At 47.3% G+C, this 70,637-nt stretch overlaps 4 protein-coding genes and 1 non-coding gene across 5 annotated transcripts; 1 reads left to right on the top strand and 4 right to left on the bottom strand.

Annotated features, from left to right (window-relative positions):
* Positions 1 to 30,486: 30,486 nt before the first annotated feature.
* LOC123141308 (uncharacterized) lies at positions 30,487 to 31,029 on the bottom strand. The gene is made up of 2 exons (XM_044560484.1): positions 30,973 to 31,029; positions 30,487 to 30,874 (listed from the first exon to the last, which is right to left on the bottom strand). Exon 2 carries the CDS (start codon positions 30,860 to 30,862, stop codon positions 30,629 to 30,631), a length of 234 nt encoding a protein of 77 aa, XP_044416419.1. The 5' UTR covers positions 30,863 to 30,874; positions 30,973 to 31,029; the 3' UTR covers positions 30,487 to 30,628.
* Positions 31,030 to 31,669: 640 nt separating this feature from the next.
* Positions 31,670 to 39,213, bottom strand: LOC123143997 (putative E3 ubiquitin-protein ligase LIN-1). The gene is made up of 7 exons (XM_044563005.1): positions 38,203 to 39,213; positions 37,829 to 37,961; positions 35,751 to 36,730; positions 35,517 to 35,661; positions 35,188 to 35,439; positions 34,746 to 35,055; positions 31,670 to 32,075 (listed from the first exon to the last, which is right to left on the bottom strand). The coding sequence occupies exons 1-7, from the start codon at positions 39,114 to 39,116 to the stop codon at positions 31,966 to 31,968; spliced, it is 2,844 nt and encodes a 947-aa protein (XP_044418940.1). The 5' UTR covers positions 39,117 to 39,213; the 3' UTR covers positions 31,670 to 31,965.
* Positions 39,214 to 56,818: 17,605 nt separating this feature from the next.
* On the bottom strand, positions 56,819 to 58,275 carry LOC123141307 (carotenoid cleavage dioxygenase 7, chloroplastic-like). Its single transcript, XM_044560483.1, has 3 exons — positions 58,060 to 58,275; positions 57,835 to 57,954; positions 56,819 to 57,768 (listed from the first exon to the last, which is right to left on the bottom strand). Exons 2-3 carry the CDS (start codon positions 57,941 to 57,943, stop codon positions 57,446 to 57,448), a joined length of 432 nt encoding a protein of 143 aa, XP_044416418.1. The 5' UTR covers positions 57,944 to 57,954; positions 58,060 to 58,275; the 3' UTR covers positions 56,819 to 57,445.
* Positions 58,276 to 59,895: 1,620 nt separating this feature from the next.
* Positions 59,896 to 63,878, bottom strand: LOC123143996 (protein JASON). The gene is made up of 8 exons (XM_044563004.1): positions 63,598 to 63,878; positions 63,428 to 63,497; positions 63,260 to 63,333; positions 61,589 to 61,681; positions 61,434 to 61,510; positions 60,462 to 61,266; positions 60,298 to 60,380; positions 59,896 to 60,192 (listed from the first exon to the last, which is right to left on the bottom strand). The coding sequence occupies exons 1-8, from the start codon at positions 63,655 to 63,657 to the stop codon at positions 60,117 to 60,119; spliced, it is 1,338 nt and encodes a 445-aa protein (XP_044418939.1). The 5' UTR covers positions 63,658 to 63,878; the 3' UTR covers positions 59,896 to 60,116.
* Positions 63,879 to 64,102: 224 nt separating this feature from the next.
* Positions 64,103 to 64,223, top strand: LOC123146498 (U5 spliceosomal RNA). The gene has a single exon (XR_006472760.1). It is a non-coding gene; the product is annotated as a U5 spliceosomal RNA (small nuclear RNA).
* Positions 64,224 to 70,637: the final 6,414 nt, after the last annotated feature.

The following is a 70,637-nucleotide window of genomic DNA, read 5'->3' as shown; positions in this document are numbered from 1 at the left end:
TGGTCAGATCAGTGTCATTCCCAATCAGGGTGGCCACCGGGCGCACGATCTTCACGCAGGCAGCAAAGTCCTTTTGGTCGAAAGGGGTGTCGTCTTCCTTCAAGCTGGGATAACCAAGTGCAATGTCCGCCGGGTCTAGCTCTGGAAGGAAAGCCTTGGCCCGGCTCAGAGCAACTATGGCTCCGGCTCTTGCAGAGGCCCGTCGCAGCTCTTGGACACGCTGAGGAAGAACGGCCAGCCAGCGAAGTACTTCCGCCAGGTGAGTCGGAACCTCATTGGATAGGGCCACCACGGCCAAAGCGCGCTGTGACCCGGTGTAGAGTTGCTCCACCAGGGTGTACACGGCCTTCAGCTTGGTCAGCACGTTCTGATTGAGGTTGGCGCTTCTGGGACCTGTTTAACAAAGCAAGATAAGCCGTTCTCAATGATGGGAGTTATGAGACATAAAGACTGTAAACTTGTTCAAAGCCTGCAGACGGACTTACCGAAGATTGCGGCGACCATTTGTGACACATGGCGTTTTCAGCCGGAGAGTTCGGCGGTTCTCTCCGTTAGAGCCTTCTCGGCCTGTTCGGCCCGGCTTACAAGAGCAGCCTTTTCTTCGGCCCAAGTTTTCCTCTCAGCTTCAAACTTCTTCTTCAGCTTCTCTTGAGCAGCAATGCTGGATTCAAATTTGGCGTTGGCCTTCCGGGTCTCAGTTTCCTGAGTCTTCAGGCGGTTCTTCAGCTCAGAGATATCAGCTTCAAATTTTTTGCAAGCAGCCTGCACAATTTCTGGGTTATAGTATGAACAATTATTATGCGATTTTAAAGTCCCAAGCACTTTCCAAGCAAAGACACTTGGCACTTGGGGGCTAATGCATGTCGAAAGTTTCTATCTACAAATTACCGGTTCATGGAAGTAAGCCGGAAATTAAGTCTACAACATATTCTATCATAAGTCGTAGACTTGGGGGCTAGTATAGTAAAGATGATTATGCAATAAGCAATAGAGTGGTACCTCAGACTTCTGCTATATTTGCTTCACCATGTCAATCTCCAAGTCCCGGCTGCTGTGCACTTGATTGACATAGCCGGAGATGATCTCTCCAATGCTCAGGTTGGCGTAGTTGGTGATGTCCAGCTTGGCCCGGTGGCGCTCTAGCAACTCTTCCTTCGTAGAGCACTTAGCCAGCGCAGTGGGTCTCCCCGGCTCGACAAACTCCGTCCGGGTGATTACCACGTCCGGGTCATCGGCCGGCTGAGCCGGGCTGGAGATATCCGGGTTGGTGGAAGTCTCCATGGCTGTCTCATCAGTTGGAGTGGTGGCTTCAGGAGCAGAGGCAGCTGGCGGCTCTTGAGCTGAAACCTCCGGCTCAGGCAAGACCGGCTCTTCGACCGGCTTATTCTTCTTTGCTCTTTTACCGAGCTTTGCTTGAGCACTGAAAGGACACAAGGTTAGTACAAAAGTATGAGTAAAGATAAGCACAACAAGAGATGATCATCATTACCCGGGTACGGTCTTGAAAGCCGGCAGGTTCGATTGCATAGAGTCGCCAGAGGAGGGTGAAGTTTCCTGATAATTTGAATCGGAAGAATTGAGCGGTTGACGTATAACACCCGCCAAAGGATGAAAAGGATATAAGTTGGAGATAACCTCGGTCCGGCGCTTCCTTGACGCCTCAGGTAAACCGGAGGAGAGGTCAGCATCCTTGTTGGTCCGGGTGTGCCGCCGGCTCTCATGAATCTGTCGCTTCAAAAGAAATTGAGGATCTTGATAAGCTAAAGGATGTGAAAATCTTACTTTCCGGGTTACTCTTCGGACTTTCAGCCTTGGCAAGGGCTCCGAGTCGGAGGAAAGTGTCATTACCTCTTCGGTCACCGGGTTACTTGCTCCGGTGTCATCCTGCTGATGATCAGTATCAATAAGGTGGACAGGAATAAACAAGAAGTACAACAAGAGCTTACAGGTTCAGGGGTTACCTCTGACTCGGAGCTGTCACTTAGTTGAAGCAGCTCTGAGGCAGTAGGCCTGCTTCCCTTCTTGCGGGGAGCGGCTCTCCTGGCGGCTTTCTTAGCCTTCCTGGCCTTCTTGGCCGCCTCATGGTCATACTTGACCTTCCAGAATTTATCATCAGCCTGAAAAATACAATGAAGATTTCTTAAGGTTCAGATGAAAACCATCTAAAGGAGAAAATAAGATGTTCAGATCAGCGGCTTACCGCTGGGGCCGGGTTGGTCTTGCAGAAGGGGCTTAAGCCGGTCCTCCCGCAGTCTGCCAAGCTCTCATTCAAGAGGGCCTTGGTCATATCTTCAACAATGTCTTCAGGAAGATCGTTGCGGCTATGTCGCAGGGGGTCATCTTTCCGGCCCGTGTAATCACACATTAAGCCGGGGCGGCGGCTCAAGGGGATCACCCGCCACGAGATCCAAACCCGGACCAGATCAATGCCGTTGAGGCCGTTGCCCAGGAGAGCCTTGATCTTGTTGAGGTGGGGATCAGAGGTTGATGCTCCGCCTGAGATAGTTTGTCGGGCAGAGGGTGGTTTGGTTCCAGACGCACGGCACGAAAGCCGGGCAGAGGGCTCTCGTCAGCCGGAGACGTGTCCTGGCAGTAAAACCACGTCTGGTTCCAGTCCTTTGGATGGCTGGGCGGCTCAGCGTAAGGAAAGAGGCAGTCTCTCCGCGTTGAATGGAGATTCCACCAAGTTCCAGGCTCGGTCCGTTGGCGCACTCATTCTGGCGGTTCAAATAGAATAGCTCTCTAAAGAGCAGAAGGCTGGGCTCTTCTCCAAGGTAGACTTCGTAGAATACTTGGAAGTTGCATATGTTTGACAAGGAATTGGGTCCTATGTCTTGTGGCCATAGATCAAAGAAACTCAGCACATCTCTAAAGAACTTTGAGCCGGGCGGTGCGAAGCCCCGGCTCATGTGATCAGCAAAAATCACTACCTCACCCTCCCTTGGTTGCGGTCTCTCCTCTGACGGGTCAGGGGCACGGTAAGACATGACATCCTTCTTGGGCAAGTAACCCGTCTTTACGAATTCAGCTAAGGTGTCGTTGTTGACGTTGGACCTCATCCAGTTGTACGTAATGGGTGCTTTGGGAGCTTTGGGAGGCATTGTGAAAGATGAAGCCTATGACAAAAGGAAAATGTCCGGTTCAATCATAAGCCGGCAGATGTTTACAGATTTAAATACTCAGATGGCGGCTTATGAGAGGGGCCTAATGACATATGGTTAAGTGCATCGGGTTATCTAAGCTGCTGCAAGTATCGTGAGTAACTCAAATTGTCTACGGCTTTATCATACATGAGCCGGAAAAATTTACGGCGCATGGCTTCTTTTGAGCCGGAAACATAAGCCGCCATAGCTCAGCAGAGGCAATTTTTGACTAAGTCTGGTGAAAACAAGTTTCACATATTGCAGTAAATATTTTGGATCAAACGGTTGGCTAAAGAGAAAAAATTTCTAGACCTAGAACTGACGAAGAAGAAGTCCATGGATTCAAAATGGGATCTTCTTTCAAACAAAGGGGATCTACTAGTGTTAAAATGGATGAGCAACAACTACCGCAGGAGTTCTGTGCTAATCTTGGATCGAAACATGGCCATAGTGGCAGAACTACAGGGAACCCGCGAAGAACTTACGAAGAACAGCGAAGAACGGCGAAGAACAGTGGAACCCTAATGTGGATCTACGGTGGAGAGGTGCAGGGACTTACAGGTGCGGAGTTACGGCAGAGATCCGTCGCGTTTCTCTGGTCACGTCAGGGTGATGCAGCGGCCTGAGTTGGTGAAGATGAAGAAACCCGCGGCGGCGGTGGCGACGGAGCTCGGGCGGCAGCACAGTGGCGAGAGGAAGAAGAAGATGGAGGCGACGAGTGGCACGAGGCTCATGGGCCGGGCTACTTATAAGGGGAAGCTCATAAGTGGGCGCGAGAAACGAGGAGGCCACGGCGTGGTTATCTCTCCATAAAAATGCCTCGATTTTCGGGACGGCAATTAAAGATAAGATCCGTTGCGGATATGGTGGAATAAAAAATGGACTTAATGGAAGATGACGTCACGGCGGGTTACCCGGAATCCAGAAGATGACGTCACGACGGGTTATAGCCTTTATAAAATTGTAAGCCGGAGATTTTCTATCAAAAGGATTGAAGATTGACATGAGCCGGCTCAAATCAATCTGGGGCCTAATGTTGAGGATATAAGCCTTAGAGTCACCCGCCCGGAGGGGCCGGGTTACTCATAATGGTCATCGCCTAAAGCCCGGCGCCAAGCTTGAAGACGGCGGGCCAAAGATGGGCTTAAGACCCGGAGATGGCTTAAGGCCCGTAGTTACAACCGCTATTATGGTAGAACTTGTAGTGTAAGGCAAGAATAGTTGAGAGTCCGAGCCGGACACTCTCATGAGCCAGCCGGGACTCTGAGAGCTGCTGGGCGTCAACCTCTCTATATAAAGGGACGACCCGGCGGCGGTTTAAAGAAAAAGAAAGATCTGATTGAGAGCCAGGCATAGCAATCAAGCTCCCTGCTCATCGAAACCCTAATCAATACCACCTCAACTGGACGTAGGCTTTTACCTTCACCGTAAGGGGCTGAACTAGTATAACCCTCGTGTTCCTTGTCCCGCTTAACCCCTTTAAGCTTCCTAGTTGCGATGGCTTCACGACTAAGTCCTAGCTCGAGGACATCTGCCGTGACAATTCCACGACAAGTTCTGGAATACCTGAGTTTCGCCGACATCGAAATCTCTTTTATGCAGTTGTTGGTGAGATCACCTCGACGCCACCCAATACTGGGGCGGGAGTTCGGGAGTATTGCCATAACTCGTATAACGGATGTTTTTCGAAGGTTGAGGTACACAATTTCCGAAGGTTTCTTGGTTATGTGTTGACGGATGGATATAGCTGGATCTAGGGATTGCTAGTTTGGGTGATATATTTTGTGTCCCCTGTATCCCTAACACCAGATTGCATAACCAGAAAGTTTCGGGAGTTTATAAGTGGGAATTCAAGTAGCTCTAGGATATCTTTCCGACAAACACATGATATGAGATTGGGGTTCAACGTCTAGTGGTCTGCCTTTCCACGGTTGGTTTTACAGTGGTCACGTAGTGTCTTAAAGAGTCCTTGGCTATGCCGACTCAGGGACGCTTCGTATGTCATGTGCACTGCCTTGTACATGATGGTGTTGTACGATCGAGCCCGTGTGGGCCCCACCATGAAAACTTCGGACGAAATCTCTATCATATGTTTGTTCCGGCTTATTCTGCAAGCCAATACTTTGTTTTGTTTTGAATTGTGCTATTCGAGTTGCTTCGAAGTCAAATGTTGATTCCTTACCTTTTTCTAAGTGGCTTCTCAACTTAATGGAAGTGTGATGTTTTACTATGGAATTCATTTGTTCATCCTCGTTCGAATGTTTATTGTGAAGACTATATGTTGCAATTTCTATCCGTTGATTCTACTTGTCTATTTGTCTATCAAGATGCTAACGGATGTCACCCTCTTCAGGATGGCTCCGCCAACGCGTCAGAATCCGGAACGCAATGAAGGGAGTCAGGTGAATCCTCTGCCACCACCTCCGCCTCCGGAGGCATGGCAAGCTATCATGGCAGCCACCAACGCCAATGCTCAGATGATTCTGCAACTCTTGCAAGAACGCACCCAAGGGCAAGGCAATCAAGGGAATCAAGGTCAAGGCAACAATCAGCCTCACTTCGCTACCTCAACCAGTTTCTCGCAAATCAGCCCAAGTCTTTCAGCTACTGTGCCGAGGCCACAGATGCCGATGATTGGCTCGTGGACATCAACAAGCATTTTGAATGTAGCAATGTCAGGCCTGAGGACTATGTCAAGTTCGCTTCTTTTCAGCTCAAGGACCAAGCTGCTGATTGGTATCAACAATACAAAGATTCCAGAGGAGGTCGTGTGATCACTTGGACTGACTTCTGTCGGGACTTCAAAGCGCACCACATTCCACAAAGTGTTGTTGAGAGCAAGCGTGAGGAGTTCCGCAATCTCAAGCAAGGCAACATGTGTGTGTATCAATTCAACATCCAGTTTCAGAAACTTGCTCGCTTTGCTAAACAAGACGTTCCTGATGAAAAGAGCATGATCTATCACTTCAGAGGTGGCCTTAGAGAGGATCTGCAGTTAGCTCTCGTTCTTGTTGAGCCTACTCAGTTTGATCAATTCTACAATATGGCACTGAAGCAAGAGGCTGCTCAGCTCAAGTGTGAGGCTTCTAAGAAGAGAGTCAGAGACGCAGTTCAGTCTTCTTCTTCCTCACTAGTGGCTGCTAAACAATAGAAGTTTTGGTTGCCTCCTCCTCCTCCGTTTCGTCAGCCTTACCAGCAGAAGAACAAAGGTGGCCATGGATCTTCCCACTCATCCAACTCTGGCTATCAGAACAAGTCTCAGAATCAAGCTCCAAAGTCCAATGCTCCTTATCATCGTCCACTCTCAGAGGTGACTTGCAACAAGTGTTAGCAGAAAGGTCACTATGCTAACAAATGCTTCAACCAAAGGCGCCTTCCGCCTCCTCCTCCTGTCAGATCTTCCAGCAATGCAGTGGTCAAGCATAATCCAAAGTCTGCAAAGGTGAACATGATGAATGCAACTCAAGCGAAGGAATCTACTGATGTGATAATGGGTAATCTCTCAGTTAATGATATTCCTGCTAAAGTTCTTTTTGACACTGGTGCATCGCATTGTTTCATGTCGAGATCGTTCTTTGCAAAGAATGATTTTACTTGGTCTTACCTGGATAAACCATTGGGTGTTGTTTCTCCGGGGAAGTCAATGAGAGCCAACTCGTTAGTTCCTGATGTTTCTATCAAGATGGGAAACTATAAATTTCTGTCTTCTCCAATTGTTCTTGGTGACTCGGATATTGATCTAATTCTCGGGATGGACTGGCTTTCTAAGCACAAGGCTCAACTTGATTGTGCTGCCAGGGAAATTCAATTGACACACTCTTCTGAGGATGTTATTATTTATGCCGCTCGTGATGAAACCATTCGGTTGTTTTCTCTCAATGAGAAGGGCGAGTTGAATGCCATCTCTCAGATTCCAGTCGTTTGTGAGTACCAAGATGTCTTTCCACAAGAGCTTCCGGGTATGCCTCCTCACCGGCCAGTTGAGTTCGTTATCGATCTTGAGCCTGGCACGGAACCCGTTTGCAAGCGTCCTTACAAGCTTGGACCCAAGGAGCTGAAGGAATTGAAGAAATAGCTCGATGAACAAGAGCGTCTGGGTTTGATCAGACCGAGTTCATCTCCATGGGGTTGTGGTGTTCTTTTTGTCCAGAAGAAGGATGGCACGGACCGACTTTGTGTCGACTACCGTCCATTGAACAAGAAGACAATCAAGAACAAGTATCCACTTCCCAACATCAATGAGCTATTCGAGCAACTCAAAGGTGCTAAAGTATTCTCCAAGCTTGACCTTCGTATGGGTTATCATCAGATTCGCATTCGTGAAGAAGATATTCCCAAGACAGCATTCAGAACAAGCTTTGGTTCTTATGAATATACTGTCATGTCTTTCGGCCTTGTCAATGCTCCTCCAACATTCTCTCGGATGATGAATTTCATCTTCAACCCCTATACCAATGAATTCGTCCTGGTGTATCTCGATGATATATTGGTCTTCTCCAAGAATAAGAAGGATCATGCCAAACATTTGCGATTGGTGCTCGACAAGCTCAGAGAGTATCAATTCTATGCGAAGTTTTCCAAATGTGAGTTTTGGCTTGATGAAGTTCTTTACCTTGGTCATATCATCTCTGCCAAGGGCATCGCTGTTAATCCCGAGAAGGTGTCTGCAATTGTGAATTGGGAACCTCCTCAGAATGTCAAGCAGCTTCGCAGTTTTCTTGGTCTTGCAAGCTATTGCCGAAGATTCGTTGAGAATTTCTCTAAGATTGCAAAGCCTCTTTCCAACCTCCTCCAGAAGCATGTGAAGTATGTCTGGTCTCCTGAGTGTGACTTTGCTTTCAACACTCTCAAAGAGAAACTAGTCACAGCTCCTGTCTTAACTCCTCCTGACGAATCCAAGCCATTCGAAGTTTTCTGTGATGCTTCTCTTCAAGGTCTCGGTGTTGTGTTAATGCAAGAGAAGAAAGTTGTGGCCTATACCTCTCGTCAGTTGAAGCCCAACGAAAAGAACTACCCCACTCACGATCTTGATTTGGCGGCAGTTGTCCATGCACTAATAACATGGAGACATCTCTTGTTGGGAAGACAAGTGGACATATTCACCGATCACAAGAGTCTCAAGTACATCTTCACTCAGCCCAACCTCAACCTCAGACAGACTCGATGGGTCGAAATGATTCAAGAGTACAATCCGAGTATTGAATATACTCCAGGCAAGGCCAATGTCATTGCAGATGCTTTGAGCAGGAAGGCTTATTGCAACAGCTTAATTCTCAAGCCATTCCAACCGGATCTTTGTGAAGCTTTCCGCAAGCTGAATCTCCAAGTTGTTCCTCAAGGCTTTCTTGCCAACCTCATAGTCTCTCCTACTTTGGAAGATCAAATTCGTGAGGCACAACTCCTGGATACCATGGTGAAGAAGGTGAAACGTGGTATCGACAAGGGTCTTTCCAAATACAAGTGCTATCGCATTGATGACAGAGACACTTTATTCTTCGAGGACCGGATTGTGGTTCCTAAAGGTGATCTAAGGAAAGTCATTATGAACGAGGCGCACAATTCTCTTCTTTCCATTCATCCTGGAAGTACGAAGATGTACCATGACCTCAAGCAGTCGTATTGGTGGACTCGAATGAAGCGAGAAATCGCTCAATTCGTGAATGAATGTGATGTCTGTCGAAGGGTGAAAGCAGAACACCAACGACCAGCTGGTCTCCTCCAACCTCTTGCTATCCAGAATGGAAGTTTGATCATATCGAAATGGACTTCGTGACTGGTTTTCCCAAGTCCAAGCGCGGAAATGATGCTATCTTCGTTGTCATCGACAAGCTTTCTAAAGTGGCTCATTTCTTCCAATCAAAGAATCTATCACAGCAGCTCAGTTGGCAGAGCTATACACCTCCAGGATTGTCTCTTTGCACGGCATTCCACAATTGATTTCTTCAGATCGTGGAAGCATCTTCACTTCTAAGTTCTGGGACTCCTTCCAGAAGGCCATGGGCACCAACATTCGCTTCAGCACAGCTTTCCATCCTCAAACTAGTGGCCAAGTCGAGCGAGTCAATCAAATTCTTGAAGATATGCTCAGGGCTTGTGTCATTTCCTTTGGCATGAAATGGGAAGATTGTCTTCCATATGCCGAATTCTCCTACAACAACAGCTTCCAAGCAAGTTCGGGCAAGGCCCCATTCGAAATTCTCTATGGCAGAAAGTGTCGTACTCCTCTCAATTGGTCAGAGACTGGTGAACGCCAACTTCTTGGTAATGACTTAATCACAGAGGCTGAAGAAATGTGTGAAGTCATCCGTGATAATCTCAAAGCCGCGCAATCGCGCCAGAAGAGTTACTATGATAGTAAGCACCGTGATGTGGCTTTCGAGATCGGAGACCATGTCTACCTCCGCGTCTCTCCAATGAAAGGCACTCGTCGCTTCGGTATCAAAGGGAAGCTTGCCCCTAGATACGTGGGTCCTTTCAAGATCATTGGCAAAAGAGGCGACCTCGCCTATCAACTTGAGCTTCCTTCCAACTTCGCGAACGTGCACGATGTGTTCCACGTGTCACAGCTCCGCAAGTGCTTCAAGATGCCTGAGCGCACCATCAACTTCGAAGAGATTGACCTCCAAGAAGATATGTCTTATCATGAGCACCCCGTTGCTATTCTTGAAGAAACTGAGCGCAAGACTCGCAACAAGTCAATCAAATTCCTGAAAGTGAAGTGGTCGCACCATTCCGACCGAGAAGCCACCTGGGAACGCGAGGACCACCTTCGTTCTGAATATCCAGAGTTCTTTCAGTCCTAGATCTCGGGACGAGATCCTCTCGTAGTGGTGGAGTGTTGTAACACCCCGGATGTAACTTTCCATATTTGTAACTCCAACTCTTGCCATTTTCAGCTATGTGCTATGATATTCCCTTCGTGGTCGGGTTTTGTTTTTCGTTTTGCATTTTTTTCATGTCATGCATCTCATATCATGTCATCATGTGCATCTCATTTGCATATGTGTTCGTCTCTTTCATCCGAGCATTTTCCCCGTTATCCGTTTTACAATCCGGAACTCCCACCTCCTCCGGCGCACCCCTCTTGTTTCTTTTCGTGAGCGGGTGTTGAACGTTCTCGGAATGGACCGAGGCTTGTCAAGTGGCCTTGGTATACCACCGGTAGACCACCTGTCAAGTTTCGTTCCATTTGGAGGTCATTTGGTACTCCAACGGTTAACCGGGTAACCGCAAAGTCCTTTTGTGTGTTGTAGCAAAAAACCCCTCCAAACAGCCCAAAACCCCTCTAAGTCACCTCCATGCTCTAGGTCGTTCGATCACGATCGTGTGGGAGAAAACCGCACTCCATTAGGAGTCTCCTAGCTCCCTCTAGCTATATATATGTGAGTCCCCCCGAAATCTTCGCAGATCAAACCCTAACCTCGTCCCCTCCGCCGCCGGACAAAACTCCCACCGGCGGACGTGTCCGCCTCCTTCCTCCCCGCCGTCCGGCTCTCTCCCGCTGCAGCCCCGGGCCTCTCCCGTGCCCTCGCCGGCGTCGTCGTCTCCGGCAGCCCGCGCCGCCGCGGAAGCCGCCCCGAGCGCCTCCTTCCTCCACGCCCGTGCGCCTCCCCGCGCTCCCCCCACGCCGGCCCCGAGCGCCGCCCTCTCCTTCCTCCATCTTCGGCGACGAGCAGCAGCTCCGGCGAGGCGAGCTCCAGCCGGTCCTGAGCCAGATCTGGATCGAACCCTAGGTTGACTTTCTCCCTCTCCCGAAATCCTAAGTCCTGAGATATTTACAATACATGCTCATGTTCATCGCATCATAACTCTCTGTATATAGCTCCGTTTCGTGCATGTAATATATCGAAATGTTCGCCTCGAGATGCTCTTCATTTTGTTCCATTGCACCATATTCATTTGGGTCCATCTTGATGCCCAAATCTCTGGTGCAAGAGTGCTAATTGCTGTTATCTGCTGTTACTTATCAGATCTTGGTGATTTGTTATTTTTGTTGCATTTAATTTGTGCATCTTATGGGCATAAGCTCTACATGTGTTTTGATGAATGTCATGCCATCTTTAAAGGAGTGTATGCCATATATTTTTGTGATCTCTGTGGTGACTAGCACAAGCATGCAAACTAGGCTTCGTGATGTTTCTGATTTCAGGGACTTTGTAAATTTACCAAGTCTTTGTCTGCTATTATTTTGTTGCTATGTATCCATGTGTCTACAGAGAGATCCATGCTCCTTTTGGTGATGTTCAGTAAGGATGTTTTGTATATATAGTTGTGTTATATCCATTCATGCCCCTGTTTGCAATTATGGAGTGACCTAGAATGTCTTAATCTTTCTCTACGTTTGCTATAAAATGTTTCTGGCAGAATGTTAACATGATATTCAATTTTGCCAAGGTTGTTGTAGTTGATCCATACATGCTATATATTTGCTCTTGCCATGGTTAGCTTCATAAACATGCCATGTTGCTGTAGGTATGCTTGTTTTGTCATGAATTGCCTTGTGATGAGTGAATCAAGCTCACCAAGATGCCTTCATAATTCTGTTTACTGTCATGCTCTGTTTTCTGCCAAGTCTGAAACCTGTTAACGAAACTTGCTATGTTTACATGGTTGCCATCATATCTTCTGGTCCTTTTTGGCTCATGGTCAGTAAGGGACTTTTGTTCTATGCATTTAGTAGATTCATGCCATGCCTTGTTTTGCTATGTTAAGTTTATGTAGCATGTTGATTTCTTGCTCGGAACATTGTTACCTGATGCTGTTTCAGCCATGTCCAGTAATTTCACCAAGTCTGTGAACCTGATATATTTTGCACTTTTTCCATGCTTGTTTGAACCTATTGTGTTGTGATCTAGCCGTAGATCAGTGATCATCTTTTGTCGAGCATCTCCTTTAAATTATTGCCATGTATTTTTTTGCTATGTTGGAGTGCTGTAGCATAGTTACTTGATGTATTCTAAGTGCTATCATGCTGTTAATCACAGATTCGTGTATTTCTTGTTTTGCTTGCCATTTGCAAACCGTGCATCCGTTTCCGGTGATCTTTATATCGATTTCGACCGAAATCATCTCATCTTTCCAGTGGCATGCTTGGTTTGCCAAGTTACTACCTTGTTCATCATTTTTCTTCCGGAGCACGCATATGCATCGCATACCATGTCTCGCATATCATACATGTTTTGCATCATGTTGCTTGTGCATTTCTCGTGATTGATTGTGGTTTCGTAGCTTGTGTTCTTGTTTTGGGTAGAGCCGGGAGACGAGTACGCTTACGAGGAACCTATTGAGTACGCTTATGAGGATCAAGCTTTCGACATCTCTGAGAACCTTGCAGGCAAGATGACCATACCCTCGAAATCACTTCTATCTTTGCTTTGCTAGTTGTTCGTTCTATTGCCATGTTGCGCTACCTACCACTTGCTATATCATGCCTCCCATATTTTCCATGTCAACCCTCTAACCATCCTTTCCTAGCAAACCGTTGTTTGGCTAAGTAACCGCTTTTGCTCAGCCCTTCTTATAGCGTTGCTAGTTGCAGGTGAAGTTGAAGTTGGTTCCATGTTGGAACATGGATATTTTGGAATATCACAATATCTCTTATTTAATTAATGCATCTATATATTTGGTAAAGGGTGGAAGGCTCGGCCTCATGCCTGGTGTTTTGTTCCACTCTTGCCGCCCTAGTTTCCGTCATACCGGTATTATGTTCCTTGAGTTTGCGTTCCTTACGCGGTTGGGTGATTTATGGGACCCCCTTGACAGTTCGCCTTGAATAAAACTCCTCCAGCAAGGCCCAATCTTGGTTTTACCATTTGCCACCTAAGCCTTTTCCCTTGGGTTTTCGCGAGCCCGAGGGTCATCTTTATTTAAACCCCGGGCCAGTGTTCCTCCGAGTGCTGGTCCAAACTAGAGCACCGTGCGGGACCGTCCCTTGGCAACTTGAGTTATGTTGGTACCTGTACGCTTTGCTTTTCCGGTGTGCCCTGAGAACGAGATATGTGCAGCTCCTATCGGGATTTGTCGGCACATTCAGGTGGCTTTGCTGGTCTTGTTTTACCATTGTCAAAATGTCTTGTAAACCGGGATTCCGAGACTGATCGGGTCTTCCTGGGAGAAGGTTTATCCTTCGTTGACCGTGAGAGCTTATGATGGGCTAAGTTGGGACACCCCTGCAGGGTATTATCTTTCGAAAGCCGTGCCCGCGGTTATGAGGCAGATGGGAATTTGTTAATGTCCGGTTGTAGAGAACTTGTCACTTGATTTAATTAAAATACATCAACCGTGTGTGTAGCCGTGATGGTCTCTTCTCGGCGGAGTCCGGGAAGTGAACACGGGTTGTGTTATGTTTGACGTAAGTAGGAGTTCAGGATCACTTCTTGGTCATTTCTAGATGACGACCGTTCCGTTGCTTCTCTTCTCGCTCTCTTTTGCGTATGTTAGCCACCATATATGCTTAGTGCCTGCTGCAGCTCCACCTCATTACACCATCCTTTCCTATAAGCTTAAATAGTCTTGATCTCGCGGGTGTGAGATTGCTGAGTCCTCGTGACTCACAGATTCTACCAAAACAGTTGCATGTGCCGACGATGCCAGTGCAGATGACGCAACCGAGCTCAAGTGGGAGTTCGATGAAGAACGTGGTCGTTACTATGTTTCTTTTCCTGATGATCAGTAGTGGAGCCCAGTTGGGACGATCGGGGATCTAGCATTTGGGGTTTATCTTATTTTCATTTGGATTTGACAGTAGCCGGTCTATGTGTGGATTTTGGATGATGTATGAATTATATTTATGTATTGTGTGAAGTGGCGATTGTAAGCCAACTCTCGTTATCCCATTCTTGTTCATTACATGGGATTGTGTGAAGATGACCCTTCTTGCGACAAAACCACAATGCGGTTATGCCTCTAAGTCGTGCCTCGACACGTGGGAGATATAGCCGCATCGTGGGCGTTACAGGGGTGCCCCCTGCCCACGTATATAAAGGAGGGAGGAGAAGGAGGCCGTCCCTAGAGGGGGCGCGCCAAGTGTGGGGAGTCCTACTAGGATTCCCAAGTCCTGGTCGGATTCCCCTTTCCTTTCCGGAGTAGGAGAGAAGAAAGAGGGAAAGAGAGAGGGAGTATGAAAGGGCAAGGGGGGTGCCTCCCCCTTTCCCTTAGTCCAATTCGGACCCATGGGGGCGCGCGCGCCTCCTTCCCTTTGGCCTGCCTCCTCTATTCCCATATGGCCCAATAAGGCCCAATACTTCTCCCGGCGAATTTCCGTAACTCTCCGGTACTCCGAAAAATACCCGAATCACTCGGAACCTTTCCGATATCCGAATATAGCCTTCCAATATATTGATCTTTACCTATCGACCATTTCGAGACTCCTTGTCATGTCCCCGATCTCATCCGGGACTCCGAACAACCTTCGGTACATCAAATCACAAAAACTCATAATACAAATCATCATCAAACGTTAAGCGTGCGGACCCTACGGTTTCGAGAACTATGTAGAAATGACTGAGACACATCTCCGGTCAATAACCAATAGCGGAACCTGATGCTCATATTGGCTCCTACATGTTCTTCGAAGATCTTTATCAGTCAAACTGCATAACAACATACGTTGTTCCCTTTGTCATCGGTATGTTACTTGCCCGAGATTCGATCGTCGGTATCTCAATACCTAGTTCAATCTCGTTACCGGCAAGTCTCTTTACTCGTTCCGTAATGCATCATCCCGCAACTAACTCATTAGTCACATCGCTTGCAAGGCTTATAGTGATGTGCATTACCGAGAGGGCCCAGAGATACCTCTCGATACACGGAGTGACAAATACTAATCTCGATCTATGCCAACCCAACAAACACCATCGGAGACACCTGTAGAGCATCTTTATAATCACCCAGTTACGTTGTGACGTTTGATAGCACACTAAGTGTTCCTCCGGTATTCGGGAGTTGCATAATCTCATAGTCAGAGGAACATGTATAAGTTATGAAGAAAGCAATAGCAATAAAACTCAACGATCATAATGCTAAGCTAACAGATGGGTCTTGTCAATCACATCATTCTCTAATGATGTGATCCCGTTCATCAAATGACAACTCATGTCTATGGCTAGGAAACTTAACCATCTTCGATTAACGAGCTAGTCAAGTAGAGGTATACTAGTGACACTCTGTTTGTCTATGTATTCACACATGTACTAAGTTTCCGGTTAATACAATTCTAGCATGAATAATAAACATTTATCATGAAATACGGAAATAAATAATAACTTTATTATTGCCTCTAGGGCATATTTCCTTCAATATTTTCGAAAACAGAAAGTTCGAACACTCTCAGAGTAGACTGGGTTGCCCAGCTCCTGTGGTTACTACCTTATGTTTGGTTTGTTCGGCTAAGGTAGTAAAGGGAGAACTACTGCGATTGTGTTTCTGGTTCGCCCGGTCAAGCACCTCAGTAGAGAAAGCCGAAAACTGACTATCATGATGCGGTGAGAGCTGGTCAGCAATTTGGCGACTTAATATAAATCTCTTGCGATTTTTCCGTATTATACGAAGGACTGGCTTCAGTTCGGTCACGCGCCTAAGGCATCCCAGTTCAGACAGCCGCATGCGCACCAGGGGCTAGTTCTTAGCCTCACCGTCAAACACCTATGTCTAAGTGAAAGTGCTAAAGCCGCATAGTCTGATTGCCTGGTTCGCTACGTAAGTCACCTCCTTTATGGACCAAGACGTTGGGTCAAGAGTGATTACACGTTATTCCGAACACCCCCGTAGCATCTACGTGGGGGCTGAAGCCGACGACTGGCAAACTTTCAGAAATAAAAATGACCGCACAGGAGGAAAATATTTTAGATAAAAGAACAAGTATATTACAAAGGCCTTGTTTCATTACACAAAGTCTGCGCAGCCCGGATACATTCATTCAAACATAATATCCTTCGAGCATTGACCCTCTATTAAACGGGCACCCTCCAGGATGTCCTCAAAGTATCGCTCCGGCTTGCGGTATCCCTTGCCTTCGGGTGGACCCTCAACTGCCACGTCGGTGGCCTTCATCTTCGCCCAGTGCATCTTGACACGTGCAAAGGCCATCCACGCATCTTCTATGCACGCCCAGCGCTTCATAGCCTCAACTCGGGGCAAGGCGTCGCCGAGCCGCTTGACCAGGCCGAAGTAGCTGCTAGGAATGGGTCCTTCTAGCCATAGCCGGACTATGATGTCCTTCATGGCCAAACCAGACATCCTATGCAGCTCCGCCAGCTGCATCACCTGGTTGTTTAGCAACGCTGGCCGCTCCGGCGCCAGGTACTGCGACCAGAAGAGCTTCTCTGTCGTGTTCCCTTCTTGGGCCCGGAAATGCTGTGCGGCGTCGAGAACACTCCTTGGGAGATCCGCAAAGGCGTCTGGAGCACTCCATAGTCGATTTAGCAAAGCATATCTCCGACCGCCAAATATACTTTGTAAAAGAAAAGGCTTACTAGCCGCTATTTGTTCGGCTTCCTTGATCTCCTCACGAGCCGCCCGGGACTCGGTCCGCGCCTCCTTGGCCTCCTGGAGAGCCTTGGCGAGTTCGGCTGCCTGGGCCTTATTCTGCTCCTCCAAGGACTCACACTTGCCGGCGGTGTCCTTGAGCTCTTGCTCCACCTCGGTCACCCTCTCCTCGTACTAGCGGCGGGCGACCTGTTCGGACTTTAAATCCGCAGCCGCTTTGTCTGCGGCCGCTTTTCTCGCCTTCGCCTCCTCCTTGGCTTCGGCAAGGGCACTCTTGAGGGTCTCGACCTCGGTCGCACTACCTACAATCATACACATAGCAGCACATGAGCTTAAACTCTGAGTTTGCATTTCAATTTAGGCTTGCAAGAGACTTTTACAAACATACCCTGTGCCTCATCGAACCGCTTGTTAATGCGGTCGATCTCATCATCAGCCAGCTTCAGCTTCCGATTGAGTTCGAAAACTTCAGCGGCCTGGGCGGTTGCCGCTAACAGTGAATCCTATTTATCAAAATAGACAAGTATGTTATCTCCGGCGAATATTTGATCCTCTGTTCGGCCCTTTTTCAAGAACCGGACAGAGTCTCAGGGGCTACTATCTGTACATAGGCATATTTTTTGCACATGAAAAAGTGGCTAAGAATATTACATTGCATACCTCAAAGCCTATTAACAGGCTGGTGAAGGCTTCGTTTAGCCCACTTTTGGCGGATTGAACCTTTTCAACCACCATACCCATCAGGGTACGGTGCTCCTCCACGACGGAAGCACGGCGAAGTGCTTCCCTCAAAGTGTTCGGCGCCTCCGGATTGATGGAGGTCGCCGGTGGAGTCGGCACTCCCCCTCCTTTAAAGGGGGCTGCTCGCTCGATTCCGGAGCTGTGTGGGTCTCTGAAGTGGTATTCGGCTGGGGGGCGGACTGGTCTGGACCCCCGTCATCAATTTCCATGGGGGTTGTGCCCCCCATGTTCTCGGTAGCCGAGGCATTACCCTCTGGCGCCGTCTCAGCAGCCTTCCGCACCTCTCCCTGGCCCAGAGAGGTCCTTTGGGATAACACCTTGGTGTCATCCGCGGCATGTGGCGGAGAGGCTCGCGGAGGCGTCTCGCTCTCCAACATCTCTGGCGCCAAAGAGTTCCCCGAAGACGATGATTGTTGGGGGATATCACGGGTCAGACTGAAATACATAAATGATATGTTATCCTACAATTTGTAAAAGGTCGGATACATGTATAGTATCTTTGAATACTTACGATTCGGCCACGGGCTTCGCCCTGGGGCGCCACTGGGGGATGACTTCGGCATCTCAGTCCGAGCCATCCGAGAGGGATATCTTCCCCATTTTGGACGCCTCCGCCTCTAGGTCTGCGGAGGCCACCCTTTTCTTCTTCTTCTTCCCCTTAAGGGGAGAATTGCTCTCTTCCTCCTCCTCCTCTTCGTCTTCCTCGTGGGAGGAGAAAGCTTCAGTATCTCCGGACACGGCGTCCAAAATACCTTTACGGCGGAGGCCACCTTTGGCCTCCTTGCCCTTCTTCTTGGCCTTCTTCTCCGGTTCCTGGTACGGCGCCGAGACCAGCATCCTCGTTAGCAGAGGATCAGCTGGGTTTTCGGCTAGCGGAGCCGGACACTTGATCCGCACCGCCTTCTTTGTCCAGCCATGATCAAAGGATGGAATTCTCAGCATACCCCTTTGAGTTGCGAACTAAGTTATGTTTGGAGACCAAAATACTTACCGGGGTGGCTGGGTGAGCGCAGTCGAGGCCGATGTCGTCGGTCGTCTCCGACCACGACTTCGGAGCCTTGAAAAACAGCTTCAGATCTCTTCGTGCGTCGTGCCGAAGAATCGCTACAGGGTCCACGGCCCTTCCGGATTAAACTCCCACATATGGAGAGGCCAGCGCTGGCAGGGAAGGGTCCGACGGGATAGCATCACCTGGATCACGTCGGTGAGGCTGGCGTTCTTTTCAATAATGTTCTTGATGCGCTTTTGCAGCATCATTACCTCGTCAGTTGACCCCCAGTCCAGACCCTTGTTGGTCCACGACGCGAGCCGCATTAGGGGTCCGGACCTAAACTCAGGAGTGGCCGCCCAGTTGGCATCGCGAGGTTTGGTGATGTAAAACCATTCCTGCTGCCATATCTTGACTGTCTCCACGAAGACCCCTTTGGGCCAGGTGACGTTGGGGAGCTTGCTCACCATGGCGCCGCCGCAGTCCGCATGCTGCCCGTCGACCACCTTCGGCTTCATGTTGAAGACCTTGAGCCATAGGCCGAAGTGAGGAGGGATGCGGAGGAGCACCTCGCATACGACAATGAATGCTGAGATGTGGAGAAAGGAATTCAGGGCTAGATCATGGAAATCTAGTCCGTAATAAACCATGAGATTGCGGACAAAGGGATGGAGGGGAAACCCTAGTCCGCGGAGAAAGTGGGGGATGAATACCACCCTTTCGCCAAGCTCCGGGATGGGGATCACCTGCTTCTTGGCGGGGATCATGTGCGCAACGTCCGCACTCAGGTACCCTACCTCCCGGAGCTCCTCGACGTCCTTCTCCGTCACGGAGGAGGCCACCCGCTTGCCTTGAGAACCAGATCCGTCCATGGCCGGGGAAGTTGGTGGTGGTGGGAAAGATTGGAACTTGGGCGCTGGAGCTCGAGGATGGGAAGGCTGAGGAAGGAAGAAGGCGTGGGGTGAAAAGAAGGGATCTTTATCTGTTTATATAGGCCATGAATATCAAGCGCCCCCCTCAAGCCTTAAAACTCGCCTGTCCCAAGGGGTCGTGCGAATGGCCCGGTTGGATTACCCAAACCCATATTGATGGGAATCCCGCAATAAGGGGACACGATCTCTGCTTTGGACAAGACGTGTCAATGGAGGCTGCGTCTCAAAATGGGAAGCGGGATGCCGAAAAACGGTTCGAAATAATAAAGGGGCCGGACGTAATGTTTCGCCGAAAAAGCTGTCAATAGACATGCCTTATTTTGATTAAGTATTGTGCCCTAGTGGTTAAGGGTTGTAACTGTTATACAGAGCCGGATACAGTTCTCATGTTCAGAAGACTGCTTTGAAGTATTCGGAGGAGGAACCCGCCTTGTGATGCCGAAGACAATCGGCGTACCAAACACATCGTCATCAAAAGACTGCTTCAGGGGCTACTGAGGGAGTCCTGGACTATGGGGTCCTCGGGTGTCCGGGCTATGCGATATGGGTCGGACTGATGGGCCATGAAGATACAAGATAGAAGGCCTTCCCCCGTGTCCGGATGGGACTCTCCTTTGCGTGGATGGCAAGCTTGGCGTCTAGATGTGTAGTTTCCTTTCTCTGTAAACCGACTCTATACAACCCTAGCCCCCTCCGGTGTCTATATAAACCGGAGGGTTTAGTCCGTAGAGGCTATCACAAGTCATATAGGCTAGACATCTAGGGTTTAGCCATTACGATCTCGAGGTAGATCAACTCTTGTAACCCCTATACTCATCAAAGTCAATCAAGCAGGAAGTAGGGTATTACCTCCATTAAGAGGGCCCGAACCTGGGTAAACATCGTGTCCCCTGTCTCCTGTTACCTTCGATCCTCAGACGCACAGTTCGGGACCCCCTACCTGAGATCTGCCGGTTTTGACACCGACAGGCATCATTATAGGGATCAATTTAAATAGGATTCATATTGCCTAATAAACATCTAAGTATATTACTTTTCCTGCCTTTCTCTAATTTGGTGTATATGTAATAATAAGAATTGCATATGCAATGGAGATGTGCCGCGGGCAAAGTCAAATGTGGAAAACGATCTAAATAGCTGCTGAGATATGAACTTTCTCTCCATATATCTGATACGGTATAAGCAGTAAAGGAAATGTTTTGAAAATGTTGTTTGAGTTTAATACACAAACAAAAAACCAAAATGATACCAACGGATGGTTGAGAAAAGAAGGGTCATCACCTGAAACCAATGGTTGCCATGATGTTATTAGTGACTCCTCATTTCAGTTCAGCTAGATGCTCCTCCTTATATCTACTATAAATAGATCACAAAAATAAGATGAGAAGACACAAGTGAGGTTCAAGTAAGTTCTTGTGGCTACCGCATATGACAATTAATTACTAATATCTATTTAGTCTGAATTAACACAAACAATTGATATTACATCCAAAACTGGATACAAATGTCCCTAAATCACTTTCTTGGAAATTGCTTCGACCGCGAGAATAGCTTGTACCATCGTGGTAAAGAAAACAACATGTCTTCCAGTTCATAATGAAGACATAATTAAGAACAACTTCCAGTTTGTAGCATGCATGGTAGAAGGTAGTGGCAGCTAGGCGAAGTAAGGGGCCCGCATCGTCCTTGATCTCGACATCCTCACGCCATGCGGTGCAGAGGCCAACATGGCAGACGACATGCGCGCTTGTCGCCTTCCTCACTATCATGGGGCAGCATGTCAGGTGGAACGTCGACGACCTCGATGCATGGCCTAATCGATGATGGTCACTTGCGAGGGAACATGCGTAAAGGTGTTACGGTTCACTTGGAGGCTGATGTCTACTACGCAACTTTATTCTTGTAGACACGTGTTGGGCCTCCAAGCGCAGAGGTTTGTAGGACAGTAGCAATTTTCTCTCAAGTGGATGACCTAAGGTTTATCAATTCGTGGGAGGTGTAGGATGAAGATGGTCTCTCTCAATCAACCCTGCAACCAAATACAAGAAATCTCTTGTGTCCCCAACACACCCAATACAATGGCAAATTGTATAGGTGCGCGAGTTCGGCGAAGAGATGGTGATAAAAATGTAATATTGATGGTAGAAATATATTTTTATAATCTGAATAAATAAAAACAGCAAGGTAGCAACTAGTAAACGGGCACAAAAATGGTATTGCAATGCTTGAAAATGAGGCCTGGGGTCCGTACTTTCACTAGTGCAATATATCAACAATGCTAATATAATTGGATCATATAACCACCCCTCAAAGTGCGACAAAGAATCACTCCAAATTTCCTATCTAGCGGAGTACATAAGAAGAAATCGTTTGTAGGGTACGAAACCACCTCGAAGCTATTCTTTCCGATCGATCTATCCAAGAGTTCGTACTAAAATAACACCAAAGAATTTCAGATTCATTATATTCAATCCAACACAAAGAACCTCAAAGAGTGCCCCAAGATTTCTACCGGAGAAACAAAAGACGAGAACGTGCATCAACCCCTATGCATAGATTACCCAATGTCACCGCGGGAATCCGCGAGTTGAATGCCAAAACACATATCAAGTGAATCAATATGATACCCCATTGTCACCACGAGTATTCATATGCAAGACATATATCAAGTGCTCTCAAATCCATAAAAGTATTCAATCCGATAACAACGAAATCTCAAAGGGAAAAACTCAATTCATCACAACAAGATAAGAGGGGAAAACACCATATGATCCGACTATATTAACAAAGCCCGCGATACATCAAGATCGTGACATCTCAAGAACACGAGAGAAAGAGAGAGAGAGAGAGAGAGAGAGAGAGAGAGAGAGAGAGAGAGAGATTAAACACATAGCTACTGGTACAAACCCTCAGCCCCGAGGGTGGACTACTCCCTCCTCATCGTGGTGGCCGCCGAGATGATGAAGATGGCCACCGGTGATGATTCCCCCCTCCGACGGAGTGCCGGAACGGGGTCTAGATTGGTTTTCGGTGGCTACAGAGCCTTGCGGCAGCGGAACTTCTGATCTAGGTTAACCCCGAGGGTTTTTGGAATATTTGCGATTTTATAGGGCAAAGAGGGGATGCAGGAGGCCACCGAGGTGGGCACAACCCACCTGGGCGCGCCCTAGTGGGTTGTGCCCCCCTGGGGCACCCCCAGGTCCTGCTCTGCCCCATCGGGAGTCTTCTAGTCCATAAAAAATCCACAAAAAGTTTCGCGGTGTTTGGACTCCGTTTGATATTGATTTCCTGCAATGTAAAAAACAAGCAAAAAATAGCAACTGGCAGTGGGCACTGGGTCAATAGGTTAGTCCCAAAAAATGATATAAAGTTGCTATAAAATGATTGTAAAACATCCAAGAATGATAATATAACAGCATGAATACTTCATAAATTATAGATACGTTGGAGACCTATTAGAGGCGCATGGCCTGCCTCAACGGCCGACACGGCGTTGAAGATCAAGATTGCTAGGGTTAGGGAAGGGGGTGCTTCCAGGTGCCGCACCAGAGACGAAGGTGGCCTACCCCGTCAGTGCCAAGGACGGAAGGTAGAGGAGAGGCGGCACGATTGGTGTGAAGTGGGGAGGAGGAGTTGCGGCAGGGCTGGGAATTTTTTGAATGAATATTCGAAACATGATAGGGGAGAGAAATAAAAAATGAAATAAAAACGTTTTTCGACGGCGAGGTTTCAGTTTCACTGTCGAAGTTAACTACTACTACTCACTATCCCATAATATAAGAGTGGCTTTTACACTAAGATTATGAGACAGAGGAGTACTTCTGAGCGTAACGGGAAGCGTGCGGACGATGTTGATTTTCGTCCCGTCCCCCCCCCCCCCCAAGAATGGTCGGAACTGCCATCTTGAATTTTCCGGAAAGTAGAAAGGGAAATTTGCTTGAAACCCGGCCCCACAACTCTCTTTTCTAAATCCACGTGCTTAGAGCGTGAGCAATGTCATGGGTGCTAAGCAAATGCTAGATTTTGAGTCTAAAAAAACTAAATTTGCTCCGATGTCATACTTTTCTTAGCATCTATTCTTAGAACTCCTGCAAACCGAAACCAAATCGGGGGAGGTTTGCGGGCGTCTGGACTCGTGCCACATACGCGTCCACTTGCTCGGCCCCACTCAAAACCCTTTCCTATGTGACCATGCCAACTGTGCCTCCGCTACTATGGGTGTTGTATTGATGCAGGTCAAGAGCGGGCATCACCGGTTACTGCTATTGGATGACGCTGTAGCCGAGATCGCCGTCCACATCGTGTTCGCTCGCTCTCTATGACGCATTCAATGTCAACTCAGAGTGACGTGACCAGACGGGGCAATGAGACGGCTTCCTACTACATTGAAGTCGGTTTCCCATTCGTCCGCCCGCTAGGCATTGGCAGACACAGCGGCCTAAAACCCACGTAGCACCCGCTATTTAAACGAGACCATGAAGGCATGAATCACATGACCTCTGCTTCCTGAAGAACAAAATGACGGCCCTTGTGAATGGCTGGTAGGCCCGGCGTGCGCGACGCATAGAGGCCCGCATCCGAACGTGGGACATGGACGTCCATATCCGACAAAGAGTGGACTAGGATATATATGTGTGAGGACGGTAGTCCACTTTTGATTTGTAAAAAAGTAAATATTGATGTAAAATGTCATGTTTGGATGAATTTAGTTAGGGTTGCATGCCATCCATTTCTTCTAAATTGCATGGCAGGCGTTTGGTGAGTGCGGTTGGATGATGTACGGTGTTGGAGATGCCCTTAACAGCAACTAGAGTCGATGTTGTAGCACCGACTTGACTAACATTGTTACGTTGGCCTTGGCCAAATGACTCATGCCTCTTGCTCTGAGGCCTCTCCGGAGGGAAATGAATAAACTCATAACAAAGAGAAAACATCTTTGTTTCCAAGGGAAATAAAATCTAAGGCTTTACAAATCAAGAAAAGAAATGTGTACACAATGGGCAAAATTACACTTAGTTGTAAGTTGTGACCAATCAGGCAATCACTCAACTTCTTCCTCCATACTGGTATGCACTTCTTCATCGCTGAGAAGTTGTTCCCTCTTCAGGTAGGGTCTGTCATCTGCAGCAGGAGAAGAGGAGCTCCTTGGCGGTCCACATCACATCTGCCAGGTCACGCAACGACTCCGTTGTGCCCCTCTTCAGTGGCAAAAGCCCCTCCAAGCATTCTGTCAGGAGGAAATGCTGGCTTAAATTATCGAGAATGTCACGCCCAATATGCTATCCTATCCGAGAGGAACTCGAAGGTTCCACCAAGGATAGAGCCGCATATTGAAACGCTTTTGCAAGGTGGATATCATTACATCGTACCATTACATAATAGATGGGGATACATACAAAGGGCATACAATGCCACAAGAATACATCAAACATCATAAATGAGAACAACATCAGACTACGGATGAAACACAAACAGAAACTCAAATGACATCCACCCTGCTAGCCCAGGCTGCCGACCAGGAACCTATCCCAAGATCGACAAAGAAGAAGAAGAACTCCAAAACAAGTAAACATCGCTCTCACATCATGATCATCGCATAACATGTACCTGCAACTGTTGTTGTAGTAATCTGTGAGCCAAGAGGACTCAGCTATCCCATTACCATGGGTATCAAGAATAGCAAAGCTTAATGGGTATGGAATGGATAAGTGGTGAGGTTTGCAGCAAGCAGCTAAGCATTGTATGGTGGCTAACTTACGAGTACAAGAGTAAGATGAGAAACTACGCAAATGGTCGCAAACTAGTAATGATCAATAAGTGATCCTGAACTACTTACGTTCAAACATAACCCCACCGTGTTCTCTTCTCGACTCACTTGAAAAGAGAAGATCATGGTTACGCACGCGATTGGTGTTTAATTGAGTTTAGTCCAAGTCCAGTACAACCGGATATTAATAAATTCCCATCTGGCACATAACCGCGGGCACGGCTCTCGAAAGTTTATAACCTGCAGGGGTGTCCCAACTTAGCCCATGACAAGCTCACGATCCGCGGAGACAATCCTCCATCGCGGGACATCCGATCAAACTCGGGATCCCGGTGCACAAGACATTTCGACAATGGTAAAACAAGTCCAGCAGGCCACGACGGATGAGCAACGTGTACAAGTGCCAAAATAACCCAGGTTACCCTGGGGCGGCCCCACACAGTGCTCTAATTTGGACCAACACTCATGAGGAGCACTGGCCCGGGGGTTGATTAAGTCCTCAGGGTCCGGAAAGTCCCTATGCAAGTTTTAGTTGTTATTAGGCAAATGGTAAAACCAATGTTGGGCTTTGCTGGAAGAGTTTTATTCAAAGCGAACTATCAAGAGGGGCCCATAAACCCTCATCGTGTTAGGGACGCAAAATCAAGGAACATAACACCGGTATGACGGAAAGTAGGGTGGCATGAGTGGAACAAAACACCAGGCAAAAGGCCGAGCCTTCCACCCTTTACCAAGTATATAGATGCATTAATTAAATAAGATATATTGTGATATCCCATGGTATCCACGATATCCTTGTCCCACATGGAACAACCTGCAACTAGCAACGCTATAAGAGGGGTTGAGCAAAGCGGTAACATAGCCAAACAACGGTTTGCTAGGATGGTGGAGAAGGTTAGAGGCTATCATGGCAATTTGGGAGGCTTGATAAACAGTGGTAGGTAGCGCGACATAGCGATAGCATCGTGACAACTAGCATAGCAAAGATAGTAGTGAGATCCAAGGTGACGTTTATCTTGCCTGAAATCCTGCTAGGAAGAAGAACGAGTCCATAAAGTAGCCGAACCAACGTAGTCGAACGAATCCTCACAATCGCAACGAAACAGGAACTATCAAGAAGAAGCACAACCGGAAAGAAGGAAACAACATGGTAAACACACAACACATAAACATGAAATGATGCTCAACCAAGTATAATGCATGACAAGGCTACATGATGCTACTCATGGCAAGAGGTGATGCATACAAGAATACCACATCAAAGCAAGGTTAAATGAGGCCGGAAAGAACATATAAAAATTTCGGTAAGTCCTCATATGCAAATTTCGAAATTGGTCCAGATCTGAATAACAAATTATGTTGAAGTTATTAAAGAGCAAGTTAAAGTACACCATGATGATCTACGCGTCTTTCTAGTCAAGTTACATATAAAGTTCATTTAATTCGGAGCTACGGCCTAGAAGATATGAGCAAAACAAGTTAAACATGGCATTGATGCAGAAGCAAGCAAAACACAATCACAAACACTTCAAAACATGGATGCAACATGACATGATGAAACTACATGCAAAACCAAGCAAGTTTCATGTAGAGCACGCTCAAAACGGAGCAACGGTTCAACACATACACTCTAAACAAAATATAACAACAATCTGCCCAAACAACTAGGCACTTTGCAATCATCAAAACAACATGCTACAAGAACTATATGGGCACAAACATGACATGCACTTAAATAACAGGTACCATGCTTCAAATAACATCAACATTCAGGTTCATAGGCATCAAGATTAAACCAACATGATCAAAGCAACAAGCCACTTTATAACACAGATTATGACTTAGTGAAAAACAGGGCATACATGTGAGCAGAAATAAAATGTTGACATGTTGGAGGCATGAAACAAGAATACTACATTGTAAGATCATCGCAAACAAAAGCATGACATTAGATTACAGGTTAAACATGGCAAAATATGATTAGTAAGGATCTCCATATAACCTCTAGATCAATGGCATTCATCAAGACAAGATTGCAAGTTATAACAGATTCTCAGACTTGGTGGAAAACAAAGTAAGGCTGAAAACAGAGTCATGATGCATACTTTGAGACAACAAAAGCATATTCTACAGGAATATTTCATGGTATCAAAGGACATCGCAATCATGTACATGTCAAGAACATCAAAACATGATCACTGAGCTATTGCCAAATACCACAAGAACATGTTTGAAACATCATGGCAAGATTGCAAATGATAACAGTTTCACAGACTTAGTGAAATTTACTGGACATGGCAGAAACAGCAATAAGTAGGCATGTTTGCAAGCTTAGTTAACTCAACATAAAGCCTATCATGGCAAGTTAATGTAACCAACAGAAATAAGGCATATTTTTGCAGCTACTCATGGCAAGAGCATGGTCATAGGATGCATAGAACACTAGTTATTCACATGACAAAAATGAACTTATTGATAACAGACTGACAGAAACATTATTTAGCAACTTTAGGGCATGGTAATGATAAGCTACAGCAGGCCATAACTGCAAACAAGGACGTTTATGGATAGAGCATAACAAGATCTACAAAAGATCCTTAGTTATAATCTTCAGATTATGCATGGATTCACCTGTAGGATCAAGTTAACATGAAAACATAATATAGCAGGTTCAGACTTGGCAGAAAACACTAAGTCACTGAAATCAGCAACAGCAAGTACCCTACTTTGCATGCTTGTGCTAGTCACCACAAGGCACATAAAAATGCACGGATTGCACCACTGTAAAGATGACATGAATATGCTTCTAAAACATGTTGACATGACGCTCAAAAGAAAATCGCAGAAAATGCTATGAAAAAGACAAATAGGCAAGTTTCAGCAGATTATAACACTTAGCCCTTCTGCAACGAGGATTAAGGCAACAAGATGGAAAGCAACACGCATGCAAATTATACCATCGTGTAGAACATTCAGAGATGAAAAATTTGACATATTATACACGCAAAACGAAGCCACATGCATGAAGTTATGCCATGATGAAGATGCACACATCATATCACAGATCAGGGACTTGGACGAAATCGACCTCGCGAGAAGTGTGGACGGAGTGGATCGGGCGCGGTGGATCGGGCTGGATCGGGTCGGGGTCGGGTCCGGCGACTGGGCAGAGGAGGCCATGGCGGATCCGGCGACAGGGAGCTGCTCTGGTGAGGGGAGGAGGCCGGCGATGGCCGGATCTGGTGGATCCCGGCCGGATCCATCCGTTCCCGGCGGCGGGGTTGGCGAGCTCGGGCCGCGCGTCCATGGCGGACGCGGCGCGGGGCGGCCGGTGGCGGCGCGGCGCGAGGTGGCGGAGATGCGGTGCGGGGTGGCGCCGGCGGTGGACGATGGCGGCGAACGGCGGCGGCTCCGGTGGCACGGGCGGCGCGGCTGGAGCAGGCGCGGCGCGAGGCGAGGCCCGGATGCGGCCCGGGGCGGGCCGGCCTCGGGCCCGAGCGGGCTGCGGCGGCGGTTGGCCGGCTGGGACCACGTGGCGCTCGCCGATTGGCCCTAGCCGGCGGCGCGGTGGTGGAGACGCGGACAAGTGGTGGCAGCGGGCTGGTTGGCGCAGATTTCAAGGCGGAGGTTGGGGAAGTCTAGGGTTTGCCCTCATTTCGGGGGAGGGGGTGTTTTTATAGCTAGAGGGAGCTAGGAGAGGAGTTTTTAAGAGCGGTTTTCGCCCACACGATTGTGATCCGACGGCGAAGAGCATGGAGGGGGTTTAGAAGGGCTAGCGGGCTGTTGAGGATGGGTGTTGGGCTGCAAAGAGAGAGGGGTCCGGCGATTAACACGGTAAACCGTTGGGGCAACAAACGACCTTCAAATGGAACAAAATTTGACAAGTGGTCTATCTGTGATGTACCAAGACCACTCGTCAATTCTCGGCCCATTCCGAGAACATTTTTCTCCCGCTCACGAAACAAGATTTGGGAGGTGCGACGGGTGCGTGTGTGAGTGTCGGAATCCGAAACGGACAACGGAGAAAATGACGAACATGACCGGATGCAAGTTTTGAAAACATGAGGATGCAATGCACATGATGACATGGCAAAGTGCAACACGCAAGCGAATGACATGGCAACGACGACGAATAAATGGAAGACACCTGGCGCATCGGTCTCGGGGCGTTACAGAGAATTCAGGCTACAAGCGGGGCAGCGGAAGTAAAGTTATTCAGGAAATGAAATTGGTATTTACGCCGGCGTGTAACAGGAAATTCATTATAAGGCCTACTTAGATAAAGCCTTATAAATAACTTTTTAAATTCATTGCATGGATCATAACAATTGAATCTGGTTTGAACTGATCATAAGTACTACTCCCTCCGTCCGAAAAAACTTGTTCCTCAAATGGATGTATCTAGAACCAAGTTAGTGGTCTAGATACATTCATTCGAGAAACAAGATTGTGACAAGTTTTTTCGGACGGAGGAGTAGTTACCAAATGTTCCATCCTAGAAAGCAATATTTTCCCCGCGGTTAAAGCTTGGTGGCAAAAAATCATCAATATTGCACATCAAAGAAAGGCTCTCTCATCTTTGATCCACCTTGTTGGATGGGAGATTTGGAAAGAAAAAAACGCACGTGTCTTTAGAAATAAAACGGCACCGGTGGCCGTGATTGTTAGCCTTATTAAAGATGAGGCATCCCTTTGGGCTATTGCGGGTGCCAAGTATTTGAGTAATGTAATGTCGCGCGAGTAATTAGTTAGCGTTTGTGCCACTTGAGTGGCGTGTATCTCACAAACTTCTCTCTTAATGAATGAAGCAAGTACAAAAAAACATCACATGGCATTGTGAAGCAATAGATCAACACCAAAACCAGACAGATCATCCACTTAAGCGTGCATACACAGTCGCGCAAACGCAGAACTTGACCGTAGTAAATTGCGGCAAAATTGACAAATTTGACCTATGGACGAAATTAAATCACAGAATGAACTGCCCGTGAAACTATTTCACGCGGCTGACCTTTTTGTGTGACGCCCGACACGAAGGCGCCACACTACACTGTGCAACGCCTCACAGATAGGCGCTACACGCCTGGCCAACGTCGCACCCTTGTGATCCGAAAATTACTAAGTCAGTGTGCAGCGCCTGAGAGTTAGGCGCCACACTATATAGTGTAGCGCCTAGCTTCTAGGCGTTGCACTAGTGGTTGCTTCATTTTGTAGTGCAACCACTAGTGCAGCGCCTAGCTCTTAGGCTCTGCACAATGACTTAGCAATTTTTAGGCAATCTGGGGTGCAACGCTGGCCAGGCGTGTAGCGGCTATCTGTGAGACGTTGCACAGTGTAGTGTGACGCCTTCGTGTCGGGCGCCACATAAAAAAGTCAGCCGCGTGAAATAGTTTTACGGACAGTTCATTCTGTGATTTAATTTCATGCACAGGTTAAATTTGTCAAATTTCAAAGGCCACGACTAGCATTGGGACAGACAAGAGCAGCCACATGTTACTGTAACCACGTACATGTGCATTATTCAAACCTCTGCATGTGAGAAACTGCAGCGGGCCGTGTGTGCCGCCGTCCCCTACGCCGGCGGGCAGCACAAGCCGCAACAGGCCCAGTGGAAAATGTAGCAAGTGCGGCAGTTGCAGTTTCTGTACTGGCACGCATCGAGCAGGCGACGGCGTCCCGCGCCGGCGTCGCCGGCCACCGCCGCCCCCATCTGCGTCGCCATCAGCAGGACCACGAGGAGCATCACGCAGGCGACGAGCATGTTGTTCTTCAACATCGCCGCCACGGCGCCGCCGCTGGAGGCCATCGCTTCAGCTGGCTGCATGCACCCAAAAGAAAAACACGTAATCAAGAGAGATACAGATAGTCGCCGAGATACTTATCATAAGAGGCAGAGCATCTTACATTCTTACGTACGAGGTGAGTAGACGGAGTACTCGGCGTTAGCTCTGGTGCTGTAAAGGAGGAGGGAGGGGCTGTTATTTATAGGAGGGGATGGATCATGGATCATGGATGGAGGGGAAGCCACTGGCTGGGATACAACAAACAAGCCGTCATCGTTGAATCGGGTCACCATTAATTTCAACGGAATGCACGCCGCTCACAGATGCAGTGTATTTGTACCTAACAAGTGAGGATGCAAGTGGTTCAGCGGCCGACAACTTTTTCATGAGTAATGTATGTCCAGGAGTCTCCAGCTCCAGCTCAAGCAGCCAACGGTACAGTCTCGTCGACATGCCCTTTGCTGGCTTCTTGTCCGTAAGATAGAGTCAGAAGTACACCTCCACGTCGGACCACGTCTTTCGGCGGCGAGTTTCACGGCCGAAGTTTTGAAATAACTACTCCAGAGCAGAGCAGACCAGAGCGTGAGCAATGTCACGTGTGCTAAGAAAAATGCTAGAATTCGATTAAATTTGCTCAAATATTGTTAGCATCTATTTCTAGGCCCGCGTGAATATTGCATTTCTTCATCTGCTTCTCCCTCAAAATTTGGACTTGCATGAGTATACGCCGCATGTGGTTAACTCTATTTTAGAAATCTGGCTCTAGTACTAGAGCCGATTCTAACTTTTTTCTCCTGAAGATAAAGGTAGAGCATTTTCTACCTTATATATTCACCAATTCTAACTTTTATTCTCTTAGCACCACACTTCACAATGGTTACCAGCAACTAGAGTCCTTGGCCTTGTGGGAGTGCTCCGAGGTCTCTACGGAGGGAAATAAATAATAAACTCATAGCAAGGAGAAAACATCTCTGTGTTACAAGGGAAATAAAATCTGAGGCTTTACAAATCAAGAAAAGAAATGTGTACAAAAAAGGGGCAAAATTACACTAAGTTGTGACTGATCCCTACACTTCTTCCATGCTGGTATGCACTGAGAAGCTGTTCCCTCTTCAGGTAGGGTCTGTCATCTGCAGCACGCGAAGAGGAGCTCCTTGGCGGTCCACGTCACATCTGCCAGGTCACGCAACGACTCCGTTGTGTCCCTCTTCAGTGGCAAAAGCCCCTCCAAGCATTCTGTCAGGAGGAAATATCGGCTTAAATGATCGAGAATTCAGGCTTCACGCGGAGCAACAGAAGTAAAATTATTCGGGAAATGAACTTGGTATTTAAGCCCGCGTAGAACAGGAAATTCATTTACAAGACCTGCTTAGGTAAAGCCTTATAAATAAGTACAATTGAATCTGGTTTGAATGGATCATAACAATTGAATCTGGTTTGAACTGATTATAAGTACTACTACTAGTTGCCAAATGTACCATCCCAGAAAGCAATATTTTCGAAGATTATGCAAGACTGTACCAAAAGTACTCAAGACTGGTTGGGACTAACAGACTTACGCAGATTGCGCATTCTGTGGTGCAACCGTCCCAGACTGCTTTCATGCCAGATAGAAATATCCTTGAAGGGGTTGTCGTCTTGCATGAAACGCTCCATGAGATTCACTCAAAAAAACTAGATGGCGTTGTTTTTAAAGTGGATTTTGAAAAAGCATATGATAAAGTTAAATGGCCATTCCTTCAACAGGCTCTCCGTATGAAAGGATTTGATCCGGCCTGGAGAAACCAGATTGAATCCTTTACGCAAAAAGGGAGTGTAGGGATTAAAGTGAATGATGACATAGGTCACTACTTCTAGACACAAAAAGGGTTAAGGCAAGGAGATCCAATGTCACCGATCCTATTCAACATAGTGGTAGATATGCTGACCATTTTAATAGGACGGGCTAAGGATGCGGGGCAGGTAGGTGGCCTTGTTCCGCATTTAGTTGATGGCGGTATCTCCATCCTTCAGTATGTTGTTGATACTATCATCTTCATGGAGCACGACTTGGCGAAAGCGAGAAACATGAAGCTCGTGTTATGCTTATTTGAACAATTGACCGGGTTAAAAATTAACTTCCACAAGAGCGAATTGTTCTGTTTTGGAAGAGCTAATGATGACCAGGAGGCTTACAAACAATTGTTCGGATGTGAATTGGGAACGTTACCGTTCACGTATTTAGGTATACCCATTCATCATCGTAAGCTGACTAACAAAGAGTGGAAATGCATCGAGGATCGTTTTGAGAAGAAACTGAGCTGTTGGAAAGGGAAGCCCATGTCATATGGAGGGCGATTAATTTTGATTAATTCGGTCCTCACAAGTATGCCTATGTTTCTCCTCTCCTTTTTCGAGGTCCCGGTGGGAGTCAGGAAGAGGCTAGATTTCTATCGATCACGATTCTTTTGGCAGAGTGATGAGCTTAAACGAAAGTATAGGCTGGCTAAATGGGATATAATCTGTAGGCCGAAGGACCAAGGGGGTCTAGGTATTGAAAATCTGGAATTCAAAAACAGATGTATCCTTAGCAAGTGGCTGTTCAAACTTTCGTCCGAGACGGAGGCTACTTGGGCTCAGATTTTGTGAAATAAGTATCTTCACTCTAAAACCTTGTCCCAGGTGACAGTGAGGCCGACTGACTCACCATTTTGGAAAGGCTTGATGAGAGTCAAACCACTCTTTTTCAACAGGACAAGGTTCTTAGTCGGAAATGGAGCTACTACGAGGTTCTAGGAGGATACGTGGCTTGGGGAGACTCCCCTTGCGCCTCAGTATCCTACTTTGTATAACGTTGTTCAACGTAGAGAAGCCTACGTTGCAACCGTTCTACAATCCACTCCCCTCAATATTAGCTTTCAGAGGACGCTAGTGGGAAATCGTTGGGAGGCCTGGCTTCATCTTGTAAGACGATTGATGGATGTCCAGTTGTCTCAGCAGCCAGATCAGATGTATTGGAAACTAACTAAGAACGGCGTGTTCTCGGTCAAATCCATGTATCTGGATGTTATTAACACTAGCGTGATTCCTTCCTCGAAGCACGTTTGGAAAGTGAAGGTACCTTTGAGAATCAAAGTGTTTATGTGGTTTGTGCATAAACAAGTTATTTTGACTAAGGATAATCTGGCAAAACACAACTGGGTGGGTTCTGCAAGATGTAGTTTTTGCGACCATAACGAAACTATCAAACACCTCTTTCTTGATTGTCCGCTGGCCAAGATTCTATGGCAATCGATTCATATTGCTTTTAATATTAATCCGCCCACTTCTATCAACACGTTATTTGGAACGTGGCTCGATGGGATTGATTCAGATACTGCGAGGCACATTCGTGTAGGCGTCTGTGCTTTATTATGGGCAGTCTGGAACTGTAGAAATGATTTGGTTTTTAACAGAACAACGAACATTCACTTTTTGCAGGTTATCTTCAGGGCCACTGGGTTGATCCGTATGTGGTCGCTACTCACTCCGACGGAGGCCAGGGAGCGTTTGGTTACTGCGTCTACCCGATGGGAGATGGTAGCTCGGGATATTTTCAACCGGTTTGGATGGCGGTCATGTAATAGGATAGGCATGTAGTGCTCCTATTTCTATTTGCCAACCGGTTGTGGCTTTGTCTTTTTTGTTTAGCTCTTGTGAGCATTTGTTTACTTCTTACTTCGAGACTTGGAGACTTGTTGCTGGATATTTTTATTAATAAGATGAGCTGTATGCATCTTTCTGATGCAGAGGCTGGGGTAAACCCCCTTTTCGAAAAAAAAATGCAAGACAGTGTACTGTAAAGTCTCAAAACTATACTAGGAAATAAATTCAGGCCAACAAACACTAATGGCAATAGTATGTTGCACACGGCAGAAGGAAATGTACCTGGATGTCTCACAAGGTTCAACAGCGATAGCGAAGCGAGCACCCTCTCTTCCATAACTCTGTCATAGCTCAACCTATCTAGAAGCTTAGCAGCGAGAACGGAGCACGCCAAAGGCTGGAAAGTGTTGCATCCATGCAATGGGGAGAGGGAGCTGCTCATCCATGCTACCGTTACGAGGCACGCTCGGACCAAAGTTGGGATTCCATCAGATATACAGTTTGACAGCGCCGCGAGGAACCGCTTGTTCCCGGTTTTTACCAGCACGAGGGCAAGTTTCTTCAGCCGTTCTTCGACCACCTTCTCTTCTTCCTGTGAATTAACACAGCATCCGGGTAAGTAAAAACTGAAGTTATGCAACAGAACCATGTTCCAAAAAACAGGGTTGTCGAGTAACTTATAAGGCAAATTATACAGCATGGTTTTAAAAGGATGACAGCATACCGCTCGTGCACCCTTATTTTTGAAAATCTCTGTTCTTCTAAATGATTCCGACAGGGAGCCATCTACGCCTGCTCTCTTCAGTAGCCATGCTTCTGCTATGGGTTCTCCCGAGGATGAAAACCGCCCTGCCAGGAGCAACAGAGCTCGAGCGCACTGTTCTTGCACCTTTACGCTCTCTGAACTATGCTCCAAGGCAGCCATCATAGCATCAATCGCTTCCTGTCGGTAAACGCTGTACTGCAAAGGATCTCCCTGCAAGAAAACTGTGATAAGGGGATTGTACAAAAGCAGAAAAGCTTGACTGAGCGAACGAACAAGATGCATGTTACCAGTAGATCAAGCTGAAGTAGCATGACAGCTGCTAATGGATGTTGGACAGGAGGAGCCTGCTGGAGATAGACCAATAGAATTTGCATTGTATTTAAGCAGCCACCACTTTTCAGCTCCTTGAGGAACTCTACCATCTGGCTTGTTCTGGTTTGCATAAAAAAATTGCAAGTTTAATTCAAAGGATATACTTCTCAGAATCTACACCTTTTATCAATAATGTAGAACTATTTTACCTGTTAAGGCAGGTTAGTTCACTCATCAAGTTAAGGGCAGCAGCACTAGCCTTTTTCTCATTTCCTACAAGAAGTTGAACAAGAGGCTCCTTCTTCAGATGATCAGACAAGTAGTATCTACAGCTGCCATCGGCTTGGACGCATGAGGTCAAGAGAGAGATGCAGATTCTACTTTCACGGGCATCACCAACTTCAAGTCTGCTCATCAGCAGGTCCAAACCACCAAGAGCAATCATCTGCTTTGCGTTCTCGACATTTCTGTCGATGTCAAACCCCGTAAGGAGCTGATCTAGAAAGTAGAATGCCGCCATCTTTGGATAACACTTCAGGGAAGACACAAGCTGCACCTCATCCCCACACTCCAATATGTGCAATACTAGTGGCATCCAGTCCATAGATAGCATCTGCTTAGCTCTTGGCTTCATCAAATAAAGCACTGCAGTTGCCTTCAGAAACAAGCCATTGCTTCTCAGAGCCAGAAGCCTCAAGAAAATCTCAAGCTGTGGATCTGCGTTAAGAACGATCTGCCTATTGACCTCATTTCTCAAAACCAGCTCTCCCATTATCAAGATTGCTGACTCAAGTACTGCATCATCTTTGGAAGTGAATGTGACCTCGAGAAGCCCTTGAATAAAAGAGGGACATGACATCCAAGTTCCAAGATTAGGACCCCCACCTAGATTTGAACATGCTGTGGCGATTTCGTGCACAGCGTACTCGCACTGTGTAAGACTGTCTGAATTCGATACGATGGAAACTGCTCGTTGTAGACTCACTGTTACCTCGCAGCAATCTAGCTCTTTCTCGACAGAGACATTGCCTCTCTTTGTTACCTTAGGGTGATCAATAACATTCCTGCTTACATCTCCGCGGCATGAGAGTAAACGCAACGAGTAGGATTTGCGTGGAGTTGGTGCTGTTTCCGGAACAGTGCTTTCTTTCCGAATGCCGGACTGCTTCTCTTGTAGCCCAATGTTTCTCTGTCTACTCAAAACAGCATAAGTTAAATAACTTCAAACATATATATTGCTGATTAAACAACTCAGCTTTTGTGAGAAACTAACAATACAATTTGGCAGGCTTCAAACATCAATGACAAAAGAAATGTAAATGGGCCATGCATGCCTGTGCTTCAAAGCCTTTCCAAGTCAATCAAAATGGTTTTTATATTTGTTAAGACATGTTTACGGGGTCGAGCAGGCACTCAGTTCCATCATGTTAGTCTTGACTGACATTAACTACTATGAGGGTGTCTTGGAACTAAAGTTTCACAACAGTAACTAGCCAAGATAAAGCTTTTCTTTTCACCTTCCATATCTTCCAAAACTAATGGAAAGCTGACCCCTTCTTGTGGACATAATCTGGATAGCAAGTATATCTTGAATAACAATGGAACCATAGGTGCAGCTTCACAGAATTTCTCATTCGCAGGTAAGCCAAGTGTAATTTTACAGCAGAAGGAATAAAAAAAAAATCCTTGTTTGCTAGGAAAACTACATCCTCAGTATCTCTGTATTCGAAATGCTATACTAGTAAAATCCAGCCATGGCAACATAAAAGTTACATGAACGTGGAAAATATATACTCAGCAATCAAGCAAGTAATACAACAAGATGAGCACGAAGATGTAGGAAAACTATTTACCAGACGCCAATAACAGTAACAATATTTCTGAAAGCACCATAGTACAGTGCACTCTGAATGAACTTTGCAACGTCAGTTTAGCAATTACCGTTATATCAATTTTTAGAAATATTATGAACTGGAAATGCTATTGCAATGTTCTAACGTGCAACTAAAATCTCTGGGCCCAAGTTAAGGCTTGCATCTTAAATTGCTAGAAATGCAGCCAAAATTCTCTAGTCCCCACACCATAGAAAACAAATACGATTCCCTGGGACACGGACAGCTGTGCAGCCAAATTATCAGGACGGCGATGAGTGATCATAACTTGTCTCTTGTCCAAAGCATACCCGTAGTCCTAATCTGAGACACGCGTACAAACTTACACCGTGTCGCGTGTCAGCCTATCAGGCTAATCACCATATATAATGGCAAGAAAGGAACTGTTGACTCACATGAGCAGGCTTCTCCATCTTCAAGCTATCTGAATTTTCATCCAATTGCACATCCATATCCGGGACATATTCAGCCTCATTCGGCAGCTTCGCGTCCTCCTGCTCAAACGACGTGCCGAAAACGGCATTGTACCTGTAAAAATCAGATGATGTCAAGACATTCTTATACTAATTTTTGACGGTGTAAAAATCTACTCCCTCCGTTCCTAAATATTTGTCTTTCTAGAGATTTGAAATGATTACCATATACGGATGTATATAGACATATTTTAGAGTGTAGATTCACTCATTTTGCTCCGTATGTAGTCACTTGTTGAAACCTCTAGAAAGACAAATATTTAGGAACAGAGTGAGTATTGACGAGGTTGACGCACAGATTTCTGTTGATGGAGCTCGTGCGCAGTGACGACGAGTGCTTCTCCCACTTGTCGAAACTCCAGGGCGTCGAAGGCAATGGCACGGAGGGGATGGCGGGCGGCGCATCGCCGCCGTGTTTGAGCCACTCCTTGTAGTACATTGCGAACTGAGCTGTGCCGCTGTCCATTTGGTCGTCGTACAGCCTCTGCAGGGTCTTCATCCTGCTGCTGCTCCGGCCGTCGGCGTCGCCGCAGCCGGCGACGAGCTCGGACTCATTGGCGAGCCAGACCTCGAGATGGAGCAGATGGGGGAGGAAGACGTGGGCCCAGAGGTCCGGGAGGAGGGTTCTGCGGGCCAGGTGGGGCGCGTCGACGAACACCTGGAGGAGGTGGCGCGCCGCGAGGTGGGGGTCGCTCTCCATCTTGTACACGACGGCGAGGTAGAGCTGCGCGCACGCGGAGAGGTGGGAGCTGGGCACCCCGCGGGCGTCGCCCTCGCGGTCACCGGAGGCGGCGGGGTGCGGCGGCGCGTGGAGCGCGGCGACGATGCCGAGGAGGCGGATGGAGTTGCGCAGCGAGCGGATCTTGGAGTCCCGCGGGGACGGGGCGGCGTCGGCGAGGCGCTCGATGCTCTCGATGGCCAGCTCGAGGTCGGCCAGCAGCACGGCGTGCTCCCCCGCCGCGGGCGCGAGGCACGCGGCGCACTTCTCCCGGAGCGCCCGCCGGAACTCCGCGTCCTTGGAGAACCGCCCCGCGTAGCCGGATAGCATCGAGACCACCGTGCCCACCGCGTCGTCGGCGCCGCGGGGAGGCGGCGACCCCGGCATTTGCCTGCTCGACACCGTGCGGCACGGCGCGGCGGGCTCGGGAAGCTCGGAGCGCTCCCGCGCGAGCAGGTCGCGGAGGGAGGAGGAGGACGGCGGCGGCGGCATCGCGGTTCTTGGGGCGAGAGCTAGCTAGAACAAGAACTGGAAGGCGCCGTGTGCAGTGCGGCCCTTCTCCGAGGCATTTAGGGGGGAGAGAGGATGGCAGTGGCACGGTTAAAAGCGCGGGGCCGCCGGTCGGTCAAGCCCCACGGGCAAGGGCGCGGCCATGCAGATGCATATGCATGCTCCCATGCAGCGCTGGCGCTGGCGTGGACGACGACAACGACAAGCAAGGCGTGCCCGTCGGTATGCGGCAGCAAAATGACGGGTCGAGAGCTGAAACAAGCTAAAAACTCTGCATAATTTATACGTACTTACTACAAACTTAACATGGGGCTGCAGCATAATTTAATCTTCAATTTTTCCTCCATTTTACATGTTGACTTGTTCCCGGTAAAACAGACGATCTATGTTTTTTTTGACTTCATGGTTTGAGAATGTGAGGGTCTATGCGTCGATCGCCCACCTTCCCCATTGTCATCGTCGCGACTCTTCTCTGCACGATATGACAAACGTTGTAGCAAGTCAAACACACCCATGCAACAATGTTTTTGTGTATGAAACATATCCCCACCGATCAAGGCAAATCCCTGAGAAGAACTGTTGCAACACATGTAGCATGTGAACTAACATTTGTGGCAATGTGAAAACCAGTTTGGAGCACGCAACATTTGTATCAAACCTTCAGAATCGTTGTAGCATGTTGGTCGTGTTATTGAGTTCGTAGCGTGTCAAATCGACGTACGCAACATCAGAAAATCCAGAAAGTACCAACCTCACACCATCATCCGTGTAGCACTGACCTCGTCGGGCATGAATCCTACCGTCGAAGCTTCGCCAAAGTCGGATTGGGAGACCCTAAGACCATTCGCTCCTGGCCCTTTTTTCCCCTAAGTCCAACGATGCGGAGAGCTCCCGTCTAGAGCTCCAACTCGAGCTCGCTCTCATGAGTCCATAGTAGAACTTTGTACTTCAATCGACGGCGAGGGAGGTGTTGCTTTGGGAAGGTGGTGGAGGAGGGGCGATGAAGGAGCTCAATACGGTTGCTTTGGGAGGGTGGAGTAGGAGGCATGGTGGAGGAGCTCGATAGGAGAATGAAGTGTGGGGATGGTGTTTGCAGTGATGGTAGGGTATATCTGGACAAGTCAAGTGATGAGATTGGTTCCTTTCTAACCATTACTAAATTGTCATTTGAAAATGTAAACATCCTAGTATAACTACTACAATGTCAGTGCGTGTGTCACATATGGAGCAAGGTGGGGATCATTACGATCCGACGTCTTTTTTTGCGAAAATTATTAGATCTATTATAAAGATTCACGGGAAGTACAAAACACCTCAAACATAATAAAAACTAGAAGGGCAGTGTGCACTTTGCTGCGCCGTTTATGCTCTTGGGGTTGTACTGTTGGGGATCGTAGCAGAAATTTAAAATTTTCTACGCATCACCAAGATCAATCTATGGAGTCATCTAGCAACGAGGGAGAGGAGTGCATCTACATACCCTTGTAGATCGCGAGCGGAAGCGTTCAAGTGAACGGGGTTGATGGAGTCGTACTCGTCGTGATCCAAATCACCGATGACCGAGCGCCGAACGGACGGCACCTCCGCGTTCAACACACGTACGGAGCAGCGACGTCTCCTCCTTCTTGATCCAGCAAGGGGGAAGGAGAGGTTGATGGAGATCCAGCAGCACGACGGCGTGGTGGTGGAAGTAGCGGGGATCTCGGCAGGGCTTCGCCAAGCTTAGCGAGAGGGAGAGGTGTCACGGGAGGGAGAGGGAGGCGCCAGGGGCTGTGGTGCGGCTGCCCTCCCTCCCCTCCACTATATATAGGGGCCCTGGGGGCACCGGCCCCTGGGAGATCCAATCTCCAGGGGGGCGGCGGCCAAGGGGTGGCTTCCCCCCACAAGCCAAGTGGGGGGGCGCCCCCACCCCTAGGGTTTCCAACCCTAGGCGCAGGGGAGGCCCAAAGGGGGGGCGCACCAGCCCACCAGGGGCTGGTTCCCCTCCCACTTCAGCCCATGGGGCCCTCCGGGATAGGTGGCCCCACCCGGTGGACCCCCGGGACCCTTCCGGTGGTCCCCGTACAATACCGGTGACCCCCGAAACTTTCCCGGTGGCCGAAACTGGACTTCCTATATATAATTCTTCACCTCCGAACCATTCCGGAACTCCTCGTGACGTCCGGGACTCCGAACAACTTTCGGGTTACCGCATACTAATATCTCTACAACCCTAGCGTCACCGAACCTTAAGTGTGTAGACCCTACGGGTTCGGGAGACTGGAAGACATGACCGAGATGACTCTCCGGTCAATAACCAACAGCGGGATCTAGATACCCATGTTGGCTCCCACATGTTCCACGATGATCTCATCGGATGAACCACGATGTCGAGGATTCAATCAATCCCGCATACAATTCCCATTGTCAATCGGTACGTTACTTGCCCGAGATTCGATCGTCGGTATCCCAATACCTCGTTCAATCTCGTTACCGGCAAGTCACTTTACTCGTACCGTAATGCATGATCCCATGATCAACCACTTGGTCACTTTGAGCTCATTATGATGATGCATTACCGAGTGGGCCCAGAGATACCTCTCCGTCATACGGAGTGACAAATCCCAGTCTCGATCCGTGTCAACCCAACAGACACTTTCAGAGATACCTGTAGTGTACCTTTATAGTCACCCAGTTACGTTGTGACGTTTGGTACACCCAAAGCACTCCTACGGCATCCGGGAGTTACACGATCTCATGGTCTAAGGAAATGATACTTGACATTGGAAAAGCTCTAGCAAACGAACTACACGATCTTTGTGCTATGCTTAGGATTGGGTCTAGTCCATCACATCATTCTCCTAATGATGTGATCCCGTTATCAATGACATCCAATGTCCATAGTCAGGAAACCATGACTATCTGTTGATCAACGAGCTAGTCAACTAGAGGCTCACTAGGGACATGTTGTGGTCTATGTATTCACACATGTATTACGATTTCCGGATAACACAATTATAGCATGAACAATAGACAATTATCATGAACAAGGAAATATAATAATAACCATTTTATTATTGCCTCTAGGGCATATTTCCAACATGTACGTGTTTTATTTTTACATGGTCATTTCCTTAAGTTGTGAAAATTATTTATGTGCTAGTTGGTTTGCGTGTGGAGGAAACAATGGAGTGCGTTCTTTTTATCCGAGATGCTACACCTAAAGACGGACTTTACGGAATCATGGTTACAGATGGATGTGTCAATTTATGGTTGTAGATTAGGAAAGATTGGCCCAACGGTGAAAATCAGGGAAGTGATTGGTGGGAGAGTGTTTGATATAACCAATTCATAGCAAATTGTCCGTGAGTGCATCATTTTTTTTATTGTGGTGTTTGGGTGAGTCTTTTTTGACCGTGTGATTGAAGGGCGTCTTTTATTGACAAATACATGACAAAGTTATCTATGTTACTGGCCTCGTGTATTATGCTGGTGCTAAATGTGTCATACGCGGCACTTTCCTTTTGTCTACGTAGGCCCAGACCACCCGGACTTACCAAGGGACCCATTCATCGAGAAATCTCAGCGCAAAGCCTAGGTTAATGACCCAATCAACCGTGTATCCAATCCAAATCGAAGACCTTAGTTGAATGAGGGGGCTTTAAAATCAGGGAGCTTCATGAACATAGAGATTTCATTGTCACAGCCAAGGATTGATGGAGTAAAATTCAAGGCATAAAAATTGTATACCTCAATCAAATGGGTGAGCTCCAAAATTAGTGAGCATAGTGTATTAAAAAAATTGAATGAGAGAGTTCCTTGTGAAATTGTTGACCCGGTCAAAATCGGATGAGCCGATTTTAAATTGGAGACCTCAATTGATTGTGAGGCCTTAAAAACTAGGGAGCTTAGTGTTATACTCCCTCCGTCCCAAAATTAGTGAGCATTGTGTAAAGTTAAGTCACTTATTTTGGGACGGAGGGAGTAGTATATTACATCGAGGTCCATGGACCGCCGAACAACCATTGCCGCCACCAGAACGAGTCGCCGACGCGCCGTTGTCGCCGCTCCTATACCGGAACCGGCTTGACCTTATCGATGACAGCCGGAAAGTCTTCATCACGTGCCCCTAAGGACCAACGACCTGGAGCCGCAGCCATCGTCATTGAATCCTTTAATCCATCTGAAGAACCTAACACCAAATATCGCCGTTGCGTACGCACGATAAGAAACCCTAACCTCGTCGTCCCGAGGAGCTGGCAGGAATCTACGCCGGAGCATCGTCTAATCCGTCCCAACGGACAAACTTGAGGGGGGTCAGAGCCCGGAAAACTGATTCGAAGAAGAAGCGCCGCGATCCATCCAAACGCCGCTCTGCGAGGACTAAAACCCTACTAATCTACTAGCCGAATCCGAGGCACCAAAAATCCCCTCCCCACCACCGGCCGCCAGAGCGACAGGCGAAGGAGAGGCGAATCTACGGGCTCGCCGGTGAAAATCGAGGGGAGGAAGGCTTTTCCGTCGCCTTGCGAGAGGGGAAAGAAAAGAGCTAACTCTTTATCTGACGTGAATATGACGATCCGACGTCAATTGAACGATTCTGAAAAATGTCTGGAATTCAAGACAACTTATAGTAATAGATCAACTCCTTTTGTATAATAAATCATCTTTATTACAGTATTGTTCACATGTGTAACGTATTAGTGAGTATTTAATCTGTTGCTCACGTATTTCTGAACTTAAGTTGAATGCACTGGCTAGATGGTACTCCCTCCGTCCCATAATATAAAAACGTTTTTGACACTAGTGTAGTGTTAAAAATGTTCTTATAACAGAGGGAGTACTGTACTAGGACAATCGGTCGAGCCTTTTTTGTCGTTGTCGGAGCGTCCTCAAACCCCAGATGTATGAAACAAGATCTTCCATAGTTTTCAACTGCAACTTGAACGTCACGGCCTGCACGTAGGGATCTCGGCCAAAGAAGCATACCTAGCTGCATGCACGTAGTACGTAGGCACAATAGCAAGTTGGTTAAGCGGTCGCTAATCTATCGCTAGTGAACTTCTAGAAAAGAATAAGGACCATAGAAACCAACGACATGTGAAGGCTGTAGCCTGTAGGGCCAACGTATCCCCTCGCTTTTGGTCAAGTACTCCCTCAAGTTAGACGCTCTTATATTTCTTTACACAGAGAGAGTAATTGACAACCCGTTGAAATGCAAATTACTTCTCCAATCTTCACGAAGAAAATATTAATAATAACTATTCCTTTTGTAAAAAAATAAGAACGTTTAGTTCACAACTTTAACATACGCTCTTGTATTTCTTTACGGAGGGGGTACTAATTTCTTTACAAATGTTTAGATTGTATACTCGAAATTTACATAAAAAAAATACTTTCAACACAGTTTTCTTGCCATTTTGTAGATGTACTGTAACAACAGTGATGCTTAAATTTGTGTTTTAACAGTGATATTGTCCAAAAATCAGAAATTCACATGGGCACGCACCTGCCAGGCCGTGCCCAGCCCCACCATTCGTTTGAATCCCTGCATGATTTTAAGTTTTAGTCTTTGAAACTTGGTGATTTTCTATCAAGTTTTAGCAATTGAAACTTGGGTGAAGTTTTAAAAACTTGTTAAAAGGTATTTTGAAAGTTGTCTTATTTCAAAGCCCTCGTCATAAGAAAAATTAATATGCAAACGAATAATAAATTGGACTCTTGCTTCAAAGATACCATAGATTCAAATGTGAAAGTAAAAGAAAAAGGTCAATACCCCGTAACTGCGTGTTGCGAATCGCCTCTTGTTCAAAATGATGGCTTTTATAGAATCTTTTTTACATGTATAAACTTATATTACTCAAACAAAGCCAACCTTGCAATCTTCTTTAGTCCTTACACAGATCAACGACTTCTCGGGGGAACGGAGTCGTGCCAGACTACAGTTCTATGCTCACTTCTAGCAAATTTAGCTAGAAAACCACTAACAACATTTTGGCTACAATTGACATGAGTAATACAAATCATACGAAGAGATTTTATAGGATTGGAAGGAGTAGACTGTAAACCGGACGTGAGTTTCTAATCTTGAGCTCAAATGCTCCTGCAGGAACAGTAAATTCGAAAAATAGAAGAAAAAATAAAAAAATCTGATTTTTGTGTGTGCCAAACTTTAAGGAATGTTTGAAGTGCATGCAAATTTTCATCACGAAATCACATCGATGCAAGGCGTGGCAAAAAGAACAAAATCGATGCTCTGGAAAATGTTACTTCCGAATGCATTTTGGAGCTCTGGTTTTTCTTTACCACGACTTCGACCAATGTGATTTCATGATGAAAAATTGCCATAGTTTTGGGATGCCGGAGCCGTGCCAAACTACAGTTCTATGCTCACTTCTTGCAAATTTAACTAGAAAATCACTAACATCATTTTAGCTACGATTGACATGAGTAATACAAATCATACGGAGAGACTTTTATGGGATTGCAAGGAGTAGACTATAAATCGGACGTGAGTTTCTAATCTCGAGCTCAAATGCTCTTGCATGAACAATAAATTCAAAAAAATAGAAGAGAATTTTTTGTGTGTGGCAAACTTTAAGGAATGTTTGAAGTGCATGCAAATTTTCATCACGAAATCACATCGATGTAAGGCGTGGCAAAAAGAACAAAATCAATACTCTGGAAAATGTTACTCCCGAACGCATTTTGGAGCTCTGGTTTTTTTTACCACGACTTCGACCAATGTGATTTCGTGATGAAAATTTGCCATAGTTTTAAATAGCCGGTTATAGCTCCGCTATAGCAGCTATAGCCTTTTTAGCAGGGTGCCGCTAAATCCTCGCATTCACAAATAGCCCGCTATAGCTTATTTGGAGTCCGCCGCTATTTTCCATAGCCCACTATTAAAACATTAAAAATTGCATGCACTCCAAACATTTCTTAAAGTTTGTCACACAAAAATTCAGAATGTTTTTTTTACCGTTCACAACAGGGGCATTTGAGCTCAAGATTAGAAGACTACTTTCGCTGTAAATCATGCATCTAGCTAGTATATAGGAGCGCGCAACAATTAGTTAGTACGACAAGGCTGCAAACGCTTTTGCAAAGGGAAGTGTTGGTGGCCGGGGCGCCGGCGGAACGCTCGGGCCGGTTGCGCTCCGTGCGTTGGATCTCTTTTGATCCAACGACGCTGTTTGCGCCACGTGTTACCAGACCCGTATTTTTTTTAAACACGCACGGGTTATCCCTTCCCGTGTTTTTGCTGCAACCGCACGGGGGGGTCATTTTGGTGCGAGGAGGCAGGGCGACCGGCGGGCGGCTGGCTTGTTGGCGCCTGGAGATCAGGAGCGGCGGCGGCGGCCCAAGGCGGATCTCGAGTCTCCGGCGATCTATGGCGCCCCCGGATGGTAACTCTCCCCTCGTCCTCTCCCTGTCATTGTGTTGTCTCCCCCTCCCCCATTGGCTTTAGGGTTAGGGCGGGTTATGGTGCGGGGCGAGGTTCCCGCGGGCCGCCGGCGGCGCCGGCGCGGACGGTGATGGGATGGTGTTCCCGCGGGTCGAGGGAGCGGGCGGGGTGGTGTTCCCGCAGGGTTGTGGGAGGGGGCGGGGGTGGTGGTTATTCTCCGCTTCTTGTCGGATTTCCGTCAGTGCAAAGATTCAGCCGTGCTCAGAGCCATCATTTGGCCAGCGTATCTGTTGGCCGACACGACAGCCATTTACGCTCTGGGCCACATGTCTGTGACTAGCTGCAGTAGCAGCAAGAGGTCGCTGGAGCACCAACTGATGGCGTTGTGGGCGCCGTTATTGCTGCTGCACCTTGGCGGGCAGGACAACATCACCGCCTACTCCATTGAGGACAACCGGTTGTGGTTGTGACATCTACAGACTTTCGCGGTGCAGGTGCTGGCAGCTACCTATGTCCTATATGAGTCCTCCGTCGTGGCTCGTCAGACCTTGCTCCGTCGGGCTGCAATTCTTATGTTTGTGGCCGGTGTTCTTAAGTACGGGGAGAGAGTATGGGCGCTCAAGTGCGCTAGCACTAGTAGCCTATCTGGCAAGAATTACAAGAGTTTTGGCAGGGTGCGTATTGGAAATACAAAGACATGCATTGATGGGTGCATATGGCAAAGGCTCGGTGATGGCAGCTCACTCGCTACTAAATATCCCTAAACATTTGTTGAAGGGTCCGTTGCCTCTTATAGCTCTTCAGAAGGGAGTTACAGAATTTCATTGGAAGGGATTAGGATCCCATTAGGATTTGTTTCCTAAATAGGATTTGTTGAAGGGTCCGTTGCCTCTTAGGCTTTTGGTGGCTAGGGATTTGGGATGGGATTAGGATCCCATTTGGATTTGTTTGTTCCACATATATGTAACATTTTTAGATGCAAAATGTTGTGGCCTGTGATAAGTTCAAAATGTTGTCGTTAGTAGCTTTTTTCAGTGGTGTTAGTAGCATTTTGAAGTGGTGTTAGTAGCTTAAATTAAGCACTGTCCAACTGAGGATGTATATTTTTTATGTGTGCTTATACTTTTTCCTTTTTGTAGATGTTGCAGGCACCTCTGGTGAGAATGAGGGGAGTAAGAAGGCTAAGAAGAAGAATAAGAAGTACAATCTATGTGGCTTTAAGTCAAGGTTTAACTCAAAAAGGCTGGCTGAGATTGGGAAGCAAGTATCACCGGAAAAACAGAGAATCATAAGGGAGGGACCGTTTGGAGACTTGTTGGACATCGGTCTTTCAAGGTGCCCCATGAGCTCATTGAGTTTGTTGCGATGAACACGAATCACATACTCTCTGAGTTCAAACACAAGAACAAATCTATCACCTTCAGCAAGCTTATGGTGAAAAGGATTTTTAACGTGCCATCCGGTGATATAGACCCGTGAAGCTTCTAAAGAAGAGTGATGAACATGATCTTCGCAGCATCTACAAGGAGGGGAACAGGGCTCCAATCGCCCATGTTGTAAAGTTGCTCACTAGTTGCAGTGAGGAGGATGTGGTTATGATAAATAGGACTTGGGCACTCCTTGCGTTGGCAACAGTTTTGTGCCCAGGCACGGGCAATATGGTGAATCTCGAGTATCTTGCTTCCCTGGAAGATATGTCTTTGGTGCATGAATTCGCTTGGGATGAGCACTTGTTGGCACGAGCGATGGAGGAAGTTGGAGTCTTTCAAGAGAAGAAGAGGATGCAAGCAAATACAGAAAAAGCAGCAGAGTTTCAGATCGCTTCATGCCTTCCCATGTTAGTGGTATGCAACGCAACATTATGAAATACCTCCATCTTTTTTCTTTGCTGCATGAAACCTTCTGTACATTTTCTATAGCTCGCATTTATGTTTTTGTTGGCTAATGTCCTTTTTACATTCCATGCAGATCATATACATGGATCATATTGATATCCCGCCCGGCCTCCCAAATGAGCATGTCATTGATTATTCCGTGCCGAGGATACGCTTTGTTTGCCAAAAGGATTTTGATTGGTTGGATAAAGTTGACAAGAACAAGCTCACTCTTGTCCAACCTTTCTACGGGAAACACACCCAAGTAATTTTGCTACACCCCCATGTTTTTTGCTCACTGAATTTGCATGTAGCAATCTTTGCTTTTCCATTTAGGTTATGGCGGCCTTCTTATTTTGTCTCCCCTCATGTTTTGTTTTCCTAGATCCGGAGTTTGTGCAACACCCCCTATGCAGCACAACTCATGGGACAGGAAGTTGGTGCTGAAGCAGCCAGTGGGCAGGGAGTTGGTGCTGAAGCACCTAGTGGCCAAGGAAGCCAAATTCAAGGTGCTGACATTCAAGCAAAGGACTCTCAATCAAACGAGGCTCAACAAAATGTTGATACTGAACCACACCTATCATCATCGCTCAACGATTGGCTGCAGCAATCATTCCCTAGCATGCAAGATCTAAGGGTACTCTTTCACAATCTACACTATCTTTTTCTTTGTATTCATTTCCTGTTTACCTTTGGCTTTGCATTATTTACTATACCCAGTTGCAAGTGTATATTTTGTTTGCTGCATCCCTCATTCTGATGTGCTACAACCATGTTTTGTTTTTGCTTCATATGTGGTTTAAGTTCATACCTACTAGGCTTTTTCGCTGCATCCATATGTCTAGTGCTACAACTACATTCTGTTTTTGCTTCAAACATATCATAATTTTGCTACATCCATATCAATAATTTGCTACCTAGAGGTATAGACCATTTGTTTTTTATGCTTCATCCATGACAGTAAATTGCTACAATCACACTATTTATTTGATACATAGTGACACAGCACCACACCTACTTGTTTCTTGCTTCATCCATACCTCTAATGTGCTACACCCACATTTGTGTTTTTTTTACATCCATACTTCTCAAAATCTGGATATACTTGTCACTAAAAATGTTGGTGGATGGTGTAGGTACCAACTCAGTTTCAAATGCTCTATGACAAGCACAAGGGTATTTTTGCAGCAGAGGTGGATGGTGTAGTAGGCAAGTTTGGACAGTGTTTAAAGGGATTGCAATGCAACCGGATGGCCGCTCTCCTTCGTGATGTTGGAGACGCCATCACAGCTACCAATGAGCCCAACTTTTCCTTTGAAGCACCTATCATGGACGAATGTTGCGGAAAAGAGAATGATGCTAAAGCTGCAAATGCCGACATTGGTGCTCAAGCTCAAGCTCAAGGTACAACACCTAGCATCAACAAGGATGAAGTCACCGGATTGAACCTAGAAGTTGCAACAGAGGCTGCGGAAACTCGTGAGCAACAAAGAGTGAGTTTCGAGATGGAAGGCAACGCCTCACCTCACATCCCCCCCACTCTTCTATGATGCACCCAGGAGTGCGACAGCCGGCATTTGGGACGACGAGCCATCCTGTGAGTTGTTCCCAAAGGGCTCCGAAGACTATGAGATGATGCATTCCACGGATGAGCCTACAATTAAGAAGAGCACAGTCAGCCCCATCTATGCAAACATCCCCGTGTTTCCTGTTCCTGTTTCAGACGATGATGACAGCCCAAGTATGCTTCCTTCCTCTTGCATCATTTCTTTTTGTTTTTCTCCATAACATTTTTTTCACATTTGTGTGATTCCAGCAAATTCTTTTTGTACAATCTCTTGCAAACTCATCCATTTTTTTTGCTACAGCTCCTAAGATGGTCGCTATGGAAGAGCATTTTGCTGATGCAAGCAGTGGCCCTAGCACACATGACAAGAACACTAGGAAGAAGAGGATGGCCAAAGTTCCAGCCATAAAAAATACCAGGGCAAAGAAGCAAAAGGTCGACAAGGCTGCAGAAATGTATGAGAAGTTTGTAAAGCATGGAAAACCATTGAGGAAATCACAACCCAATGAACAAGTGTGAGCTACCTAAGCCCTATCTGTTTTTGCTTTCTATTTTTTTTCTGCTCGAAACAAATGATTCATTCGGTTGCATCTATGGTAACAGGACGCCTTTCATCAAGCTAGGTGGATTTTTCATTGGATACAAGAAATTCCTTGTATGCTTCAAGCCTCGCGGGGATATGAATGTTGAGGTTATGTCCCTATGTATCGAGATGAACAACCTCGCATCCCGTGCAGCAAAAGAAAGGGATGTGAAGAAATACATCTTCTCAGTCCACGCGGGGGTAAGCTTTTGTAAAAACAAGCAATGCTTCATTCCTTTCTTACTTTCACATTTTCGTTGCAACACACACTAACCATTTTGTTGTATCTTTCAAGTAGATCCTACTAAAACAAGACCCATCAACCTTCCAACCAGCAAAACTCATGGCTGAGCTTGAATGGGCTATGAAATTGTTCAAGGTTCAAAAGTTTGGCCTCGTAAGTTTCACGAAGCTTTCTTTTGTTCCACACCACAAAATACTTCCAAATATGATCCAATGATGCGACGCGGCTGTAATTTTTTTTACATGTTCTGAGTACCTTTTTGCCTTTCTTTTGTTTTTTCCAGCTTTTTTTCTCAATTGTGCATGATCGCCATTGGATAGTTGTTTGCGCAAACTTGCTTCACAAGCAGTGGAATGTATTTGACTCAATCCATTCAAAAGGAAAACAATCTCCTTTGAAGAAGCAAGCCAATAACCTGGTAGGCTCATGCTCTCTATTTTTTTCTGTTTACCCTTCTGATTCATCTACATAAATGCCATGTTGTCATCTTTACACACCTCATTTTTATTTTTTTGAAACTTTTGTGTGTGTTTTCGGTGCTAGATCACAAACTTTACAACCCTCGCACAAGAGTGCAGCGAATTCAATGTCAATGTTGGATCCTTCGCCCGTGTTGACCTAGAGGATTACCCAAAGCAAGATACCCTGTGAGTTTTCTTTTTGAATTTTGCTTTAATCATGTTTTTGCATATCATCATCAAACTAGATCACAAACTTTTTGAACTTTTTTTATCTCACAGATGTGATTGTGGCTTTTTTGGGCTCAAATATGTGGAGAACTATGATGGGAAGTCAATGAGAGAGTTCAAGCAGGTACACATTTTTAATTTTTTGTCTTGTCATTTTGTTACAATCTACTTTCTTTGTTTTCAATACTCATGCAACAGAAGAATACCATGTGTTGTTTTTGCTTCATATGTGGTTTAAGTTCGTACCTACTAGGATTTTTTGCTACATCCATATGTCTAGTGTGCTACAACTACATTCTGCTTTTGCTTCATTCATATAATAATTTTGCTACATCCATATCATTTTTTTGCGGTGGATGGATGTGAACTTTTTGCATTCACCACTCATGCAACACAAGAATAACTAGTATCATACTTGTTTTACCTTTTGTTTTCACCACTCATGCAACACAAGAATAACTAGTATCATACTTGCTTAATTTTTGTATTCATTTTTTACAGGAAGACATGGCGCGATGCCGCATCGATGTGGCATACAACCTTTTCAGTCACCCAATGAACAATGCCCCAAAGGAGCGGGCGTTCAAGGATGAGTTGGCGGCTTGATTTTATGGAAGGTTCAAGACCAACAAGCTTGTTTCTTCGTTAGGTCTAGATCATGTCCGAGGTGGTAGCGTTCTCATAGGATTAGGGTAGTGCGTGTTCGTATGTAAACTGTTGATACCTCCAGTAAACATATGTGTCCTTTTGGTATGTAAGCCGATGATAACTTGATATTTTGGATGATGCACTTATGTTTTTAATGGATGCGTTCTTCTGTTTGCCAACTTGATCATGCATTGACAATTGTTTTTTGTTTCGCTGGTTCTGAAATATGATAATATTTAAAACTTCATCCATCGAAGTTTCAAGGGAATCTATGTGCATTTTTTCCCTCAAAACATATTTTCTGAAAAAATAATATGTGAATGCTACTTTTGTCACACACTTAAATTGCTGGAAGCTCACAGGAAATAGCTACAACCTTCTGTTAGATTTGTTGCAGAGCCAAAATATACAGTTTTACCTGCAAATTAGCTACATCCCTACAATATTTTTGCTGGAAGCATAATGTAAATAAGCTTCCTTTCCCAACTTTTGCTGTACAGCTAAATCAACACTTTAAATCATTCAAGGATTTTTCCTTTTCAAACTTGTTATTTTGCTACAACCATGTTTTAAAAAGCTTCAACCATGTTTCCTAAAAGCTGCAACCATATTTTGAAAAAGTTTCAACCATATTTTGAAAAAGTTTCAACCATGTTTTCCAAAAGCTTCAACCATGTTTTTCAAAAGCTTCAAACATGTTTCCTAAAAGCTGCAACCTTGTTTACAGAAGCTTCAACCATGTTTTCAAAAAGCTTTCACAAACATATAACAATAAGAATTATTTTAAATCAACTCTTGTAAAAAGGAACATTCTGCTTTTTTTCAAACCACGCATGTAGTAATATGTTGCAATCCCACAAAACAAACATTCACAGCTAGTCAACACAACTTTTTATCATAAAGTGTAAGGATTGTTTCGACGCCCGGAGCTTTCGCGCTCGCACTCGCAGCAAGAAAAGCTGCAAGGAGTTGGCAATCCTTCACGTTGTGATCTTCATCTTCACAATATTTGCATGGAGTCTTCTTTTCCCTTGGCTTTGGAGCTTTCTTCGTTTTCGCTGCGTCCTTCTTTGCTTTCTTCTTCATTTCATCCTCTCGAATCTCAATTAGTGGCTTCCTGCGCTTCTCTTTCTCTTTTGGCCTCCCTTTCTTTGCTGACTTTGGTGGGTTCCGCAGTCCTACGGGGGGTGGATCCCGCTGACCTGTACTTGGACCCCCTGAGACTTGTGCATTTTCTGCATGACCTTGGGTTTCTTCGTCTCCTGCAACCCCATCAGTTGCTCTAGCTTTTATTGCAGCAACCCCAACACTACCCTGATCAATTAGCCCAGAGACAAAACTATAAGCTTCATCATTGAAGCATGCATCAGAAGCGAGTTTCCCAAACTTCCGGCATAGAGAGTTAAACTTTAGGGTGTTTGTCGTGGGGACGCCGAAATGCATAGCTCTATGCCCATCGCCCGGTTCAGGCGCAAGGTCGGTTGCTCTCTTAGACCATCTTGGAAGCATGTAAGTCGCAGGTATCGTTTGCACGTTCAGGTGCACCATGACATGGATGATATGTGGGCAGATCAGCCCACACATCTCAAACATGTTACAGGTGCACATGTATGTCTGATCTTTAGGGGCAACACGCACCGTGTACACTTTAGGGTTGACGCCATAATTTGCAACAATGCGAAACCAGACGACACCGTGTAACCCTTGCAGCTGATATTGCAGACCATAGCCTGTTGATTTAGCCAACATTTTTTGAAACTTGGAAAATACCTCTCTGGTATAGAAATCTGCAGCTTGCTTTTCAATGTTGTAACTGCAAACAAAAAAGCTTCCAACATCAATAAGAATTGCTACATATGTTTCAAAGAAATGCTGCAACCCCACTGTACTGGAAAACTAAAAAAAATGCTACATGACTTTGGACTTACTTTCCCCAGAGTGGCGGCCTCGTCGCTTCATTGATGAAGCCAGCATTGTCTTCACGATCAAGCATTAGCTCCTGGCAAAGCTCAAACTGCTGGACAAATGTCCAAACCGAGTCTCCATGATGATTTAAAGTCTTGAAGTAGGAATTTAGGCCCTCGGACCGCCCGGTTGTTCCTGTGAATGGGAAGAACTTATTCCTAAAGTACACAGGAGCCCACATCTCCCTGCTGTCCACATGTTCTTGAGGTGTTTCTTATCAGCCACACCAAATGACTCAACCATCTGCTTCCACCGTTCTTCAAACTCCTCAACGGTATCTGAATCATTGATGCAACCATAGAATGCTTCAGCAAAAGGCTCATCCTTGCCCAGCATCTTCCCTAGTTTCGTCCTTGCAACCCGGAAGACGTGCCACTTGCAACATCTGTGTGTTGAATCTGGAAATACCATTGAGATGGCTTTAGCCATTGCCTGGTCTTGATCAGTCATAATGTTCAACGGATGCTCGTTATTCATTGCCAACATCCATTGCTCGAAGACCCACTTGAAAGTTTCGATGGTCTCATCAGGCAACAAAGCGCACCCCAAGCAAACAGTATGTGTGTGGTTGTTAATGCCAACAATCGGAGCAAAGGGCAAGTTGTAGCGATTCGTGCAGAATGTGGTGTCGAAAAACACACAATCTTTGTACTTTGGATACAAGGTCCTTGTTCTCCCATCAACCCAGAAAAGCGCCCTAACAGCTCCATCTTCTTCTAGCTTCGAGAAAAAGAAGTTGGGATTCTCCACTTGTCTTCTCTCAAAGTACTCGATTGTCAGCTCCAAATCACGCTCTGATAGGCCCCTTCGCAGCTTTGCTCTTGCATTTGTCACATCAGTCTTCACGTACGGCAAACTCCTTGGATCGCAACACCGTGCATCTCCAAGCAAGCCCATCATATTAGCCGTTGATATGTTGCGATAGTGCAGTGAAGTGATGTACTGCATGTCTGCATCCGGGATCTTTCTGTGAGAGCGGCAAAATCTCCGACGCCCCCTTTGCAAAATCAGCTGGTGTGTGTGATCGGCCTCAAAAACTGTCACAACCCAGCTACCGTTTTTGAGGTTAACACCCATACGAGCCTTGCAATCATACCGCTCCAACCGGTTTCTTATCCTCTTGTCGCTCACATCCATATAGATGCCGGCTTGTTTGCTTGCAGATTTTTTGTTACTGGAATAGCTCATATCAACATCTTCACACTGATTTGTTGCAGCCCCGTCAGAAATGCTACCACCAACATTCTTCGAAGGATTTTTCCGTGAGTGTACGCACTCAAAAACTCTATAGATTAGAATGCGCTTATGCTCCGAGCTATTTTTCCTACTATGCTTTGATGTCACAATGCGAGTTCCAAAGCCCATCTTCGAGGCATATTCATTGTAAACACGCTGAGCTTCTTCAACATTGTCAAAAACCATTCCAAGAAAAGGGACAACTGGCTGTGATGATATTTCTTCATCTGGTTCGTCAACAAGTGTTGCAGCATTTCCATTGGCATTGTCACTAGCCACACGGGCATTGCCATGATTTGGAGCTACACCATCCGTGTTCAGATGCAACGAATCGTCACTATCATTTCCCGGAGTACCATTCAGATCAATTCCATCATCTTCTTCTTCGTGCGCAACATTTTGCATATCATCATCAAGGAAAATTGATGGCTCCACAGCAACATTCTGCAACAAAATCAGCACCCAAGTCATTTTTTTGCTGCCTGAAAAAACACGCAAAAAGCGCGAACAAAAAAAGTGGACGCAGCATGTCAATCACAATTCCAAAATAATTCCTGCATGCAACATTTTAGGATGTAGCATGCAACATCCAGCAAGACGCATGTAGCAAGTGCAACACATACTTGTAACATTTTACTAGCAGACAGCAGGAAGATGCTTGCATTAATTGACAACATCTCAGAAACATTACACAAAAATCAAACACAAGTATGTTGAGAACATCTCTTTTTAATCTCACGCTCATCAATTGAAATCAAAGGTTGCAACATTTTTTTGTGAACAAAAGGATCTACGATTTGCAATTGGAATTCGTACCAGATCAATTTCATCCCGGCCATGCCGTGCTGCATCTTGGAAGACCACATCAGGGTTGTAGTACCGTTGCAGCACCGGTCCACTACCACCAGGGCCTTGCCGCCTCAGGGGACTTCGGCCATGAACGGCAGCGGAGCTCGAGCCCAAATCCATGGAGGCAAGGAGGTCATTACGGATGTAAGACATGATTGAAGCAATTCCAATGCCGCTTGATAGATGGGGGAGCCCCTCCTCGACGTGATTCGGCCGTGGGGAACTTAAAACTGGCGGATCCGGCCGCCACCGCCGCGGATCGGGGACGGGCAGACGCGGGGGATCCAGCCCCCCTGTTTTTCTCGTTGTGGCTGTTCGTACGACGGTTGCAACAAAACTGTTCTTTTTTTGCTGCAACGGTTGGTTCGGTACACACTCGCGCGCAGATCTAACGGTTCACGCTAACCGCATCGGACGGCTGGGCCTCGACCGGCCCAACAGTTGGGCCGGTGCGCCGGCGCAGATCACTGCCCTTGATGCGTGGCTGGCCGGATACTGATAGCGTACGTGGTGATCTAGTGCGGTGCCCCGTGCCTAGCTGCCTTTTGTTAATTTGTCTGTTAATTTGGCATCTTGCGTAAACACAAACGCATGTTGCCATCTGCTTGGCCGCAAACCATCTCGCGATCTTGGTCTGTCTTGCTTGGAGGCCTGATGCATGTGCACTTTGCATATCCGTGCGTGCAGACGGAGCCATGGAGGGCAGGACACGCCCGCCCGCGCGGTCGATCGGTCCCGAGGCTCCGACGATCGATCGGCCAGTTTTCACCGAGATGCCTGCGCAGCATGCAACCGGCACCATTTTACATGGAGGTAATAGCACCAGCAGTCCTCGAACTTGTCCAGGATGTGATGATCTAGTCTAAAACTTGCAAAAGCAAACTATTGCATCCCACAACTTGCACCAATGTGCAAATTTGGTCCTAGCCAATCAGACAACGACAAGTGGAGCCTAGTCAGCAGAGCCAGTCAGCGCAGCACATTTTGCAATTACCCCCCTAGACTTAGCACTAATGAACCCGCACTACACAATTATTCAGGTAAGAACAAGAGGCAGCATTTCCTTGGTCTTCACTGCGTTCATGAAGGAAGGCTCCAGCTTCTTGTTCTTCCAGTTGTCGGAGCACGGATATGTCGGTCAGTCACTGGATCATCATGAATGTTTGGTGCCATGTCAACGACGTTACCAAACATCTTGTGGAAATGGAACCAGTCGTAGGAGCAGCCCGACATGTGCAGGTGCAGGTCGAGGCCGCCGCGGCCGTTGTCCTACTCGAAGGCGTTGCCGACGTGCAGCGACCACATCTGCGACGGCGCCTCGACGGGCACGGTCCAGTCGCGGCCGCTGGCCACGGCCTCCGTGGAGCGCGGCAGCAGGTAGACCGGCGTGGTCCGCTTGCCCGGGTCCAGCGCGAGCGCCGCGATCATGGGGTGCGTGCGCGTCATGGCCAGCATCGACCCCGGGATGTCGAGCCTGATCCTGTTGCCGAGGACGACGTAGTGGGAGTCGGTGAAGGCCCAGTCGTGGATCATGAGGTGCGCCGGCAGCACGAACTCCCGCTTCTGCACCAGCCTGAAGCCGGCGTCGAACTCTGCATACGTACCATCAGTGATTTGATTTTAATGGGCATATGGATGGACAAGGGGGTGCTGCCGACCGTAGAAAGTGAAGTTGGCGCGCGGGAGGAGCATGTCCTCGGCGTTGCAGGCCACCATGAGCAGCCGGTTGCGCTTGGGGTCGACCTTGTAGTGCGCCAGCAGCGGCATGCTGAACACGCCTGCACGGGATAATGGCGACCGGGCCGGCGCACAAACGTCAGATCATCCACGCTAGCTCGGTTCGCAACGACTAGTCTACTCTACTCAAAGTGAACAGCACGCACCACTGAGCACGGGGCGCAGCAAGCGGGTGGCCGCGTCGAGCCCGACCTCCGCTGCGGTGCTGCAACGCGATGCTCACCGGGCTGGCCGTGCACGGGCAGGCACACGAGGCGGCGGCGCTGTTCCACGACATGTGGAGGTCGGGGCTGAAGCCGGACGGCGTAACCTTCACGGCGGTGCTCACCGCATGCCGATCCATGGGCCTGGTCACCGAAGCCTGGGAGTACTTCGACAACATGGAGGCCAAGTACGGCGTGGCGCCGACGGCCGAGCACCACGCTTGCATGGTCGACCTGCTGGCTCGGTGCGGGTACCTCGACGAGGCGATGGCCTTCATCGAGCGGTCGCCGGCCGACCCCGGAGCGAGCTCCTGGGGCGCGCTCCTCACCGGCTGCGCCATCTACGGCAACCTGGACCTCGCGGAGTCCGCGGCGAGGCACCTCTTCAAGCTCGAGCCGCACAACTCGGCCAACTACCTGGCGATGATGAGCCTGTACGAGCAGCACCAGATGTTCGACGAGGCGGAGAGCCTCAAGTACGCCATGAAGGCGAGAGGGGTGGACGCCAGGCCGGGGTGGAGCTGGACGCAGGTCGGGCGGAGCGTCCACGTCTTCGAGGTCGACGGCGGGTCGCCGCCGTACCCGGAGACGCCGGAGATATACGGCGAGATGAGCCGGCTGGTGTCGCAGATCAGGATGGTGGGGTACGTGCCGGACAACGGCTGCGGCGCCTACGTCCTCCCCGAGGAGGAGAAGGGGGGTAATTGCAAAATGTGCTGCGCTGACCGGCTCTGCTGACTAGGCTCCACTTGTCGTCGTCTGATTGGCTAGGACCAAATTTACACATTGGGTATAAGTTGTGGGATGCAATAGTTTGCTTTTGCAAGTTTTGAACTAGATCATCACATCCTGAACAAGTTTCAGGACTGCCGGTGCTATTACCTCTTTTACATGCAAAAAAGTAAAGTTTATTTCGTCCCGTCGCATCGACTCGGTTCTTACAAAAGAGAAACATTGGCAGTAGTCTTGACACGAAAAAAGAGAAGATCACAAGCTACAACACCGGTGAAACAGTGAATTGATTAGTTGATCATGATCGGCCCATCGGCCGGCCACATGCGAGCGAAGCCAGCACGGCGACGACGACGACCGGAGCGCGCGCTCGGAAACGACACGCGCCTCGGGTGGCGCGGTCGCGGGGGAATCTGCCGCTGCAGTGAGCGGCAGTGCAAGGGCAGCGCTGGCCGGAGACAGACAGGACGCGCGTGGGTAGGGCGCCGGGCCGTGGCGGCAAACAGTGGTTCGTGCCCGTGAGCCCTGCCAGGCCGATATCATATGACCATTTGGGACTAGACGACGACGGTTTTTTCACTCCTCTGCCCGTCTGGTTTTGGCCTGTGGGTTTGCTTGTTTTTGATGAGTTGATCGATCTTGGATCTGTGTTTGTTTTGGAGGCGTGTTATTAGCCCTGTTGCCGCACAGAGTATACAGCGCCCGTGCTTCGCCATTTGCAGCTTGCGGGACTGGCCGCCCATGGTTTCCCTCCACGGCTGGAAATCGGTGCCCTTACGCTACCGTCCATCCGAGAGGAATCCACCGCCTGGATACGGATCATTTCTCATGCAGCGCAAATCTACTTATCAAGAGCCTTTCACCCGCAAGGACCTTGAGTAACTTCGGTTACTGTGGGAGATGGGACCATGGTCCATGGACACGAATCAAGGCCTCTGTGCGAGATGTGAAAAACTTTTATTGCCCGAATTTAAACCGCACCCACCACCACCCTTTGCTGTTCAGCAGAGACCCAACGGCATCACGGGACAGCTAGCAGAGAAGGAGTAAACCGAAGCAGAGTCTCTTATTTTCATTATTGATGAATATACCCAGCATCACATCAACCAGCAGGTGATGTGCAAAAGTTGCACTGAGGCGCAAGCAAAATGCTTCAGCGGACAAGAATGTAGTAGCACTAGTTCAGTTTCAGAGAGCTTCAGACACTGATGCAGCTAGAGGTGGCTCGGGCCGGATTGGCCAAACACTGGACCCTCTCGTACTGCCGATCACGAGGAAGCAGTCGCACTTGCCGGGCTCTCTATCGCGTCCTCCTCCAGGTGGATCAGCTTTCCACTGATCTTCCTGGCACAGTTGCAAAGTAGTACGTATTCATCATGTTCATGTTAACTCCTCTGTGATATATCTGCTGAAAGCGCTAACAGGGGAATGTAATGCAGGAGGATGTACCTCTGATGGTGTGGTTTCTCATCGGACAAAACTTTCATCAGCCTCTCCTCGAACGGCGTGGCATGCCAGTTCACTCTCTGGTCCTGTAAACATCCAAGCACGTACAGCAGTAAGCTACATACAGATAACCGTGAAAGTGAGGATCATTAGAGGAAAATGCACACCTCTTTGTACTTGGTGGTGGTGTTGGGGATCCCATTGCCGTCCCAGGCCTTGGGCAGCATCGGGGTAGGGTTGTTCTCGTTGTCCCAGTTCAGTCCAGAGGCCACAAAGATGGGCACGTCGCTGAGATCGACGCTCCCGAAGCCCAGCTGCCGTCCAGTCTCACCCTCACCATCCGCGCACGAGGTCTTGAGCCAGCACGACAGGCTGGCCACGCCATGCTTCCCGTTCTCCGAGCTCTTGTTCAGCAGCTCTCCGACGCCACCGCCACCCACAAGCTGCTGCTGGTTGACATTCTCATCCTCTTGAGCCTGCTGCTCTTTCCTGCCGGAATGGAACAGAAATGGCGCAGACTCTGATGACAGCTCTGTGCTTTCATTCACTGAGCCTGGAAGGGTGTGCTGCTGAGGCTTCTCGGTGGAATCTGCGGACAGGTACCTTCTTTTGGGAGGGTGAGAGGCGACCATGGGGGAGGACTCGTCTCTCAGCTCCGTCCACTGCAGCTTGTTCTCGATGGGTCTCAGGACGGGGTATACAAATTGCTTGCTGGCCCTCCCGCGCTTCCCGGGCTTGAAGTTCCCCTGGTGTGTGGTGAATCCAGGAGTCTGGATATCGTCTCTAAGGACCAGAGGAGTGGGGAAAGGCGAGTCGCTAGGATCAGGATTCTGGTTCCTGATGATCTGGGCTGAAGACCTTTCCTGCGATGATGATCTCGGCGCTGATTCAACCTCCGTGACATGGTCGTCAGTGCCTTCGTCGGTGTCCTGGTCATGCTTCAAAGCTCCATCGTGCCCGTCGGAGTTGAACCTGTGTTGGAAGAGACAGCCAAAATGGTTTTCAGACCAGCTAACAATAGTTATCATGTTACTAGTTTACAGGATCACAACATTCATGGAGATAGATGGTACTCCCTTTGACACTGTTCAGTGTTAAAAAACGTCTTATATTTTGAGGCAGAGGGAGTAGTTCTTTACCCTTCAGACAAGTAATCCTTATTTTCAGACACCAGGGCCTCTTTAGTCTCCTGTGCATTGTTGGACGTCTCATTGCACTGAGTGTAAGAAAAAAGATGTCAGACAGTGATTTTTATGAAAAGAAGATCGCAAAGATAAACTCAATACGACAATACCTCATTAATTTCTTGCTCTTCGACTTGGTTTGATGCTTTCAGAATTTCGGGAGGGGTTTCTGATATTGCGCCACAAGATTTAAGATAATTTGCCTGGTATAATAGTGGAATTCCATGAAAACATCATCAGAATTTGTTACTAGTATAATTTAGAGTGCTAAGTTTTAAAAGATAACACGGACCTGCAACAGTTAAGTGTAACAATATCTATCAGTATGCAGTGCAGAGATAAATGTAGAAATATCAAGCAAATGAGCATTACAGAAATTTTTCATTGTAATTAGTTGGTGCTAACTATGCCAAAATCTGACAACCAGTAAGACTTGGCCTATATCTGAAGATTATAATCCTAACTATTGAACTGCATAGACCTGAAATTTGACAATCAGTGAGACATGACCTATATCTGAAGGTTGTAATCCTAATTATTGAATTGCACGGACCTAACCACCTCTCCGAAGTTTAAGCTCATGGAGAAAGGCAGACAATACATTTCACCACTTCCTCTCACGTCTAGGCTCTTCTCAGCCTTGGACTTGAGATCGACGTAGGTTAAAACTATTTCAGAAATATTTCGTCGGCAGGGTGTTGAGAACTTGAAATGATGACCTATTGGCCATGATATCGTATTAAGTTGCATGCACAGAACAACCTAGCCCAAATGCATATTTGGAAAAGATGGGCAATATATTTCAACAATAACTAATCATTATACTATTCTGAACTACATATACAATGCACATGGAAAACCTTTAAGAGGTTATACATTGTATAGCAAGGTCCTTGATATAATTTTGCAAAGACTAAAAGTTGAAGTGGAATTGAAAAGGAGCAAGATTTAATCTTGACAGTGCACACAGACTTCAGCAAAGCCTTGGCCTGATGGGGAAAGGTAAGCAATACATTTGAACACTAATTGATAACTCTATTACTCAGAACTACCTATGCGACATATACGACAAAATCTTTAGAAGGTTATCCATTGTACAGCATGATCTTTCAATATACTTCTGCAAAGTCTTAAAGTTCAGATGGGATCTAAAAAGTCAATATTTAATTTTGAAATCAGTGCACATTGACTTCAGCAAATGTGATAACTAGCATCTGCTAGACTGGCAGTGTACTTGTCGTGGAAATTTTTATGGCATGCCCACTGAAAATGGTCTAAGCAAAGGGTTTCAAATCCGCAAATAGTGTTCTATTCGGCCAACAACTAGATGTGTCTCCACAAACAAAAAGGTATTTAAAAGACGGATGATATTTTTTGTTGCCACAGGTGCATACTTTACACATTCCACTGAACATTTAATAGTCGCACCGATAAATGAGGAGCATAGTAGTTAGTCCAAATGACAAAAGTAACATCAACGACAAAGTTCCCCTTGGCAATTGCAGCACAACCTTCTAACTACAAAGTTCATCCAGACATAGCAGGTAACACGACACAGAGAATACTGCAGTGCAGATTTGACACTCTATCCATGAAGACCACATTGACAGTGCAGAGGTGTAAGTCAATTAGTCAAACAGATCAATTCAAACTGTAAGCATCAACCAATTCAATTTTTTCGCTGCTACCCACCGGCAACACGGCCTGAATACCGACGGAGCAGCGCACAGTTAGAAAAAAACACAGAAACAGGAAAGCGTTTGCAGTCTCGATCTCGATACCTCTCGCCTGAGGTCGTCGTCGACCCCTCCGTCGTTACCGGGACCCTCCTTGGGCGTCCCGCTCTCCTCAAGCTCTGAGAACAAAACAACACGCAATCAGCAGTCCGTCACCATCATCAACAGATCGAATCGGATCCGATCGGCGCGACGGGAGATTCAAAAACTCACTCGCCGTGCCGTCGTCGTGGTGGTCGTCCAGGAAGGCATCCCCGAGCCGGGTCTTGCGCACGAGCGGATCCTGCACCAGAGAAACAGACACAGAAACGGATCATCGCCACGCGGATCGGGAACGAGGGGTCCAGGGAAGACGAGATCGCAGGGGGTGGGGGTGAGCGTACGTGGAGGGCCCGGACGGCCGGGTCGGGGCGGCCGCGGAAGCAGGAGAGGAAGCAGCCCATGGCGTGGCCGAGAGAATCCTGGCGCGAGCGCGCTGGGTCGCCGCCGCCGCCGCGGTCGAGGGTTTGGGGATTGGTGCGGCGGGATCCCGGGGAGGGATTGTCGGAAATGGAAAGAGTGCGGCAGGGGGGAGAAGAGGAGGCGGAGCTGAAGGGGGGACGAGATTTGAAATGGAAATTCGAAACGAAGGCACGGACACCGCAGACGACGCAGGGCACAGCAGGACGGTCGCCTCGCGTGGTGGGCCTTTTTGTGCCGTTGAGTGGAAAAATGAGTTGGGCGCGGGCTTGCGGAGGTCGTAGATGGGCCGGTCGTAGAGACGGATGTGCCGTGCAGTGGAGACACTGGATGAAGCATGATTATTAGTCCCACCTCGCTTGTTTAGTGGAGTTGAGCTCGAGCTGATGGCTACTTAAAGGGCGTCAGCTGCAGTGTTGGAGCTCAGGCAGCTGCGTGCTGAACACAAAGCGAACTATTCTTTCGCCTTTTACTAAAGAATACCGTGTGCATGCCACATCAAGAAGCATACAACTATTTTTGAAGGGATCTCTCCTCTTATGAGGAGGGTCCCACAATTCAGTTTAACAAAATTTAGTTCATCCATTGATCAACTTGTTGTCACAGTCTAGACAAGGTTTAGGCTAATTCATATGGCATTTGACATGAAGCAATTTTTCATAGTCCCATAGGATTTTTATTAGATTGTAACAAATAGAAAGCATCTGCCTCGCTCCTAGACCACAAACCGTAGTCTCTTCCCGCCCCCCTGGCGGGGCGTGGATCTGGACGGCGAGGTGCTCTGGCGGTTGGTGGTGGTCGGCATGGATGGGTGGTTGCTCGAGGATAGGAGCTTCAAGGTTGTGAGTTGCTCTCAATCTGATGCTCTCGATTTGGCGCGCTACAAGGCAGCGAGGTGCTCGTGCTCTTTGATCTGGTGTGGCTTGAAGGGCGGAGGGTGCCCATGCTCTCAATCTGGCGCACTAGAATGGCGGCGAGGTGCTCGTGCTCTTGATCTGGCGCGGCTAGAAGGGCGGTGTGGTGCTCGTGCTCTCGTTCAGGTGCGTCTAGAAGAGTAGCCACAGGTGTGGTGCATTGGACGGCAGGTCTAGCTCCGCGTGGTGGGATCTGGTTGCGGTGGTGATGTTTGGGCTGCTTGGCCGGTCATCTCTGCATGGTGCAGGTGGTGGCGGCTGGGACGCTCTCGCCTTCTGTTCCTGCCCCTGTGGCGTCGCAAGGTTTGTTGGTGCTAGGCACCGTGGTGGTTTTGGCAGTTGTAATGTGCTTGGCGGGGTGGTGGCGGGTGTTTGGTGGAGGTTCTGGTGGGGGCATGACGATGTGGCCTCAATGACGAGATACTGTGGCGGCGGTGGAGTGAACCATCTTGGACACCGTTGCCCTTTTCGGTGTGCAGAGGTGCAGGTGGGACACTAGTAGGAAAAGGGGCTTTTACCCCGGTTCATAAGGGCCTTTAGTCCCGGTTCTGGAACTGGGACTAAAGGGTCGTTACTAATGCCCTAGCCCTTTAGTCCCGGTTCTTACACGAACCAGGACTAAAGGCCGTCCACGTGGCCGGTGCGGGGAGCCCACGCAGGAGGGCCTTTTGTCCCGGTTGGTGTCACCAACCGGGACCAATAGGCATCCACGCGTCAGCACCTGGCAGGAGCTGAGGTTTTTGTTTTTTTTGAAAGGGGGTGGTTTTGGGGTTTTGGGGGGTTAATTTAGGTGTTTCATATATTGTGTTAGCTAGCTAATTAATAGAGAGAAGTGTCCTCTCTTATCTCCGTGCTTGGTCGACGCTACGTACTATATACGTATGGAGAGGAGTAGACACGCTAGCTAGTAATCAAATGAAGGAAACAGAAGATCATCATGAACATATGCATACAGAGAGAAGTGATATCGACCACCTCTCCTTCTCCGAGATATTGGTCGAACAACAAGTTCTCGTATATCTATCCGACACTACCGGCTACATATATACAATAATTATCTCTTACAATACAATCTCCTAATTATATTGTAGGAACACAGGGTCCACATAGTATTCTCCGTTTTCAGCGATCACGTGGTCAAGGAAGAATGCCGCCAATTCCTCTTGAATTGCTCGCATACGATGTTCTGCTAGGAGTTCATCCTACATCCGAAAGATCTAATTTGAAGAAGGGGGTCAATACATATATATATATATATATGAATAAATGAAACTCAACACAAATGATGGTAATAAAATAAAATTGTGAATATTATTGCTTACGCACTTCATATTGTTCTTCAGTGTAGCCCCGCTCACAGGTCGTGTGGCGGATGGACTCGCAAACGTAGTATCCACAGTAATTATTCCCGGGTTCCTGCCACAACCACTTTACAAGAAATAGAGGTCAATCAAACTGATAAGCAAGCATGCTAAATGGTATTGATGAAACTAGCGCTTGAATCACTAGGAGATGCGCGGAACATGCTACTATGGTACTTACTTTCGGGTGTCTAAATTGCAGCTTCTTCGGGAGTCCCGGAGCTTTTGAGGTGAATTTTCTCCAAACCCTGCCAGACAAAGAAAACAATTACTTGATATCAGGAAATGAACAAAGTTGCTGATATGGTGGATAATGATCGATTTAACTTACTTCTGGAGCATTTGAGTCATGTTCGCATAGTCCTGGGGATCTTTTCGTCTCGAGTCTAAGACGGTTCCTACTCCCGGCTCAAGCTTAATCTCTAGGAGAATATAGTGGAAGCTGCGCATGCATGCATAAGTCATCAATTACATTACCATAACCTGGACTAATAAGGGAAACCGAATATGCACAAGACAGTAACACTCACTTGAAGTTGTAAGGAAAGAGTATTTTATCTTTGTTTTGATTTAATACCAACGATTGTAGCAAGTTGGCCTCGGCTTCTTTGGGGTTTTTTTCAACCGTATATGCATCTATGAGATTTGTGTTAATGAACCCAATATCACCGATTTGTCTTTTCTTCAATTCGGCGATCTTCAATCTGCATAATATAGTGAGGATAAGTATAAATACATGCAATGAAAGAGCTGACCTATATAGAGAGACTTAATGACAGAAGTAGTACTACTTACAGACAGTAGCAAGTGATTGTTGTTTTATCGAGGGACTTTTGATTGTAAAACTGGAAGAAATCCTCAAATGGAACATTCAGCAGTTCAATTCCAACGAGGTCATGCTCCGGTTTAACTCTCAGCGTCAAAGTACTCATCCCATCAGACTCTCTGCAGGTTTTCATGTACCAATCATGTAGTCTTTGCATCATCGTGCTTAGAGATCTGACATCTTTGACGAGAGGCTTCCCGTAATGGTATTTGTGTTCGTCCACCTCCATGATTTCATAATGTACATCGTCGGGCAGGTAATCTCCAAGATTGCTATAACCGGGCACCATACCCGGATCATTAGCGACGATGTCTTTTGACACCTTGAGCGGGGGGCACGATTGGTTCGCTTGTTCGCCGAGCTGGGCAATTTTTTTCCCAGCTCGTCGTTCTTTCATCCTTTTATCACTGACAGTACTTCCCGACCGCTCCGCTTCGGCATATGCCTTTGCAAGAACGCGCTCATAGTTGCCTCTCGGCGGAGACTTTGGTGGTTTTGTCAGGGCAGCCAGAGTGCGCTTTGCTTTCACCGGATCTACCTTCTCCTCCGGAGGTGGATGTTTCTTTGCTTTCACCCCTTCAAAGAAGTTCTTCACTTCGGCTCGCACGATCTTCGCGTTCTCCTCCTCGGTCCTCTCATATGGTAACTTCTCTGGAGTCTTCAGAGAAGGACCGAATCTGTATTGCCTCCCGCCTCTGGCAGCTGTACTGCTAGACGCCGGCAGAGCAGACGGAGCGGTTGCGGCTGTCTTCTTTCCTTGCTTACGAGGCGGAGGAGAAGGACTACGACGCGCCGGAGCAGCCGCAGCGGCGGCGGGTCTCTTCCGCCCTTGCTGACGAGGCGGAGAAGGAGGAGGCTGGCTGCTCTGGCGCGCCGGCGCTGGCGGAGAAGGAGGCGGAGTGCCGCCACGCGCCGGAGAAGGAGGCTGAGTGCCCTGATCACTCGCCGGAGGAGGAGGCGAAGGAGGAGGCGGAGTGCCCTTACTCGCCGGAGCCGTCCAGTTCGGAAGCTTGATGAGCTCCTTCCGCCATAGGCATGGAGTCTTCAGAGCTAAACCCAGCCGAGTCTCCCCTTCACCGGTAGGGTGGTCAAGCTGGAGGTCCTCAAATCCCTCCGTTATTTCATCCACCATCACCCTAGCATATCCTTCTGGAATCGGCCGGCAGTGGTAGGTTGCGCCGGGTTCAGTAGGTAAAACAGAGCCAACAGCCGCCTTGACTTTCAAGTTCTGCCATTCCGCCATAAGGTGGCAATGTTGAGACTCCTTGATAGCATCCACGGGGTAGCTAGCAGGAGCCGCATGCTCCAACTAAGGCAGCTCGGTGGAAGCCACGCTGCTTCTCCGCTGAGATGGCGGTGTAGCTTGGGGGGCAGTTTCGGCATCTCGATTGCCGTCTCGTTCCTCTAGCGCTTGAACCCTTTCGTGCAGCTTCTGAATTTGGATCTGCTCCACTTTTTTCCTCCTCTCCTGGGTTTTGCAACCGCCCGCGTCCGGAAAACCAGCCTTCCACGGAACAGAGCCTGGCGTGCCTCGTGTCCGTCCAGGGTGCTCAGGATTCCCGAGGGCCATTGTGAGCTCGTCGTTCTCTCTGTCTAGAACGAACGTCCCTTGCTGCGCTGCATCGATATAGTGCTTAAGCTTCTTGACGGGTATTGCAAGTTGCTCGTCCGTCCAACGACACTTCCCTGATACAGGGTCCAAGGTTCCGCCAGCCCCGAAGAACCAAGTCCGGCAACGGTCTGGCCAGTTCATTGTCTCTGGTTCGATCCCTTTATCAAGCAGATCCCTCTCAGACTTGGCCCACTTAGGCCGGGCTTTGAGGTAGCCACCTGACCCCGTGCGATGGTGAAGCTTCTTCTTCGCAGCATTCTTCTTGTTTGTCGCTGACATCTTCTTACTCTTTTCCGATGTCTTGTGGGCCACAAATGCGGGCCAGTGATCTCTGATCTTCTCATACCGGCCGATGAATTCTGGTGTCTCTTCTTTGTCGACAAATGTTTTCAGCTCATTCTTCCACCTCCTGAATAGGTCTGCCATCTTCTTAAGAGCATGAGACTTGATTAATTGCTCTATAACTGGCTTCTCCGGATCCTCCTCTGGCGGTAGGGTGAAATTTGCCTTCAGCTCAGTCCAAAGATCATCTTTCTGCATATCATTGACATAAGACACCTCAGGGTCTTCCTTCTTAGGCTTATAACATTGGTGGATGCTGATCGGGATCTTGTCCCTAACTAGAACCCCGCACTGAGCAGCAAAAGCATCCTTTGTCCGGAGGGGTTCAATCGGTTGGCCGTCACGCGCGATTGCTGTGATCTCAAACCTTTCATCCGAGCGCAACTTTCTCTTCGGGCCTCGTCTCTTTACCGCAGTTGTGCTCGATCCGGAGGGCTAGAAAAAAGAAGAAAGACGAGTGTTAATTAATATGTGTACATACCAAAACAATGAATGCATCAATTAGCTAGTCAGCACAGGCTTAACTAATATATTTACCTGGCCGGACTCTGTTCGGTCACCGGAGCCGTCACCACGGGCTCCTTCTTGCACCAGCATTGGGTCACCGGAGCCATCATAATCATGTCTTTCCTCCTCCACTCCTCGATCACCGTAGCCTGCTTCTTCACCCTGTTCTTCCAGACCATCATTGTCGTTAAGATACGACAAGATATCACCTCCGGCTAAGATTATGTCCCCCAACACCGCTTCTGCTTGCTCATCTCGTCCGTGCTCCATTGTTTCTGCAAATATTACAACATGGCAATTATTACACAAACATGACAGCAGGTGGATATATTAGTGCAAACGTAGACCTAGCTTATTCCGGGTTTGGGGTGGCCTAGGCAACGCTTCAAGGGTAGGGGCGCGGCGGGAGGGGGTAGGAGACCGACATCGTTTTTTTCTAGGGTTTGGGTGTCCTCGAGAGTTTTGGTTGAGCGAGAGGGCCGGGGGGTGCTCCCGTGGTATAAGTTATCACGGTCGAGAGGGGGTATACATATCGACCGTCCATCATGTCAAAGTTATCTAGGAGGGAGTTATATATATCGACAACGACGACATACATACACGGGAAAATAATGTTATCGGGGAGGGGGTATATCGACCCCCCTCGTGTTGAAGTTATCCCCCCTCGTGTTGAAGTTATCGGGAGGGGTATATATCGACGACGACAGACCCGATAAAACATAAGAAAACGAAGAAGAAATAAAAAGAGGAGAAGAAGAAAGGAATAGAGGAAAGGATTGAAGAAAAAAAAAGAAGAAAAAAAAGAGGAGAAGAAGAAAAAATAGAATATTTAAAATAGAATATTTTCTATTTTTTCTTCTTCTCCTCTATTCCTTTCTTCTTCTCCTCTTCTTTTTCTACTTTTTTCCTCTTCTTATTTATTTCTCCTCTTCTTCCTCTCCTCTTCTTCTTTCTTTCCTCTTCTTATTTATCTAAAATTGTAACTTTTGCATATATAAAACTTTTCCATGTGGATCATCATTTCTCATATATATCGAATATATATCCATTGTCATATATAAAAACTTTCTATATATGAACAAAAAACTTTCTATGAACAAAAAAACACTTTTGACATATATATTCATACATTTTGAACATCTACATACATACAATTTTTTTTTGTTCACATATACATTATAGCCACATACACATATACATCACATATGAACAAAAAAATTAAACTAATAAAAAAAACATATAGCCACATATGAACAAAAACATATAGCCACATACATACACATATACATTATATATATATGATCAAAAAACAATTAACTAATAAAAAACAGAGCCGGGGCGGCGGCTCTCACAGCGGGGGCGGCTAGGGCGATGGCGACGGCGGGGCGGGACGGGGCGGGGG

This window comes from Triticum aestivum, chromosome 6D (assembly GCF_018294505.1).
Source record: "Triticum aestivum cultivar Chinese Spring chromosome 6D, IWGSC CS RefSeq v2.1, whole genome shotgun sequence".
Taxonomy (NCBI): domain Eukaryota; kingdom Viridiplantae; phylum Streptophyta; class Magnoliopsida; order Poales; family Poaceae; genus Triticum; species Triticum aestivum.
This window is presented reverse-complemented; position numbering and strand designations above follow the sequence as displayed.

Excerpts from the sequence above, each read along its gene's own strand:
- LOC123141307 (XM_044560483.1), bottom strand. The coding sequence starts at position 57,943 with ATGCCGCTGCTGGCGCACTACAAGGTCGACCCCAAGCGCAACCGGCTG. Across the intron at positions 57,769-57,834 it reads CGCCAACTTCACTTTCTACG|AGTTCGACGCCGGCTTCAGG; the intron begins GTCGGCAGCACC and ends GTACGTATGCAG.
- LOC123143997 (XM_044563005.1), bottom strand. The coding sequence starts at position 39,116 with ATGCCGCCGCCGCCGTCCTCCTCCTCCCTCCGCGACCTGCTCGCGCGG. Across the intron at positions 37,962-38,202 it reads AGCTCCATCAACAGAAATCT|GTACAATGCCGTTTTCGGCA; the intron begins GTGCGTCAACCT and ends TGATTTTTACAG. Across the intron at positions 36,731-37,828 it reads AGATGGAGAAGCCTGCTCAT|AGAAACATTGGGCTACAAGA; the intron begins GTGAGTCAACAG and ends TTGAGTAGACAG.
- LOC123143996 (XM_044563004.1), bottom strand. The coding sequence starts at position 63,657 with ATGGGCTGCTTCCTCTCCTGCTTCCGCGGCCGCCCCGACCCGGCCGTC. Across the intron at positions 61,682-63,259 it reads ACGACGACCTCAGGCGAGAG|GCAAATTATCTTAAATCTTG; the intron begins GTATCGAGATCG and ends CTATTATACCAG. Across the intron at positions 61,511-61,588 it reads AAGAGCAAGAAATTAATGAG|TGCAATGAGACGTCCAACAA; the intron begins GTATTGTCGTAT and ends TCTTACACTCAG.
- LOC123141308 (XM_044560484.1), bottom strand. The coding sequence starts at position 30,862 with ATGGCCTCCAGCGGCGGCGCCGTGGCGGCGATGTTGAAGAACAACATG.